Source organism: Eucalyptus grandis, chromosome 5 (genome assembly GCF_016545825.1).
Source record: "Eucalyptus grandis isolate ANBG69807.140 chromosome 5, ASM1654582v1, whole genome shotgun sequence".
Lineage (NCBI taxonomy): Eukaryota > Viridiplantae > Streptophyta > Magnoliopsida > Myrtales > Myrtaceae > Eucalyptus > Eucalyptus grandis.
Genome location: NC_052616.1, coordinates 46,736,423 through 46,799,057, shown reverse-complemented (window position 1 = coordinate 46,799,057; position 62,635 = coordinate 46,736,423). Strand labels below are relative to the sequence as shown.

Here is a 62,635-nt window from a genome sequence, read left to right as displayed (position 1 = left end):
TAGAATCAAAAATAAAAGGGAAAAAGCCACCAAAAACCCCAAACTTTGTCTCGAGTGACAGATTTACCCCGAACTTTATTTTGTGACGTGAAAAACCCTGAAGTTTGCTAACTGTGACACATTTACCCCCAAACTTTTATTTGTGACACAAAAAATCCTAAACTTTCATTTGTGTGACACATTTACCCTAAATCATAAGGGCGTTTTGGTCTTTTTACTTTTAAAAACTTTTTTCCTTTTTTTTTTCTTTTTCTTCTTCTTCCTTCCCTCCGCCGGCCATGGCGAAGCCAATGGAGGAAGCCGGCGTCCGGCGAGGGCCGCCCTCGTCGGCGTCGAGCGAGGGCCTCCCTCGCCATATCCGGCGAGGCACCTCGCCCGACGTCGGCGAGGGCTCCCCCTCGCTCGACGCAGCGAGGACAGCCCTCTTCGGCGTCGGGCGAGGGCCTCCCTCGCCCGACGCGGGTGAGGGGCGGCCCTCGTCAACGTCGGACGAGGGCCTCCTCGCCAGATGGGGCGCGAGGGCACCCCTCGCCCGGCGAGGGCACCCGCCCGACGCCGGCGAGGGCACCCCTTGCCGGATCCGGCGAGGGCACCCCTTGCGGCGTCGGGCGAGGGAGGCCCTCGTCCGACCAGCCGAGGGCCTCCCTCGCTCGGCCGGCGAGGGCGACCCTCGCCCAACGCCGGCAAGGGCAGCCCTCGCCGGACGCCAGCTTCCCCCGCCGGCTCCACCATGGCCGGCGGAGGGAAGAGAGAGGAAGAAAAAAGAAAAAGAAAAAGAAAAAACATAAAAAATAAGACGAAAATACCCTTAATGGGGTAAATGTGTCACAGTTAGCAAACTTTGGGGTTTTTCATGTCACAAAATAAAGTTTAGGGTAAATCTGTCACTCGAGGTAAAGTTTGGGGTTTTTGGTTGCTTTTTCCCAAAATAAAAATAAAAAAGTTGATTTTTATTCTCAGGAACAATTCTAGAATCAAGCTCATATTTTCTCTTTTTATTTTCTTTTTTCTTGTTCTTCTTCCCTTTTCTTCTTCTTCATCTACTGCCATCGCCATGGTTGCCGTATGCCGCCCACCGCCGCCGGTCACCGGCAACCAGTCAAGCGAGCTTGCCGGAGGCTCGCCAAGCCAAGGTGAGGTTCGGTGAGCTCGCTGGAGGCAAGCCCAACCATGGCTCAATTGAGCTTTGTCTAGCTATCGACGAGGCTCGGCCGATGAGGGCTGGCCTCGCCGAGGGCCGACAACCCTCTAGTGAGGTTGCTTTGGCCCTCATCTGGCCGGTCGCCAGTAGGCCGACCGACGACCGACCACTTGAAGAAGAAGAATAGGAGAAAGAAAGGGAAAAAAGAAAAGAAGAAAAAAAGGAAAAAGTAATAAAATTATTTAAAATTTAAAAGAAAATGATTTTGAGTAGAAATTTTGAACACGGTGCCAAATGCAATTCTATTTTAGGAATTGAAATTTTAGACGATACCAAACGCTTGAAATGCTTAGAAATTATTCTCGGGAACAGTAATCAAAAAGAATTATTTTTATCGAAATTGTTCCCAAGAGCAAAAATGTTACCAAATACGCTCTTAAATGTCAAGATCAAAGCAAAATGGATTAATTAAGTGTTAATGGCAAGAAAATTCGATTAAAATGCTGATGTGGCATTTTTCCGGCAAGATAAGTGTGAAACGACATCATTTTGAGCTGACATAGCTAAATAAGTCGAAAAACGATGCCGTGCGTGGGATTTGAATTGTAATATTAATATTAATATTAATTTAGTTTAATTATTTAAAAAAAAGATGAAATTTGCAAAATGCAAGGGCTCAGCCTTCGTCACCGTCTCTCCACTATCACTAGGAAAGGCAACGATGGTAAGGCTCGGCGACCTAGGCCGACTAGCGACAAGGGCCTACAAGCCCTCACCCAAGATCGAGGCGAGGGCTTGTAGGCCCTTGCTATCGGGAGGCGGCAGCGAGGGCTAAGCCCTCGCCTTGTGCAATTTTCATCTCCTTTAAATAATAATAATAATAATAATAATTTAATTAATATTTATATTAAAATTAAAAAAAATAGACAAAAATAACGTCGTTTTGGCTTTTCTTTACTAATTCAGCTTTTTGGCGAGCCACGTAGGTAAGTTATATTATTAAAAAAATTTCCACATAAGATTTTCAGCTAGACTCGTCAGATTTAGTACTCAAATATCCCAATTTTTCAAAAATATAGAGCACTTAAATATACATTTCATAACTTTTAACACTCAAATATCTCTCATGCCAAGTTTTGGCACGTGTGTTGTACTTTTGCCATATTTCTTGTCTTTCACTCTTTAAATGGTCTCTTAGTAATAGTTTGAGGTCTTGGCTTTCCACTTTTTTTTTTTTTTTTTTTGCTTTTTTATTGGTAGGGTCTGCTTCTAGTTGGCTATGGCGAATTCCAAAGGGACGGCAATGCTTCGCTGCCTCCCAAAAGTTCATTTTAAAGCGTTTCTTCGTCATATGCTGATCACGTGCCGAGTGCAGCTCATGGATCCAAAGCTGCGAAGAAGCCAAGGGACAGTTATGTGCACCGCCAACGAACTTCCTCTGACAATCTACTCAATGAGCTGGAAACTCCTTCACAAAGAGCCGGTCATCGGAGCTGATCAAGTGACTCCTTTGCATATGTAGATGTAGCTAATCTTTCCATTCTAGATTATGCAGTTCATGATGAATATTGAATACACGTTAAAAAGACACGGTGTCAGTACCTCCTTGGGGATCTCAAGAATTCGGTCACTATCGAGATCGTCGTCCTTCTTCTTTCCATTTACAAGCAAACTCTGTTAAGCAGAGTCGTAGGGTTTTGGGAATTCTCTCTAAATAAGGTTGCGCCCCACACTGGCGTGACTTCCGGACCTACCATATTCTTGGCAAGAGATAGATAGGGCTCCTTCTGAAGCAAGTGAGGAGCAATATCAGGTTGAATCCAATCCCAATGATTTAAAATCTTATGAGAGAGGCGAGAGTTCACATGCCAAGCCTTCACGCATCAGACGTCCAGGTGTTGCACTACGAGTATGTTTGCGTTGCTTTGCAGCATTTCTTAGTTGGTTTAACATCCTTGAAAACTGCCTTAAATTCAATAGCTAGTCCCTAGGTCTTGCTTAGCCACCATTCTCTTTCTTCAATTGTTCTGATCAGGACAGGTGGTTCGGTTTGTTCCCTCCTCTTATGTACGCAATTCTCTGTCTTCGTTTGCAATCATGTTGAGAGAAAGGTGGTTGTGGAGAAGCAGCTATAGTACTTAGCAGATTGGTGTGTCGTCCACAATACGCCTGTTAGGCTTAGGTGCTTTCCTATCCAATATGAAATAATTAAATAAATATGGATAACATCTTTGGTGAATATGATGTAAATCAGTGACCGTGTCATGGCATACACCCTTCGAATTACAACTTCTTTTGAAATTTCCACAAGAGAATCTTTCAGAAAAGGGGAGAAGAAGCACGAATTCCCATTATGAAGTGATGCACATATTCCAATTGTGGAGATTGGACAGTCGTTGGATGCCTGCAATCGCTGTTGGATTATCATTGGTTGAAAAAGAATGGAACTTTCCTAAAGAGTCGCCTTTCCGTTGCCGAAAATCAGATATCTGGAAAATATTTTTTGAAAATAATTATTTATATAACTTACAGAAATAAATACATGAAATTTTTATTTTCATCAATGAAGATGTTTAAATATAAATTGTTAGTTTTGATAAGAACATTTTCTGATAATTATTTTTTCTAAGTAATACAAACAATCATTTTAAAATATTTCCTACATTTAGTGGAATTGCAACACCAAATGGCCTCACATTATCGAATTTGGTATTGGTCCTACTGGCCTAATATTGTCCACATTTGGCAAAGGCATATTTTGTAGAACAATCGATTTGTCAAATTATTATTATTATTTATTTGGGTTAGCTTGAGCAGGATTAACTTTATTATTTCCATTAACAACACCAACCGCATTTGCATAATATTGATCTTGGCCGGAAGGTTCAAGCCTTCATAAAATTCTCACAGGCGGTGGAATTACTTTGCCTAAATTATTAACATTATTAAACTGAGCAAAAGTTGAAGGGACATACCCAAGAGCAGTTGGATTTCCTTGAACTGGGAAGGCCTGGTTGGATGACAACCTAGGCCTAGAAATGACGTGTCGACCGCATTAACAATCATCATCCTAATCACGTCGGAAATGTGCCTCACAATGTAATTGTCCATATTATTTTTGTTGCTCCTTGAACAACCTCCTCATGGTAGCCACCATGGACGAGTTTGGTGTTTCCCTCATTTGTTCTTGCGTGAGATGCTTTGGAACATCGACATTCTCACATGGGTTTTGCTCTGCCGACGCTCGAGCAGCTGGCGAGTCAGAAAGCACAGCCCTATCATTGCCTTGACGCGATGAATGGTTCTTGCCGCTGGCATTGTCAGGTTCTTGTCAATTCCATGTCCCTGCTGTTGCGCTTCATCAAATAGAACTATAACGTTCCCACCGGCCGTGCAAAAAAGACGTTTTCATTAAAAATAAGTATCGACTCAAATCGTGATTTTTTTTTTTTTGCAAGACGGGTTTAGGAGTGATTTTGGCTGAGAATTCAACTGGTGTTACGATAAAGATGAAGAGCAAAGTTAAAGGTAAGCGGTTGTAAAATGATGAAAACTGAAAAGGCAACAATATTAACAAACTGAGAAAAGTAAATGGAGAAAATATGTTATTGATGATGATCTGCAAAATTACAGGCCTATAAGTAGGGTAATAATTGCACTTCCTAGATTCCAACTCTCTTTTTCACATGGAGATCTCATCACTGGGTTACTCAACCATCATTAAGGATGTGAATGATAATAATTTTAGTCAAAAATTAATTTCTAAAAAAAATGATTTTTTTATTATTAAATAAATTTATAAGTAAAAATACGAGTTTGATAACGATACAAAATTTATATTCCCAAAATAAAAATTAGTTTAATAACGACACGGGCAACGGATGATGGCCAATGGTTGATGACCGGTGGATGGCGACAATGGACGGCAGGGGCGATCAATAGTGGTGGGGTGGCGAACGATGAACAACGGTCAACAAACGGCAATCAAGGAGTGATGGCTGGCAACGGTGGACGGTGGACAATGGATAGTAGCTGGCAAGGAGCCGGTGGTAGAGTAGCGGCACCGGGGGACGGTGGACAATGACTAATAGTGAGTAGTGAGGATGAACAATGATAAGAGTTTTTATTTCACATTTATATTTTAGAAATAGAGAATAGTTTTTACTTCTAGTTTCTGTTCAAAATATATTTTTAGAGTTAAAAATATATTTCATAAATAAAAAAATGAAATAATTTTATCAAATAAATTTATGTTCCAAAAACAATTCTTTTCTCATGTTCTCCCCTTGCTTCCAACCCTTAGCTAAATTTCAGAATAGCCAAGACCTTGCTTGCTTTGTCGATAAACCTTGTTGAACACCCTTCAGCCACTTGTCGATGTTGAGTTCATGTAGCCGTCGACGATTCTTCTTTCTAGATGTCAATATTCATGCCATCCAGTCGTCAATGTTTAATGGCCTGAAGCACTCTCTTTGACCAATCATCCTCAATCAACCACACTTCATCGCTATTGATAACTTTATTATATAGTTGTCAAGAGCCATATATTATAGTCATCCGTAACCCCGTCGGGCATTCATCGATAACCATGCCGATCACATTAATGAAACTCAACTAACTGACCGAACCTCCATTTGTCAATTTAAAAGAGCTGGTTATTTCTTGGTGTTAGCAGAATGTAATAACTAGCTAGGAGCTTGACAGCAGAAAATTCAACTTAGGATGCGGAGGTTCGATGTGAACAACTAGATCCCATCAGTGGGTATGCTATGCGTGCGTCGACTTCGAAATTGCACCAGTCAATCCCGCAGGATCAACGTAATTAGACATAATTTAAGTTTGTTCCATGAAACTCCAGACGATGGAAACACACTGGATAGCACGAGACATTTGGACGAGACTACGGCTATGAGAGGTTCCTTTCAAATTACAGCTTCTTTTGAAATTCCCACCAGAGAATCCTTCCAAAAAAGGGGAGGAGAAGAATAAATTCCCACGAGAATGGGATGTGTATTCCAGTTGTGGAGGTTGGAGAATACACGCATGGATGCAATGGCTTTTGCGTTACAAATTTTGGAAAAGAGGATGGAAGTTTCCCAAAGAGGTGCCTTTCTTTCATGGAAAATAAGGAATCTGGTAAACATTTTTTTCAAAAAATGATTACTTATATAGGTTACAGGAATAAATGAATGCGATATAACTTCATCAACAAAAATGTCTAAACATGAATTATTTTGAAAACATTTCCGTTGACTATTTTTTGTAAGTGCTAAAAACAAATATTTGTAGATAAATATTTCCTAAATCATCTACTTTTATTTTTGTAAAAATAAAGGAACATACAATATATATTTAGAGAGAGACGTACAAAAGTCATCCCATCCAGTATCGAGGTAGCATTGTTGGGGTATTTTGAAAGTTCGAGTATGCCAGTATGGTCACTCCACAAAAATCAAGATAGCGCATTCATTCCATGGAGACTTTAAACCCAAACCCATCGGATGCAAAAAAATTAGACCACATATATATTCCCATTCTAACGCCACTTGTTAAGGGTCGCCATTAATAATATTTTGAAAATATAAACATCTTTAATATTATTATTAGCGACGTAATGAAAGCTCCATCAATTATACTTTCACACTCTCCCAACAAAAATAATAATTTTTTATTGGTCAACGTAGCAAGCAACCACCTACCACCCCCTCTTGGCGAGACGCTAGATGAGAACAACTTTGTGACTTGTAGGCTGAAAGACAATATTAATTCTCAACGCGGACAGTGATTTTCGTTTGAAAAATTTCGCAAGCTAGCAATTTCTCAACATCATTAGTACTTTTAATACAGAAAATTAAGGAGTTTTATTTAATTAGCCATATCTATAGCTATCATTATTCTTACGTGGTCGCTAACTTTTCTTCATGGTCGCCCGAGTCTCAATGCAAGTTAATTATGTCCAGACAAGGACAATAGGCGCAATTTCAAAAAAATTGAATAGTCCACTAATTTGTTAAAAGAAAGCAAATTTGGGTCGGACATGTCTTTGGCTCTCTTTTGTCCGTTTCATATTTTCGTCGCGCTGGGAAGACATGTGCCATCCAGAAGGGTGTCTCGACGCGACTTTGACTTTCAATCTCTTTCGAGAAGGGTGTTTAAATTGACCAGGAATATATTAAATCGGGAGCTTATTTCTACAGACACACGGAACCTTGTACATGCATAAGATTAGTGACGATTGTAGTAATTAATTAATTAATTAAATGAGGCGGCAGATAGAATCGGGCAGTAAAATAAAGGGGTCATTGAGATCTGGTGATCTTGGTACACGATTCGCGCGGCCCGTCTCGCCAAATGGACGAAAAAAGATCGAACCTTCATTTACTTGCCCGCGTGATGCTAGACAATCTTTCAACCCAGCGCGAAGCTGACGTGGCGTGACGTGCGACACGTGTCGGAGTGGGTTGAAAGTTCGCCAAATCAGCCCGCCACCGAGTGGAGCCCGTCGTCGTCGTCGTCCTCCCTTCCCCATCACACTTCGTCTTCCCCCGTCTTTCAGATCCCACAAAGCTGTTTGATTCCTTCTCCGCTTTGCTTTTTGCGGTTTCTTTTTCTTTGGCGTTGTTTTTTACTTTCATGGCACGGTACCGCCCGTTTTATTATCTCCTCGGAAACGTCCGCCCGTTTTCGACATTCCTTCTGCTTTACCGACCTCTTCGATGGTGCTTTGCTGCATCTTCCGCATGTCTCCGCGCTGCCGATAATAAACTTCGTATTTTTCCACCTTCCTCCTGCGCCTTTGTTTGACCAGGCGGTTTGTTTATTCTTTCTTTCGCTTATGGGTTTGATGCGGTTCTTTCAACTACGAATCTTAGCCCACGAGTTTCAGAGAGGCAGTTGGGATTGTCGTGTTTGAATTCCTTTGGGAAGAGCCAAGAGACAAGAGAGTTGCTGTTGTAGTTGTGATTGCTGTAGGTGACTAGTTAGTTTGCAATCAGGAGTTGTTACAGTTGAAGAGGGGTCAGAGAAATGGACATAACGGAGGTCACACTGATACACCATGTGTGCATTGTGATGCTGGTGCTCTGGTTGCTCTGCAAATGCAATCTCTGCCATCCGATAGCTTTCATCGTCTCCATCATCTATCTGTACTTGGTACGAGTCACTTCTCTCAATTCCTTACCACATTTCTTTTATTTGCCGAGTTCGCTCTTCTTTTTTCTGTATATAACAAGCAAAGAGAGAAAAAAGTTGAGGGTTGTGTAAGGGCCGCTGCTTGAGCTGTATATGGAGATACTATATGTATTTGGTGGGCATAATCCTCCAGCGGTGTTTTAGATTCCTATCACATGCTAAAATTGCATCAACTCTCTATCTCTCTCATGACTGCGCTTCTGCTTTCTTTTGGAAGGTTCAGGAGAATTACATGACGAGATTAAGGAAGAAGTTACAATTCGAGGAGAGGAAACAGTCGTATCAGAAACGGGTAGGCTGGCCGTTGGCACTTTCTATTCAAGTGTTTATTTTCCCAAAATGGGCTAATGTGGTGTTGTTGCTTCGTGGCTTTGACCTCAGGAAGTTTTGTCTGATTCTTTTTGCTCTTGTTTAGGTGATGACTGATTCAGAAACAGTGAGGTGGTTGAACTATGTAATAGAGAAGATATGGCCTGTGTGTTTGGAACAAATTTCCTCACAGAGGTTTCTCCTTCCCATTGTACCCTGGTTCTTGGACAAGTACAAACCATGGACAGTGGTATGGTTCCTGTATGGTTCCTGCTCAATTTTAAGGCAGTATTTCACTGTTTTACTAGGAGACAAGCAGTATTCTTCTCCATTATGCTGAAAAGCGAATTGCATTGTTAATTTCCAAAAGTCTACTGTGCCACAGCTGGCAGAAATCAAATTTTAGGCAGTCTCAGAACATTCACTTTATCTTTGGAGCTAGCTAAAATTACTTACCTTGTGTTGCATACAACAAAGAAGCTCTTGCTTATCATGATCTGCTAATTTTCATGCTTTGTTATACCATCACTTTACATGAGAGAATGAGTCAAAGAGTAATTATGCGGAGGCATGTCGTACAAAGTTTCCCCCTCAAATATCTGTTGATGCTATAGAGTGATTCATGACAGAAGATTTTTTCTTTGCAGAAGGAGGCCTCCATTCAGCACCTGTACCTTGGAAGCAAACCCCTTGTTTACAGAAATTCGCGTTATCCGTCAGGCCACTGATGATGACCACTTGGTGGGTATTTAACACGTGACAATTTCTAGATTTCAAAACTTAATTATCTTTTAAATGTGTGTGTTGTGTGAGTTATGACTTGAATATAATATGATGAAGAGATTCTCTCTATATCTATGTGCAGGTCTTGCAGTTGGGGGTAAATTTTGTCAGTGCAGATGACATTAGTGCAATATTTGCTGTCAAGCTAAGGAAAACATTTGGATTTGGAATGTTGGCGAAATTGCATATGACCAGTATGCAGGTGGAAGGGAAGGTATGAGAATGAATTGAATTCTATAGCTGTTTAGAACCTGGAAGTTTACTTTTTCTACATGGTTGGTCGGAAGTTTACGCATTTTTGGTACATTTCATTCGTTATTATGCCAGTCATGTGATCAGCGTTTGTTATATAATTCTCACAAGGAATTTTTAAACATAAGTCTAATATAACAAGGCCTACTAAACATGAGAGGAAACTGGATACCAATTTTCTTGAAAGTGCATAACTGCTTTTAAATCCCATAGAAGATGAGAACCACCAAATGGCTATTTATGTATGGCAAAGTCTAGTGCAGTCATGTGGACATCAGAGAACATGAGAAAATTGGTTGCATTGCTATTGTGTGTTACTAGAAGCAGATAATATGCAATTCCATCTCTTTTCCAGGTCCTAGTAGGGGTAAAATTCATTCCAACCTGGCCTTATCTTGGACGTTTACGAGTGTGCTTCGCTGAGCCCCATATTTTCAGATGACTCTGAAGCCTTTGTCCTCGTATGGGCTTGATGTTACCGAACTTCCTGGTGTTTCTGGATGGATTGTAAGTTTTATTATACTTTTTGCACTCTGAGTTGTGATTTTCTTCACTCTGTTTCATGTATTGCTACTAACATCTGTCTATTTTCTTTTTTCTGGGTAGGATAAACTTCTTTCTGATGCATTTGAGCAAACGCTTGTTGAGGTAAAATCTTAATCTCATGGTTCTTTGGCCTAGTTGAACTCACATTTCACTGCTTGTATAAATTGCATGATCATATCATCATCTGCATGGCTGACGTTCTCTCTCTTAGCACGCTTTTTAAGTACTAACTACAGATTGAGTATGTGCATCACCATTGTGTTGGTTGAGTCCTTCTAAATTGACTGTCGGAAAACTATTTCTTATACAAAACTTGTTCTGCTTGAGATTTCAGCCTAATATGTTGGTAGTTGATGTGGAGAAACTTGTGGCACCTCAACAAGATGGTAAATCTCAACAAGGTAACATACAAAGGATTACATTAATGTTTTAGCCCTCAAGTATTGCTTTCATCTAATTTGTCTCGTAAGAATTTAAAATCTGAAAGCCTTAAGAGTCTTTTCATTATTGAGACCTTACTCTCACACTTCGTACTGTCTACAAGCTTGATATATTCTCAAACTGTTGATCACTACTATTATCACTTTTCTGTTGGTTTATGTGCTGAAAGATGATCTGTACATCTGAGATAAGCATGAACTTTAATCCCAGAAACTTGGTTCTCTGTGGATGTCAAGGAACCCGTGGCTCATGTTAAAGTGGAAGTCATAGAAGCATCTGAAATGAAACCATCTGATTTTAATGGTTAGCTCATATCCATTTCATTTCCTTTAATTTCCATGGCACTGATTACCCAATTTAAATGCCGGCACTAAGCTTTATCATCCATTTCTTCAATTCTCACTTTGTAGGATTGGCTGATCCATATGTGAAGGGGAAGTTGGGTCCTTACAGATTCAAGACCGAAACACAGAAGAAGACATTAGCTCCTAAATGGCACGAGGAATTCAGGATTCCCATCATCACATGGGAAGTACCTAATCTGCTAAATCTGGAAGTTCTTGACAAGGATCATTTCATCGATGATGATCTTGGGTTCGTGTCTATCCTAGATATTCTCTGTTTCTGATTCTGCCATTGGACAATGTCCAATGGACATTCATGTAATCTTTAGTTAATAGAGTCATAGTTGAGCCTAATATGATTTTAGTGCCGCACAAGTGTAAAGGGTGTGCATTCATCATTGTGAGATTTTGTGGGATTTATGCCAACCGATCTAAAAGTTAGGCGTGATTTAACTATCTAACAATTACTGCCGTGGAAAGTGTCAAGGCATTCGTAACAGCATGGCACTCCACTAACTCCTTTCGTGGTTTCTAACTTTAATAGAGTGTGAAGCCGGCAATAGTTAATGTCTTGTGTGGCATTTGAAGCCTCTTGCCCTGGGTGTGGGTCTCCACTTGATCTGCAAGGATCACTAATTGCATTGCCGCCAGGTCTCTTTTAGGGTTGCCATTTCATTTGTCTAGATTCTGCATGTATTTGTTTCTGTTATGAAGAGCATTCATTGATCTCAGGAAAATCTGAAACCTTGATTTTCTAATCATACTCTAATTTCCAGCACAGATTACTTGCTTTGATAGTTAAACTTACCATATCTGTCTGTCCCCATCTTAGAAACAAATGCTTTTAGTTCTCTTTTGACCAACTAAGTGCTCCGGTTATCCGATCTTTTGAAGAAATTGCTTCTATGGATTGATGCACTGACTTAATCTTTTCTTCCTTATAGAAACTGCTCTTTAAATATAAATGATCTAAGAGATGGACAGAGACATGATATGTGGTTACCTCTTCGGAATATTAAAATAGGGAAGTTGCACCTTGGCATAACTATACTGGAAAAGAGCAAACAGGTAATTCTTTTCACAAAATTTCTGAATGTTAAAGCAAATATAGTTTGTTCATGACCTGATGCACTATTTTAACAGGGGGAAGTTTTTTTTTTTTTTGTTTACTGGGGAGTCAATCAACAGAGAAGATCAAGGTGATTCACTTGCAACTGATGGAGCTAATGGAGGTCCCTTGCCATCTTTATCGTCACAAAATTTTTCGAGACCAGAGGAAGAGTTTGAACCTATAAATATAGAAGGCCTAAAAGAGATTGGAGTATGGATTTATCACCCAGGGAGCGAGAAATCACAGATATGGGAACCAAGGAAAGGGAAAAGTCGACGCCTGGATACACGAATTCACCGGGAGCCTAACGTTGCTCATTCAAATGTTGCTGAATCCTTTAGGAGTGCTGGCAGCAAGATTAGGGATGACCGGGATGATAAACATCCGAAGAGCCCACTTTGGAGGGGCATAGGGAAGATTGGTTCATTATTTCAAAAGAAATATAAAGGGGAAGATTCCAGCGTTGTTGGAGAGGGAATTCCATCTCCACTTGATAACATTAAGCCAGTCAATTCAAAAGAGATAGGAGTCAAGTTAGTTCTTGAGGATGGCATTTTGGGACCAATGTCATCCAAGGTTCCTACACAGAGAATTTCGAGTCCTACCAAGGATGAGAACGGAGGCAGTGAGAAAGGAAAGATGAAAGATATGGCAAAAAGCTTTCCAAGGCAAGCCGAAAAATCTGCTCGCAGTGCAAAGCATGTGTTTCCAAGAAAAGGACTGAGAAGATCCCAAGGTGATTCTTTGTCATTGACAGGAACCACTATGTCCTTGGAATCTGGCAATGAGTCTCTCTTGCCTCCACTCTACATTTCTAAGGTCAAAGCAATTCCTATAGATCCCTCTGCATCGGCTAGTGGTTCTAGTAATTTCCATAAAGCCTCCTAAAGCCTGAACAAGGAGAAGAGTTCAGTAGTTTTATGACTGACCATATAATGAAGCAGCAATCCCTGCGGGGTCTGTTCCTAGGCCCCAGCATGACAGTCGAAATTTAACAGCTCAGAAGATGTGCAGATAATTACTTGATCGAATCACAGCTCAGACACACAAGCCTTTTGACACGAACAAGATAAAGTTGGAGGCATAGATGATCAAATGCCCTGACCCTTGTAGCCAAATATGCTCAATGTATCACAGAGGATTACAAAATGGCGTTTTGGCTAGTGCGGTAGATTTTTTTGTTGATGTGTGGGTCTTGTATAAGTCTGTAATGTTTTGTCATTGTTTAGTTTTGTAAATCATAGCTATTCTGGTCATGCAACCATTCGGTCTATCAGAGGTTGGCTTTTACAGCCTCTATAGCTTCCGCTCAGATCTTGCTGGCTCGAATTTTAGGGTGCGGCTGCTACTAATGTCCTCGTTAGCATGCTTGTTTGACTTCACTGGATACTCTGGACTGCTTAGGTCTATTTGGTAATGCTTTTCTTTCTAGAAACAATTTCTTTTCAGAAATAGTTTTTTTTTTCTATTTCTATTTCTGGGAACAATTTCTATTTCTAAGTAAAATAAGGCGTTTGGTAACTACAAAAATTTATATTCTTGAAATAGAAAAAGAATTCCTAGAATAGGAATGTGTTTGGTGTGATCCATAAATTTTTGAATTTTTGAATTTTTCTTCTTACTCATAAACGGCCGATCGCCGACTATTACCTCTCGACCACCGCCCGCCACCTCTCGTTGTCGCCAACCATTGCCCACAGCCCACCGACGCCGCCCCTCCCACGGTCAGCGTGGGCGGCGGTCAAGTGGCGACGGCCGGGTGGTGGCGTGCGATGGGCGCGAGCGGCGGTTGGACGGCTAGCGGGCGATGGGCGGTGGGCGGCGATCGACGGTCGGTGGCTAGTGGCGGCAACGACAAGCGTTTGAGGACGGTTGTGGCCAGCGCAGTAGTTGGTGGTTGGCGGTGGTCAACAAGCGGCGGCTGGTGGTCAAATGACGGTGGTGGTCGGTGGCGCTTGTCGATGACGGCGGCACCTATCGGCGGTCAACGGTTGGTGGTTGGCGCCGGCCCTAGGTGGCTAGAGGTGGCCTGCAAAGGGCCACGACAAGAGAGAAGAACAAAAGAAAAATAAAAATAAAATTGACTTATTTCTAGAAATTGTTCATTGAAATGAGATACAATTTTTTATTTATTATTTTTATTCCAAATATATTCCCTAGCTACTTATCTATTCGGGGAATAGAAAAATAAGTTAACATTACCAAACAGATTTTTGTCAATTTTTTTTAGGGGAACAAAAAAACAAAGGAATAGAAATGTTCCTGGTGGGCTGTTTAAGAATAGGCCAAATAATCATAGTTTCTATTCTTTTGTTCTCGGAAAATATTTCTATGTTTTGTTCTCGAAGTAGATTTGGAACAGAATCAAGAATAACTAAAAAAAGAAGTTGATTCTTGTTCTCGAGAACAATTCTAGAATCAAACCCATATTTTCTCATTTTGTTTTTCTATTTTTTTGTTCTTCTTCCCTTTTCTTCTTCTTTATCTACCGGCGTGGTTGCCATCCGCCGTTCACCACCCACCCACCGCCGGTCACCAGCAATCGGTCCGACGAGCTTGCCAAGGCAAGCCCACCCACTAGCAAGGCCAAGCCTCACAGGTGGCAGTGTGTGCCTCGCCCAACCCCGGCGAGGCTCACCCGGCCCATGGCTCGCCCGAGCCTAGCCTGGCCTCGCCAACGAGGCTTGGCCGACAAGGGCTGGCCACTTGAAGAAGAAGAATGGGAGAAAGAAATGAAAAAAAAAAAAAAAGAAAAAAAGAGAAAAAAGAAAAAAGTACTAAAATTATTTAAAAATTAAAAGAAAATAATTTTGAGTATAAATTTTGAACACGTACTCAAACGCAATTCTATTTCAGAATGAAACTTTGGATAGTTACCAAACGGCTTAAAGTACTTAGAAATTGTTCCCGGAAGAGAAGCGTTACCAAATGCAACCTAGCTAACCAATTAGGTCCACTACATACTATTGACAAGAAACAAGCTGATCTACTAACTCGTCATAGAAGTAACTGTAGGAGGTTGGCCTTGTATGCGGTGTCTTTAACCATGGACCTATTGCGTATGTACATGAACATCAGAAAGGATAACTACGTAGCAATTTCCTGATTTAGCCCAAATTTTGTGTTTCTTTTTGCCTCGGACAGCCGATAAAGCTTTTGGTCCTTCAGCTGTAAACATCTGAAGAGAGATAACTGCTTTGATCCCCGACTTGCTAGATTTCAGAACCGAAGTCATTGCAGCATAAAAAGCTACCAAGCCAGACTCTGTTAAGGATTAGAGCACTCCAAGACACATTAACTATCGATACCACTGATCTAAAATTTGATCAAGTGTCACTGAAACGACATTCATTCTCACGACATGGAAGTACCCACATTTATCGAGCACGACAAATTTCCTCATTATCCTGAACATTTGACTACATAAGCAACTAAGTTCCATCTTGAGTAGCTATGTCTGTTTTTAAGTCGCTCGAGTATCGACTATCAAGCGTTAAAAAGCTTAGAAGAAATGAGAGTCTTCTTGGTGAAATTATGACTCTGGCTATATTTATGGGTGTCAACCTCGAGCTGGAAGAATATATTGTACTGTAAGATTCTCCATTTTTCCAGTGCATAAAAATTACTGGAAATTGGTCTTCTGTACATTACCGTTTCCAATTTTTCAAAATATTACAAGAGGATTACTAAGAACTAATTTACTATACAGGGAGCAAGTAATGTTTCATGCCTGCCTATTCTTTTGTTCTTCTTTCCAGAAAGAATCGAGTCTACATCCAATCGCCGGTTGAGGCCCTTATTGAAGAGGAAACGATTTTGGAAAGCTGATATAACTGGCAACCATGCTAAACAAGCTATCGGTGCAAATAGAATGACACCCATCCCGTAGTCGTATGCTCTGGCCATAACACGGGTGAATTCCCACAAGCCAGTGTTCTCAATTTTGGGTCTCACTGCTTGTCCAATCTGACAAATGGAAGAGTCAGACAACATGAGAAAGTCTGAGGGAGGGAAGAAAAACAGAGTTTCTTTAGCCAAGCTTACCAGTATCAGCCCCCAACCGGTCGGCAAGAATGCTAGACAGCAGACAATGACATCCATCAAAGACAATTTGCAGATGATGGAAAGAATTACTATGATGGACAGCGCACCGAGGAAGAGGAATGCTTTAAAAAGCCTGAAATAAAAGTGGTACCTATTGCTGAATTGTTGCCGTCCCATGTTCACAGCCTGCATAGACATTGAGGCAACTTTAGATGCTCAGACAAAATTATTCATCATTGCACTAGAGGTTCCAAATGAAAAATTTTGTGTTGTGTTAATAAATCCTAGCGAGAGCTCTCGCCTTCTGATGCAGGAACAGAAGTCGTTATCCATGTATGGAGGGTCAAGCAATACAACTATAGAGAAGTACTTACCTTGATCAGCAAGAATATTGCAAAAATGACAACCCAAGATAGCACATAAACCAGAAAGTTCTTGCTCTGCTGGGAGATGTCAAGGTGATACACGAGTCCGTACTGATATAGGAAAAACCTCAGAGAGAGAAGTATCTCAATTAACTAGAACTCAGTCCCGAATGATGAATGTGAGCTTGCTCTTCATACCACCACGATTCCCAGCTTTTATCTGGTTGAACTCCTATTCCACCCTGCACGTTGATCCACTTGTTCCAGTCTTTCCAGTCATCCACGATCTTATCCCAGATGAACCCGGAAGGATTAAATAGAAATGGTGCAGATAACAAGTTATAGACATGAACCAAATGGAATATGTGATTAGCACATGGGCCATGCTGCTTTGGTACGACCGCCTAAACAAATCATAAACGATCAGAAGCAGCAACAGTTCAAACCCTTTAGTAAAGTGGCTCCGTGAATATAATCTGTAATTCTCTGAGAAACTGGCATGAAACACCACAACTTTCCTCCCAGTTGGTCTATACTTAGCACCCCCATACAGAATCGTCCGACCGTAGTAATGAGTTTTTGTTCCAAGAGAGAAAGTGAAGAAAACAGAAGCCAGCTGCAACTGCATGAGGATAAAATCCTTGAGGGCCATAAAAAATCCCTTTTCAAGTCCAATCTCCATGACCATTGGCAGGCCAGTTAAAAGCCCTAATTGAATGAAAGATTGTGATGCGAGAGCTGTTTCCAATGATCGTATGTTATGAAGTCTAGCCTCAACAACGAGTGCTCTCTCCAACCCACTAAGTACTAGGTAGAGCTGGCCATACAGGAAGACATAGATTCCAATAACGGAGATCTGTACAAACACATCAAAGACAAAGCCCAAATTAGATTTTATCATGGTGCTTCCAAGCAAAAATTGTAGAGAGATTATCATCACTATAGGCAGCACATGCTTAAATGAGAAATCAAAAGAAGATTAGAACAGCTTCCATGTAACAGATATATCACCAAGAAAATGCTACCCGCATTGATGTAAGGGGATTTGAATGAATAATTTCCACATATTATCCTCCTCGGAATAACTTCAAATATGTTACCTATCTTGGGAAAATCTGACCATACTAATTACTATCATCAGCAACCCACCATGGCGGTGTCTACAACTAAACATACATCCAGGTTTCCTCTAGCTTTAAATGTAATAATAATTGTAAAAGTGAAATATCCTTTTTAAGCAAATACCAGGCTACTGAAGTAAAATCCAATGGTTGTGAAGTAACATGACAGCATCCGAAGAAATCAAACTGCTGTCCTAGCCGGTATATGTCACGGCTTAGAGTCTGCTCGCTGTTCCCATTAGCTACTTTTGCTTCAAACTTTGAGATCTGACTTAGGCCTACTTCCCGACCTTTTCCTACTTGCATGTACTCGTGATAAGTAATACTCCTCGCCGAAGAGTAGAGTTGAATCCTACACAAGGAACATGTCAGTTGGTCCTTTATCAAACTTGCAGTTGCCTGTTTCTCCCTTCCCCCCACACAAATGTAAAAATGGAAAGGAACAATTGCTTGATCAGAGAGTACTACGGTGACATAGTTATACCAGCAAACACATCTTCACTCAAGTTGATTGTCTTTGACGCTTTGCTTATACCACCTCTAGTAATGTGAAATATCCTGTCAAATACATCGGGATGTCCATAGTGGAATCTTACCCTGCCCAGGAAACCAAGAAAAATTATTGACCAACTTACAGGAGAATAAGGTCGATAGAAAGAAAGAGTAATCAAAGACAAAAGTAACAGAAGTTAGAGTAAGAAAGCCTTCAGCTGGAATTATGCTCATAAAGCTGTTTGAGATATAAAAGAAATATAGATCTGATTATCTTCATGAGAACAAAATTCTTGGATCTTGGCCTTTCTCAAGTTAGCTACATGCAAAAGTAAATTATACACTTTGATGGGCAAGAGTCCTTTTTGGAGCAAGAGATTAATGAGAGAACATATCCCTACCTGAGAGGGTTGGCAAGAAGCCTCTGACCAATTGTGGCAAAGCTGGCCTCCTGATATGACATGAACCATGCTAAAGAAGAAACACTGCAATGTGGGAGCAACACATAAAGTGAGCTGAGCTTAAACTCCTCATTATTAACAAAACATGGACGGAATAGCTTAGGAATCCTGAATGAAGTGTTCAGCGTGATTCTTCTAAATAGACAACAAAGTAACATCATTCAGCTCATGTTCCAAAAGAATGCGATTACATCCTTTTCTTTAAAAAGGAGTTATCAGGGTTGAAAATTCCCTTTTGATTATTCTAAAGAAGTCGTGCTTAATAGCGAAAAGTTTCAGAGACTGCAATAGGAACCTGTCCTTCATATTGTTATTTCTTATGCTTGTAATTCTCCTTAATATCACGCAAGGTCAACTTATTTGGTTTAACGGATGCTGTAAACCTGGCAGATTTCATAATACCATCCTACAAATTTCACAAATCTTAAGCGTTTTAATTGTTGCGATATTTGCGACCAAAAAAATAAAAAAATTGTTACCATATTCATTTTCCTGTTGCTATAACCGATTGATCCTCTAAGAGCAAAACCATTATTTAGTACATCTCAAGCAATTTGGCCCTCACTGGTGGGAGAATAACTTAAAGCACCAAATCATTGCCTAGTCATTCGGATTACCTTCCAGTAAATATGTGTTCCCTGAGTCCAAGTATAGTAGGAGGTCGATGACCTTTCTCCTGGTGGAATTCTTCTAGAAGGTTTCTCATTTTCATAGCTTCCTCCAGGTAATTATCCTATCAAACCGAGCATCACAATCAAGCAATTACCAGGGCCTCAAACTCCTTTTTCAAAAAACAATACCCACTTGGTTCATATCAATTGTTTGGAGAGCTTCACCACGAGTAAAAATTATGGCATGGTTTTGATTCTCAGGCTTTCCTTCTCCAATTTTTGGTTGACCAGGAAGTTTTATGCGGTAGATTTCCTGCAAAAAAATTGCTATCAAACATCTGTGACTTAAACTGAGATCAAATGTTTTTGACAAAACGATGTTGCTTGAGAATCTAATAAAAGTCAAACAGTGATTCAATAGTGAACTTAATGCTATAGTTGCCGAGAATAATTTTGACTTGAATGCTAGTTGAGGATACGGCACAAATGATATGCTGACTTTTCTTCAGTTCTAATCTTCTTTATTTCTTTCAAGATGATCGACACAATATCCTTCTTTCAAGCATGAAAAATTTCAAATGTAATTTACTAACATTTTCTTGAAAATGTATTACTCCTTGTGAAAACTACACGAAGTTTCTGTGATGCAATGCAGCCAGACGGATGGCTACCTGATCTAAACCATTGACAGCTTTTACCAATATAGATGAATAAGTCGTCACACGCTCGTTGGCCACAACCTCCTCTTTCTCCTCAATATAGGCAACACGAAGTGATGGATACCTTCAAGTACCCAATCAACAGAGAAGTGTCAATAAACTACCAAAGTGACAATAATTTGAATCCCTAGACTATGTAATTATTGGAGTCACATTCGTAAGTTTTTCTACAGCATTACCTTATCATCAAATCGAGTACATCTCCTGCATGCGGATGTCCAGATGACTTTTGTAACCCATACATTTGACAGGATACTACATAAGTGAATTTCAGGTCCACCAGAGCCTCAAGTTGAGCAGATAGTGCTGGATTTTCTCTTGCAACAGCATCACAACCTTCAAGAATGTCTACATGGAAACAAGCAAAGGGAAAGAATATTGAATGAGATCAGGAGTGGCTCTGGGGATGTCACCACCCAGAAACATTGCTCTAACTTGAGCTTTGAGTTCAGATTATGAACCTTGCTCTCCTGCCAGGTCAAGGAAAGCTTGAAGTTTTAAGGCTTCCCTATAGTACATCATTCCACGGACTGCACACGGCCTCAGTAAGTTCAAAGTAAAAATTGTAACTGTGTCCTTTTATGAACTTTCATAGACTAAAAAAAAATTAAATGAGGCAAACTTTACCTGTTCTGCTCAGCGTTTGCCCTCTGAAAGAAGCCCAATTTCTCAGCTCTTCCTCCCTATTTTCATCTTTCAGTTCTTCTACATCTCCATGACCCATCCGTTCCAAGAAGTTTCTCAACTCATCTATGAAATAGAAACAAACATATGTAAGAAGCTACACTTGAGTGAATCAGACAGCAATCGCAAGTGTCCTACATGGTACAAACCTGGATAAATTTTTTTCATATAAAAGAAGATGGAAACTTCTTCTTGGCTGGAATGGAGTTCCTTCATCGAATAATTAATGTCTTCCATGAAATGTGGAGTTAAAACACTGTCAAAGAGGAGGCATTGGCTCAGAGAAGAGCCACAAGCAGTTCTTGTTCCGCAGAAGTGAAAATATCAATCACACTACAGCTGAATAGAAATGGTATACTATCCTATCATATTGCAAACTCTTAAAAATAAAAATGCACTTCAAGAATGGAATTATACTATCTTATCTTCTCGATGTGAACAATACTCAAAATGTTTCCTTTTGCATTCTTGTTGTATGAACCACCACAAAGCTTCCAAAGAAGTTGTTCTTCAATGGTCCATTTGGATTAACATACATTTCCATCTCTTCATAGTCTTATGCTAGAAATAGTTATGTCATCTTCTTTCAATAGGACATGGAGGTTAGGGAAAATCGAGGGTTCGCCTAGACATAAGTCGCGTCACTCACTGCATAAACAGAATTTACCTAAACGATAGCATGCTGCGTACTGTCGGAGCGCTAGGCATATCCATAAAAAGAGAAGTAGCAAAGAATGATATACGTCTTCGAGCTTCTAGATTGGAGGGCACATCAACTGCTGCATCTTTGGTGGTTAGCAGAAGATAGAAACGCTTGATCTGCCATAGAAAGTCAAGATGGTCACATTAATCACATACTTAACCACAATATGTGCATACTTTGAACTGGTGACAACAAATACAAAACTTGATCTTATATATATATATTGGGGGGGGGTGAGGATGGTAAATGACAGCGAATGACAGTATAATATGTACCTGCTCATTCAAGTGGCCACTGTCTGGCAATGGAAATGAACAGAATCCTCACCAGAAGCTGACTCGAATAACTCTGGCTTAAGTCCTCGAGAGAAGTAAGGATACACATCTCGTTTTGTTGAGAAGTGTCGCAAGTATACCCGATATTCTGGAAGCAGGTAATTTCAATGAAGGAAAGCAATTGAACTAGTTCAAAATTCAGTAGAGTGTATCCAACTAACCTGTTCCCATGTATCATCATGTCATGGGTTACAAGCTCAAAGATGTCCTGAAGTACGTTCACAACCCTTCCACGATGGTTCTCATTGCCATTAAGCTAAAGTATGCAATCCATAACGGAAGGAGTACTTCAGACGATAATTGGTACAAATAATTCCAGAGGGTAAAGAATTAACCTTAGAACTGCGACAATTACCAAAAGTTCAAGCAAGTCGACAACTTTATCTCGCAGAGCTGGAAGGCAAGTCAAGTTGAAGTCCTTCAGAATGGTTGATCCGCCAATGCTTGCATCAATTTCTTTGAGTATGCTAGATATTACCCTGATAAAGAATTTTAAAAATACTGTCTAAAGCCCAGAATTAAGCGCATTCACAACCACAATCAATGTGCAAGGACAGAGAAGACAAAAATCCTTTTATCACTAGCTAAGCCTTTTTCAAATAAAGGACACCAACATAACTCTGTGTGTGTGTGTGTGTGTGTGTGTGTGTGATATCAATAATCTGTAGAAACAGACATCTATTTATCAGTCGAAGTTATTTCATGTCTAATTAACCCATCTATCCCCTAGTTTTGCAATATTAACATTGCAAGTGGATTGGAACCGTTTCTTCAAACTACATGTGAGAAACTCAACAGACTACCGTAATCTACCACATCCCATACTAATTTGAAGAAAAAAAGAATGGCCAAAAAATGAAGAGCTACGAAGTCTTAGGATAAGATATGCATACCGCTGCTCCTAATAAACAGACTCGTTAATTGTACTCAATGTAAAAAAGTCAATGACATTATCTCTCTACCTTTTCTCTGTATTTCCAACAGCAAGAAGTTCGATAATGAACTTCGTGGACTCAAGCACTCTTGCACTGCACAATACATGTTCTCATCCTTCCTTAGTTTCCTATAGAGATTTTCATCCTTCCCCACAAAATCTTTGGCAATACTCAATGCTGTTGAAAGCTTTCCAAAAATGGGGTCCATTATCAGTAGTGAACTGAGGCAGATAAGAAAACTTGTGAAACAAGTAACATCACAGTTCGTGACAGTACCTTATTAGCTAGAAGAAAACCGGCCAACAAACTTTTCCCGAAGGGTTCTCTTGTGGCATAGGCATCACCATCAAATCTACTTCCTATTCCAAGAAGTGTGTTAATGTGATTATTCTTTAAAAAGAAACCTTAAAAAAGTACTCAGCAAAGAATAAAGCCAACCTATCACTTATCAAGTCCTCTACTCGAAGTTTGCGGATAATTTCATTCCATACCACAGCAAAATTGGCAGCATCACTTCTTCTTTTTTCAGTAAAGACAACATCACTTTTTCATTTTCAGAAACCATCAAAAATGTTCCAGAAACCTGAAAATGTCATCCAGATTGGGGGGTCATATATGATGATGTCATCTATATATATATATATATATATATATTTTAACTGGACAAAAATAAGTGTACAAGTGTTGAGGCATCCTACCTTTCCAATTTGCTCATTGGGGTACCCTTTTCTTTGCCCTTTCGCTTCTTTTCGATGGTGGTATTATGAGCATTGAATGCAGAAGGCAAGGAGTGGAATCTACTCCTTAGCATTCCCAAAGTCCGGATCTACATAATAAAAGAAAAATTGAGACTCTAACAGATTTATTTCAGAGGAAAGCTATAAATCTTACCTCACCAAGATGATTCAGAATGCCATAGAGACCACCAAAAATTGTACAGAAGACAGAGTACCATATCTGTGTATCCATGAAATACACCTAAAGATAGAAATTAAATAAGAATGTCATGAATACATTATTTAATGTAAAGTGACGATCCAAAAATAACAGCATCTATAAATTCGACGTATCTCAAATTTAACAACCTTACTTCCCAATGTAACTATAACCAGGAAGAGCAGTGCTTTAGATATCAAATGATGATAATGTAATAACATTCAAGATTCAAGAACTAGCCTAAAAATTGTTCGAGCTAGAATTTGGACATAAATAAAGACTGCTGCCCATTTGTTGGTTGATACTCACAAATATTACAGGTGCCCATATAGCCGTGATCGCACCAGCATTACTCCCAACTGGAAAATGACAGATACTCGTTAGGTTTGCACTTCGAATATCAAATCCAACTTTGAAACACCAATTCAAGAAGTATAGAAAACTACCTTTGGGGAATAGTTCATGCCAATCATACTTCAAGCCAATTGTCATAATTCGTCTGGTTGGTGTGATCAGTGGCTTTATCTGCAATTTGTTCAATAATTGGGTGACACATGGCAGGTCAGTCATATTTAAAATCACTAGTAGCATCCTAAAAAAATCCTATGCAATTATCTGCAACCTTTGTCCTCTAGAAAGCTAAAGGCTCATCTTTATTTGTCATACGTAAGTGATCCTGCCGATTGCAGTTTCTCATCAACAAGTGCAGAAAATTACTGTATTCAACATCTAATGAAATTAAGCACGTTTAATAATCATAACTAGTTTTGACTTTAAAAATCAATTGAGTCAAAAATCACTTAATTAGCTAAGTAATGACGGAGTTACTTAAATAACTCATTAGAAAAGGCATCCAAATAGGAAATAAAATCTTGCCTATTCCATCACTAAAAGCCTAAAACCTACCAATAATATTCACAGTTCTATAATTGGCAAGAAAATATGTGATGTCACATTTCGAACCTTTCAACGCTTTTTATCACATTCATAAACATGTTAACATTTACGTGGGTGGAACCCACATGATTAGATACATTTAGACATGGGAACTAATATCTTAAACATGCTAAGTATGTCTTGGTTGGTAAGGCGTTTAATAAATTTCTCTTATCCTTTCAATGCTTTTATCACATTCTTAAACACGTTTTATTGACACTCGATCAAAAGGTTTATGACTAATTAGCACTAATACCATATGTTTAGGACTTTTCTAATACTTTTCCCGAGTACATGTCACACAACACATGCATACTTTTCTAATTTTGTAAGAATTTTAATATTTGGGTGTTTTTTACGTTCTTATTTTATTTATCAATTTTATTTTTATTTTGTGAATTTACCTTTTAACTTGTTATAAAATTGGGTTAATATCACAAAAAACCTTACCTTGACAAATTTATGTCAAACTAAATTTTTGACCACCAAAAATCCTAAACTGGTATATCTATAACAAATTTACCCCAAATGATATCAAAAAACTCCAAACTGATACACTTATGATAAATTTACCTTATAATTAATTTTTTTGACCACCAAAAATCTCAAATTGGTATATTTGTGACAAATGTACCATTTATTAAATTGGATTAATATCACAAAAATTCACAAAATTTATATAACTGTGACAAACGAAGAGTAACTTCCCAAGCTAATATACTAGTCAACTATTACGTGTCATCAAATTCAGTAATTTGATAGCAAAATTTAATGGAAACTAATATAGGCTAAATTTATCATAAATGTACCTGTTTTGGGTAAATTTATCAAATGTGTATCGGTTTGAATTTTTGGTGATAAAAAAAAAATTAGTTTATGGTAAAATTGTCAAATGTGTACTAGTTTGGAATTTTTAGTAGTATTAATCCTATAAATTTTTATCTAAGTAACATATTAAATGAAGAGTTTAAAGTGAGTTAAATGGTTAAGTAAGGATTCTCTTCTTGGATCACACCGTGGGCAGAGCTCTCGGCCATGGATATCATTCCTAGGGTTTCTATGAATTTTGCCACCAAAGGGCTTTCGAATTAGGAGGTTTTGTATTTGGATGTTGAGCAAGCAACTAAGCACTACATCTATTTAGAATCTATTGTCTATGAATTTTGGACCATTTGACGATAAGTTTGTTTCATTTGATGAAGACCTTTGAAATAAGAAACAACAAAAAAATGTACTATACCGTGTAGAAAAGTATTAATTGTAAACAGTGAAAGCAAAAAAAAAATGTGGCTTGATTCGACTTATTGAATGTGGAATGGAACAAATCTTTGACCCAAATTGTAACAAAGTGAAAGCAAATTATGTTTCAAATTGAAACAAAACTCATTATTGGTAAAATCTTTGGTTCTTCTTAAGAGCTCTTTCATTGCTGATCTCATGAACTTACAAGTTCACCCAAACATCACATACCCGTAAAGAAAAATGAACCTTATAGACACATATTTATTGATAATTAATAATTAAAATTCCAGTAACTTTAGATTTAAAAATATAAGCTGTTTCAAATCTTAATGACGTATAGTAAAACCTGGAGGAAAAAAAGAAAGAAGATGTACCATGGTTTGATTTCCTCGTTTGTTTTCGTTTTTAAAAAGTCAAACTAAATCGAATTGTGAAATATGGTGTAGTTCCATTCACAAACCTTTTCGTTGGGAAAAAAAAATCCCCTCGAACCCAATTAAACCACAAAAAAGGATTATGTTAACGTTCTGAGTTTCATCTTCATTTGGGCAGAAAAGAAGTATTTCAAGTTTGTGTTATTGAAATCAATCGCAAGCTTAGCAGTTTTATAAATTTTCGGGCAGTGCAAGGAGTTGCTTCACTTGGAAACTAAGAGTTATGCTGAAACTACAATCAAACTCTAATGATGTCTACTCAGTTACACACGAATACAACAAGATTTCCCGAATGCAAATCATTATAATCAGGGCTTTGCTTAATCTTCCAATAGTGCAGGTAAACATTATACCTCTATATTTTCTATTTTGCTTGACAAAGAAGAGAATGGTGAGCAATATCTCAACCAAAACACCCTTTCGTATGTCGACCATCCAAAACACTACTGCTAACCTCTTTCCTTAAGAGGTTTGTATTTTAACTAAACTAATCTAAACTAAAAGAAGTGTAAGTTCGATATACTGTCATAGTTCATGTAACTTCTCTGTTAAAAAAAGTGAATAAGAATGAGCAGCGTAGTGCCTCAAGCAACATAACCTTGCCATGAGATTAAGAATCTCGAATTTTCATCTGCTTCTAGAAGGACGCCAAATGAAGAGGATAATCGAAAATAATTTCAGCATTTTTGGAAGCTCTTTGATAGCTGAGCACATTTTGGCGGACAGCAAGCAGTTCCGAAAGAACAGTGGCTTGAAGACGTTTTTGTCCATTCCTTGCACGCAAATCAGCCTTGATAATCATCTTCTCCAGTGTAAATGTATTGCCAAGAAGAAACTTAATCAAGGTGAGCACATGTTTGACCCCAAGCTATTAGCTTTGAAACCGATGATCTCAACTTGGTTAAGATGTGTCGCCAAACATTGAAAGCTTTCCTTCCGTGAACACAAAAAATCTTCTTCATCATAGTTACAACTTCCTTTGATTCTTCCTGCACATGAATACCCCATTTAAGAAACTTCACATCAAATGCGGATCAACAGAAAAAGAATCCGTTGCCTAACTAAAATAAACTTTCATTTGTCCACTGCAGATGCTAGTTAGTTTTACTTTTTCTTTTTTTATTATTATTAATGAATTTGAACTCTTAAACTCATCTTCACAATGAAAACTCTTCTCTTTCTAAGTGCTCATCGCTAACCTATTAGCTCAAGATCCTAACGCTGCCTGGCAGCAAAGGAACCTCCACTATGACAGAGCAGTTACTTTAGGACATGACCTAAAACAGCTTAAAGTGGTCCTGCACAGATATTGAGTATACTAACTGAGTTATGAGTAAATTTCAATTGATGGAACAAATAAGAGTTGAGATTGATCATCTTTTTGTGCTTATAAAGTTTCAACTAATTGTTTAAACATTCATGCAAAGAGGAAGCCAGAACAAGAAGTGAACTGAAAATGTTATAGCGAAGGACAAACCTTCAATCGGAGGACACCAGTTAGGTGTATGACTAATCTTTCCAAGCACTGTGAACTTCGTAGCATGTATGCTATCCCAGGAAGGTGCAATTGACTAATTGGTGTGCGTAGTATCAGACTCTGACATTTTGATAACAAAGAGGGCACTCCTTTCATCTCCAAAGAGGAGAGAATCTAAGCACATTGACCAAGCAACAAAAAATATTTCAATTAATATAATTAAATTACGTTCCATCCAGATATGATATATTTTCCTATCTCCTAGCCAGTACTAAAAGTAGAATTGAACATGTGAATCTCTTTAAAAATCAAGACTATTTACATATGCTTGTCATGTAAAAACTTATTATCTTTGAACGATCTGAAATTTCAAGTAGTCAGTTATATGAGATAGTGAACCTTGTTATTGACTGAAGTTTCAAGTGGATATGTCCATTGACATTGTAAAAGACATCATCCTATATCTGCTGAATTAATTATACATGCACTGTCAATGATTGACGTGAGAGGTCAATCAGCCTGGGCTAGAGACACCACCAAACAGTGCTAATTGCAGACACTATTCAACATTAATATGTAAACTATTGAGCTTGTACCTTCAAACACCAACTGCCAATGGTGATTTAGGAACTCCACACAGCCTGTCAAGAAGTTCCTTCAACAAGTTGCAGTACATCCACTCAAATAAGGAAGTTCGACCGGAAAAAGCTAACTCGGCTTCAACTAAAGAAGATATATCGTCAAGTCTGAATATATGGGTGCACAGCCACGCCCCGACCACGTCCCTGATATTAATGCAACGAGAGCAAATGTGGAGCCCAAATTTTCTCCATGTAAGAGTAAGAGTAGTTTTTTTGCTGCCAATCAATACCAAATCTTTCACACTTGTTGAATCTATTATAATGTTCTCCACGTAGCGGCACGCCCCCCAACTTGAGGAACTCTAAAACGGGACTTCCGTGAAGATTCGCCGAGCATATCATCATCCAAATCCGCATCTTCGATCGACAAGAACTTAAGACAAGGCCACCAAATAGTCTCATCCGACCTGAAACTGCACCAACTGACTTCGAGACGCACCAACCAACCCGAGCAATACAAGAACGGTGGCAGTGTATATCTAATCCACTGCTCGCTGATCAGCCACAGCCGAAGATCCTCCACGCGGCGCCCCAGTGCGAAGTGGAGCCAGAGGTCGAGCTTGGGGCGGTAGCGGCGGCGGTACTTGAAGTTGGTGACGTGCAACTTCTTCACCGTGGGCGAGGTGCACTGGCTCAGGACGCGGCCAACGAGGGACGGGAAGTCGAGGGAGCGGGCGTCGCGATTGCGAGATCGGAATCCATCGAATACAAGGTGGGTGGTCGAGGTCCAGGTGGACCGCCAGCGCCTGAGAGGACGCTGGTCCTGACGGCGTCTTCGATGGGCAGAAAGGAGAAGATGTTGTGGATCGCGTCATCCGGCAACAAGGGAAGAGGAGGCCGGTTTCCCCTGGCGCGATTCGGACGGTCGTCGTCGGAGGATTTGCGGTGGGCGGTGGCGTGGACGTAGGGCGCCGCCATGGATTGAAATTCTAGGGTTTCTGCTGATGTTCCCCAGGTTTCAAGAATTTTTCCAATTTCTTTTTCTTTTACTTTCTATGCAAGCAATCAATTAGGTATCAACTCAATTTGAAATCTATCTTTTTCCTATTTGATCTTATCTCCTTATTTTTATCAAAGAAATATTTTTATTTCACATAAAAGAGATACATAACTCCAAAACAAAACTATTTTTAAAAAGTCACAGTTTATTGCAAATCTAAAAAATGAATCAACTTAGTGCAGTTTGCAAAGATTCGCCTCATTTCACAAGAACAGATCTACCATAACTTTCTTTCTTCTTCTTCAGTTGAAAATTTTCTTTATAGAAATTTTTTCTCTTCAAGTCTTTATCAAGCATGACTAAATAAAGAATCTGATTGTAAAAACAAATTAGAAGATTGACTTGCTTGATATTTTCTTACTTTTTTCCTTACAAAGTGCACATTCATCAAACATTTAGGATCCGTTTGTAAAAAGAAATTACAAGATTGACTTGCTTGATATTTTCTTACTTTTTTCCTTACAAAGTGCACGTTCATCAAACATTTAGGATCCGTCCCCAAAAAAATTAAACATTTAGGACAATAAAATTCTAATTTTGGCACCATTGGCTCTTCCTACTTTTGAGTTAGGGAGAGAGTGGATATTGATAGTTTGATTTGCGAAATGAAATAGCAGGGAATAAATAATCTCATGAAAATAAACTAAACTAGAATTGGCACGGAAAGATTCTTTTTATTCAATTAATAGGATAATCTAAAAATAACATCCGCAAGCTTAAAACTCTTTTAATCGGCTTTAATTACATAATAATTAAATATTAATATCATAATATCATTTCTTTTCATTATAAATTTGATTTGTAACTTACGGTTTACTTGCACCTAATGATAATCATAAACGATGAATGAACTATATCATTATTTCTAGTGATATTTAATGTGCAACCGTACAAATCATGAATTATTAATAGTATGTGCTATAAATTTATTATTGATCAAGTATAATTAAAATCACATTAATTAATTATGGTAATTAACATCTAGATTATTTAAGTTTAATAATTGATTTATCTTATAATATAACTTTCATTTAATTGGGTAATTTAGTACTTGATAACTTAATCCAAGTATGGTTGCTTATGCGTGCACTTCATTAAATTATGAAAACACTAATCATAATATTGGCATGACAGTAAATTAAAGGCTTCAAGGGTTACATAAGGACTAGAAGGGTATGTTAGGTTCTTACCCTTGAATCTACCCATAGAAATGCATGCTTGCTTTGACCCAAATTTTACTAAAGTGAAAGCAAGTCATGTTTCGAATTGAGCCGAAACTAATTGATAAAATCTTCATTTTCTTTTAGGAAAAATTTCAAAGGAGGACCGAAGTGCCCTTATTTTCTCAAATAAAGGCCCGAAGTGGACTTTGTTTCAAATAAAGACGAAGTGGCTTTGGTTGTTTTAAATAAGGGTCTGAAGTGGCTTTGGTTGTTTCAAAATAAGGACCTGACCTCGCCGGTTGCCGACCAACTAAATTTTTCGATCAATCAAGTGTATTTTCGTCATTTGGCATTTTCCCATTTTTTTCCTTTTTTTTTTTCTGGTTCTTCTTCTTCCTCTTCGTCGATGGTTGTCGGCCATCGGTAATGCCCATAAAGAGTTGGGCGAGAGTCACCTTCGCCGGTGAGAGCCACCTGTGACATCCCGATTTTCCAATTCTATTTTCAATAAATTGAGACGGGCATTTCGTTGACACGCATATAGTTCTTTTCCTTGAGTCGGCCACTCATGTGGAAACTAGTCTATCGGGTGAAGCTGTTAAGAGTTTCTAATGCATCAGACTCGAGAATTTGACTAGGAAACGACCTTTCGACCGAGCTAATCTGTATGGGTCATTACGGCACAATTAAAATTGATTAGAGATCGGAGATAGGTCGACTCGACAAAGGCATGTGATTAGGTGTGGATGATTCCACCAGATCGCACAATTCTTGTCGATCGGCACTGGACCGACTTTTCTGTCGATTGGGTACCCTGTGTCCGTATTTGAAACCTTGAGATTACCCCGACAACCGAAAATCGCCAATGTTTCAAAGATGTACATTGTGGCTTGAGATGATCAACCACGGAGTCAAATGCATGAAAATTTCTAAAGGCTACCCAAAGAGGTTGGGCCGCGCTAGTATCGTGCCAAAGTGAAATTAACCATGAAATTGAGATCGAATTCAAAAATTGGAAGTCATGATGTGTCACAAATCGTTTTAGGATCATTGACTTATCTTTGGAAGATTTTTCATGCAATCAGAGTTTTTTAGCAATTAAATCATAAAATGGTTAATTTGGCTCGAGAAATTAGTAGGCCCGCATTTGGTTGCTCTTTTGGGACTTAAGTTGGTTCTATGGACAAGTGAAGACGTGAATTAAAGTGTGGTGACATTGGATTAATTTTACAGACTTCAATTGAACTCGTTGGAAGAGAATTGATGGGAATTGAAGAAATTGGATATATAAGAATTGGACCCCGACGGAAAATGAAATTGCAACCATTAGAAGAGGTTGTGGAGGATTGGGTGAGTGGATTGTGAGGTCATCCTAGGTCATGGTGGGCCACCTTGATTGGATGAAGGAAAAAGAAAAAAAAAAGGGGAAAAGAAAAGGAATGCTCTCTCTCCTTCTCTCTCCTCCTCTCTCTCTCTCTCTCTCTCCCACCGACCCTCTCTCTCTTCCATCTCTTCTTGCTGGTCGTGGGACTCGGAACCAGGAAGAAGCGAAGACCAGCAAGCCGCCGGACCTCACGCCTTCACTCGTCCGCTCGTCGTAGCCGCCGCCACACGCTGTCGCAGCCGCGCTCGCCGCTCGAGACCTCGGCTGCAGCCCAACGGACCGCCGTCCATCGCTCGTGCGCCGTCCGCCGCCTCGCACGGGCGCTCTCCTCGCCGCTGCTCGCGCCACCACCCGCGCTGGCCATCCCCGTCTGTCTCGATCCGTGAGTTCCAAGAGTTGCCGGAGCTCATCCCCGCCGCCGTGAGGCCTCGCTTGGCCGCCGCCTCGCCCGCCTGAGCCACCGTCGAGCTGCCGCCCCAATCCTCCGCCCATTTCGGCGCCGGATCCGCCTCTAGGCTCCTCCAGCCCCTAAAACAATAGCTGCAAAAATGGGTATGGCAGCACCTATTTGGCCCGTTTTGGCTGTCTTCCCGACCCGGATGCTCAGCCCGCCTTGAGAAAAGTCGATCTCCTCGCCGTCCTCGTCGTTTTGGTTCGCTTGGCTCGCTAATCCGGTGAGTTTAGCTCACTAAACCTTGATTAGAGGGTTAATGATGCTTTAGGGGTGCTTAGTTTATGTCTTATTAGGTGGTTGGTTTAATTTATTTAAGTGTAGATTATATTAAGGTGTTTGATTACCTTAAATTGTGTTTAATTTAAGGTTAAATGAGTGGTTATATTAATATAAATTTGTGATGTGACATAAATGAATTTACTTTTGATTTATTTAAAAATTCCGAAATTATTAAAATATTTAATAATATATTATTATTCAAAATTATTAGAATATTATTATTTAATTATTTTCGGAATAAATTTAATTATTTATTAAATTCGAAAATTTTGTCAGACCCTAAATTCTCATAATTTCGTGCAAGTCGCTGCTGTGTAGTTATATTTTGAAATTGATGATTGAATATTATAAATTGAGCGTGGATTGGTGAAAGATAGGGATATTATTATTTAATTAATTTTCGGAATAAATTTAATTATTTAATAAATTCGAAAATTATTTTGGGACCCTAAGTTCTTAGAATTTTGTGCTGATCGCTACTTTGTGTATTCAGATTATGAATTTGATGATTAGATATTACAAATTGAGTGATGATTTGTGCAATTGATTATTAAATTGTTGTGTGCTGGTTGAAAGACTCGGGTCACAGTAATGGCTAGGCCAACTGGACCCTTATTCTGCTAGAAATGCCGTCAAGAGAGTGACGTGGCTCGGGTCACAGTAGTGGCTAGGCCAACTGGACCTTTATTCTTCTAGAAATGCTATCAAGAGAGTGACGTGACTCGGGTCGCAGTAAAGGCTAGGCCAACTGGACCTATGCTCCTTCGGGAATGCCGTTGACGTGGTGACAAAGCCGCACTCCATGGGGGGAGGCGATGCCGGCATTAATGTCAGTAGATAGTCAAACTGCAAGTTGGCTATGCCCGTGTGTGGCAGTGATTAATGATTGGAACGCTTGTTGTGATTGTTCACCATGTGAAATTGGTCGTGTTTCAATGATTTAAGTTTTTATTACTACCTGAGATTGTGTGATTCAAATTGTGCTAATCTGCAGGAATGAATTAAGACGAGATAAGTCTTTTGTGTGAATGTGGCTAGGCCACCCTTGGGCGTATTTTCTTTCTAATAGGGGTTTAGGGGGTTGAACTTGCTGAGACATTGTCTCATCCCGGTTTGGGGATTACAATTTCAAGTCCCCACGGTGGACGGAGCGGCTAGATAGCTTTGGTTGACCTTGAGGAGTTGCAGAGGTGAAGTCATGAGGATTGGAGAATGTGTCCAACTTGTAGATCGTAGGACAATTCCTTTCTAAGAGCTGGTCTTTTGTAGACTGTTGGCTGTAGACCTCTGTTTGTAATCCTGTTGAATTATGAAAGTGTTATGTTATGATTTTGCTTCCTGCTAGTCTATCCCGTTTTTTATTGTCAGGGTTTTATAATATGCTTTCGCATGTGCATTAAAGATTTGTTTGGGTCGGTGACTTAACCTGGAACGTCGCATTTGAATGACCATGGTGGGATGTTGGCGCTCGAGGTTCGGGCGTGACACCACCCACGTCATCCATAGGTGAGAGATGGCGTCATTTGGGCGTGGTGACCCTCACCTAGGGGGCCATCTACGAGGTCGGCCTCGCTAGCTACTAAAAAGGGCCGTCAAGGCCATCCTCACCCGTGGCCAACATGGGTGGCCTCGCCCAGCCCTCTGTGGGCATCATCGGTGGTCGGCCGACCACCGACGAAAGGAAGAAGAAGAACCAAAAAAATGAAAAAAAAAAAAAAAAAAAAAAAAAAAAAAGAGGAAAGAAAAAAGTAAGGAAAAAGTTGGAAAATGGCAAATGATGAAAATACTTTGATCGTCGAAAAATCAAGTCCTTATTTGAAACAAACATAACCACTTTAGGTCATCATTTGAAACAACATCAACTTTAGACCCTTATTTGAGAAAATGATGGCACTTCAAGTCCCTATTTGAAATAATATCTATTTTAATCCCTTATTTAAGAAAGAGATGACACTTAGTTCACCAAAAATGGCATTGCTCGAACAAAAAGTCAGTATTCTCATTAAAATAAAATAAAATAAAATAAAAGATCCTCATAGACACATAATTATTAATAATTAATAATTAAAATCCAGCTACTTTAGATATAAAAATCTAAGCTATTTCAAATCTCAATGACATTAAAAAAACTGAAAAAGTAGTATGTCCCGTAGTTGGATTTCCCAGTTTGTTTTGGTTTTCAAAATGTTAAACTAAATCGAATCGTGAAATGTGGTCTAGTTCTATCCACAAACCTTTTCTTTGGGAAAAAAAAAATCCCCTCAAACCCAATTAGACCACGAAAAAAAGGTTATGTTAAAATTTGAATTTAAATTTCATTTGGACAGAAAAGAAGTACTTCAAGTTTGTGTTATTTGAATCAAACGCGAGTGGAGGAGTTCAATAAACTTTTGGACACTGCAAGTAGTTGCTTCACTTGGAAACAAGGGGTTGTGCTGAAACTAAAATCAAACTCTAATGCTGTCTATGCACTTACAAGCAAATAAGCGAAGATTTCAAAATGCGGATCATTATAATCAAGGTTTCCTTAATCTTTCAAGAGTGCAGATAAATATGATACCTCTAAATTTTCTATTTTTCCTGAAGAAGAAGAGAAGGCTGAGCAATATTGTAACCAAAACAACCTTTCGTATGTCGATAATCCAAGACCCTACCATTAACCTCTTTCCTGAAGAGGTTCGTATTTACAACTAAACTAAACTGAACTTTTGAAAGGAATGTATATTAGGTACATGTCAAAGACCTGATATTGTCATAACTCACATAACTTTACCGTCAAAAGAGTGTGAATAAGAATGAGCAATGTAGTGCCTAGAGCAACGTAACCTTGCCATATGATTAACAAAAATCCAGATTTCCAAATGCTTCTACAAGGATAGCAATTTGAAAGGATAATCAAAGATAACTTTAGCATTTTTGGAAGCTCTTCGATAGGTGAGCACATTTCGGCTGACACCAAGTAGTTTCGAAAGAACAGCGGCTTGATGATTTTTCTGTCCATTTCGTGAGTGCAAATCAGCCTTGATAATCATCTTCTCCAGCACAAGTGTATCACCAAGAAGAAACTTAATAAGGAGAAGCAGATGTTTCGATCCAAAACTATTAGTTTTGAAACCGATGATCTCAACTCTCTTGAGATGTTTCACCAAGCATTGAAAATTCCCCTTTCGCGTACACAAAAAATCTTCTTCATCATAGTTAAAATGGTCTTTCCATTCTTTGTCAAGCATATACTGCACAAAAGATACCCCATTTAAGAAACTTACTTCACATTAGATGCAAATCCACAGAAAGAATTAGTTGCCTCACTGAAGTTTCAAAATTAAAAGACTTTCATTTGTCCACTGCAAATGCTAGTTAGTTTTACTTTATTTTGAGTGTTAATGAATTTGAACTCTTAAACTCGTCTACACAATAAAATATCTCTCTTTCTAGATGCTCATCATTCAACTATAAGTTCAAGATCCCAACGCTGCATGGCAGCAAAATAACCTCTAGTATAATGCTACATTTATTTTAGGACATGAACTAAAATAGCTTAAAGTGGCCATGCACAAATGTTGAGTAGAATGACCAAATTACAAACAAACTTCAATTACAGGAACAAATAAGAGTTTGAGATTGATAATCTTTATGTATTTCTAAAGTTTTAATTCACTATTCAAACATTCATTGAAAATGGAAGTCAACACAATAAGCAAACTGAAGATAGTATAGCAAAGGAACAAACCTTGAATGCGTGTACGTGTAAGCCATTCAGGTGTATGATTAATTTTTCCAGGAACTCTGAACTTCCCAGCATGTATGCTATCCCAGGAAGGTCCCTCTGAGTGACTGGTGTGTGTAGTGTTAGATTCTGACATTTTGACAATGGAGATGGCACTCCTTTCATCTCGAAAAGGACAAAACCTAAGCACATTGAGTAAGCAACAAAGAAAATTTCATTAATATTTTTTCCTTTCTAAAATTAATAAAGAATAACAAAACTACATTCCATCCAAATATGATATCCATTGACCTTGTCTCCCAATCAAGAAAAAACCAATAATGATACTACAGACAGAAATGAACAAGATAATTTGTTTAAGACTATTTACATCGTGTAAAACTTGTGATCTTTGAAGGATTTGAAACTTCTAATAGTTGGTCACATGAGATAACGAACCTCGTTATTTCCAAGTGACTCTATCCATCTATCCATTGAAGATGATTACGGAACAACACATGAGATAGCATGACCGTTCTGTGACCCTAGGGTGACTAGGTCCATTATTTATATAATCTCTTAATGTGTTTTTCCTGTGAAAATCAAGCATCTAAGATTGTTGCACTGATATCCTATCTAGTGGACATTCACTGTCCCAAAATTTGAGTCATCCTAGATCCATTTATTGGAAATTAAACGGAGGGAATGAGCTCCCAGGTTCACAATATTTCTTATGTTGGAACACAAAGTTAGACATCATCCTATATTTGTCTATGATTCCCATGATGAAAGACTAGAATGCCACAAAAAGCCGAGATCACTTGGCCCGGGCAACAAACATTGCCAAACACTACAGACACCATTCAACATGAGCATGAGCATGTGGTAAAATTATTGAGTTTGTACCTTCAAACACCAACCACCGATGGTGATAATAGGAACTCCCTGCACCTTCTCAAAAAATTCTTTCACCAAGTCATAGCACATCCCCTTGTCTCTCAATGAAAAAGTTCGAATGGAAAAAACTAAGTCGGCTTTAACCAAAGAAGATATATCATCAAGTCTGAATATACGGTGATGCCACATCCCTGATACATGCAATGATAGTAAATGCGGGGGCCCAAATTTTCTCCAGGTGACAGTTATTGGCACCAATGAGTAGCAAGTCTTTCACACTTGTTGAATCTATTATAATGTTTGTCATGCGCCAACACTGCCGCAACTCAAGGGACTCTAAAACAGGACTTCCCTTCAAGATTCGCCCCAGGAAATCATCACTCAACTCCGCATATTCCATCGACAAGACCTTAAGACAAGGCCAGCTGATAGTCAGGTCCAACGAGAAACTGCACAAACTGACTTCGAGGCGCACCAACCAGCTCCAGCAATACAAGGACGGTGGCAGTATATACATAGACCACATCTTGGTGATGAGAGACAGGCAGAGATCCTCGACCCGGCGCCCCGCCGCAAAGTGGAGCCAGCGGTCAACCTTGGGGCGGTCGGCCTCATGGTACTGTAAGTCGGTGACGTGGAATTTCTTCACCGTGGGCGAGGTGCACTGCCTCAGGACGCTGTCGACGACGGACGGGAAGTCGAAGGAGGAGGCGTCGTGATTGCGAGGCCGGACTCCATTGAATGCGAGGTGGGTGGTGGACGTCCAAGTGCACCGCCAGCGCTTGGAGAGGACGCTAGTCTTGACGACGTCTTTGAGGGGCAGAAACGAGAAGATGTGGTGGATCACGGCGTCCGGCAAGGCGCTGATGAGATCCCCAGGGCTCAAAGGAGGAGGATGTCGGTTTCCTTGGGCGCGATTCGGACGGTCACCGGAGGATTTCCGGTGGACGGAGTGCGTCGCCATGGATTTGAAATTCTTAGGGTTTCTGCCGATGTTCCCTTGAGGTTTCCCAGGATATTTCGTTTTCAATTTGTTCTACACGAGCAATCAATTAGTTATCGATACAATTTGGAATATATCTTTTTTATTTATTATTCGATCCAATTTCCTATCCTTTTTAAACACACTGCCTTATCCTTCAATTTTATTTTATTTTTATATATTTTTCCTATTTTGTTGCTGATTTTTTTTTTTTTTTTTTTTTTATCGAAACTTTTCTCTTTCCAGTTCTTTACCATGCATGACTAAATAGAGAATTTGATTGCAAAAACAAATTAGAAGATTTTGATGTGAGAAAAGAGGTGGAGGACTAAAATTAAAATTATGTTTAGAGAAAAAAAAAAAGGTAAATTAAGTAATTGACTTACGTGCTATGCTAACTTGCTCGGTATTTTCTTTTATTTTTTTCCTTAACAAATGCATGTTCATCAAACATTTAGGATAATAAAATTCTAATTTTGGTTGTGTCGGCTCTTCGCTATTTTTCAATTAGGGAGAGAGCGAACCCTGAGCCTTTAATTTGCAATATGAAATAGCAGGAATAGACTGAAATAAACTAAAATAATAAATACAAAAAGATTCTTTATAATCGATACTGAACAATTTGAGAATAATATCCGCAAGTTTGAAACTCTTTTTAATCAATTTTAATTTTATGATGATTAAATCCTAATATCATAATATCGATTCTTCATATTATAGGTTTGATATGTCACTTACTATTTACTTGCAATTATAAACTATAATTAGTAGAACCATATCATAACTTCTAATGCTTATAAATTAGTCAAGAATTATTATGACCTTTTATTATAAAATCTAGAGATAATTCAAATAAGGGTATGAAGTATCATTCTTTTCTCAAATAAATGCACGAGGTGAATTTTATTTTAAATAAGACATGAAGTGCTCTCATTTTTTCAAATAAGGATATGAAGTTGACATTATTTCAAATAAGGGCGTAGAGTGACCATGTCAGTCTAAAAAAATGGTCCAAACTCATTAGCTGATCAAGAGCACTTCCATCATTTATTTTTATTTTTTTTTATATCTTCTTTCCCTTTTTCTTTAGTTTTTCCTTATTCTATTTTTAAATAAAAACTATGACATTCGGATTTTCGCTCGACAAAATAGTGAGCCTCGAATGTTTGACAGTCAACATGACATTAGTGAGCTCATCGTCAGACTACACCGTTCACGTCCTTACGGTGTCGACACCGAGTGACGCCATTTCCCTTCATCCAAGGATGCGTCTACATAACCAAGCCGCCACGTCCTTTACATCAACATAAGAGTCTTGAATTTTTCCTCGTTATTGCCCATAAATATTTTTAAATTATCTCCATCGTTTGAGGATTCTTGAACCATCCCCTCACCGCCACATTTGCTATAAGAGGGATAAGGATCCAGCTGGCCAAGAGATGGGATAAATAGTCAATAATTGTTGCTACACAAGAGAGGGACTATGGCGGTGGAAGGGGCAGCGAATGACTAAGAGAGAGAGAGAGAGGGGCTGCTTTTACTGGGAAACACACGCCACTCCCCTTCATTTTTAGTCCACCACCAAAGTCCCCACGCCCCCCTCCTCACTTTATTCTCTCAGCCTAGTTGCTGCCAAACAAACCAGCAGCAGAAGAGACAAACGGCTTCAACGTCTTCATTGCTCGCTCCTAGAAGAACATCGGGCCAGCAACAAGCCATCTCCATTGACTCGAGACCGCCGTACATGAGAACCCGAGGCAAGTGGATATCCTTCGTTCTATCCTATATTGATCGTTTGTCATGTGACGAGAATAGTTTCATAGAAATTCAACAACGTTGTTGAGATTTTCGCTTAATTGAAGTTTCGACTACATTATTCATTTAATCGGAAGTTCCAATTACGTTACTTAGGTACGTTGTCGAGTTCGAAATAGTCGAACTTGTAGTTAGGTCATAGAGGCATGGATAGTCAATATTTGGCATGTGCGAAGGCCAGAACGGCAGAAACTTTGAAGGAAATTCGTGACTGGGCTGAGGGCGGGTTCGGCTCTAGCCCGACCCAGAAGTTTGCTAATTTTGTACTGAATTATGTGGTACAAATTTCGTAAGGTTTTCTTCACAAAAGTTGTTCCTTATTGACTTTTCTACGACATAATTTAATTTCAGAATTTTTTGATTTCATATGAAATAAATATATTTGAAAAACTTCAAGATTCAAAATCTGTTTTTGGATTGCTGGACCGACCTCTTTCTGCTTTTCATTTTCTACAGATTTCTTGATCCAGAATTCGAAGATATGTTCTGCACAAAAGTTGTAGAGCACATCCCAAGTTATCACATAATAAATTTTCATAATTTTGGGTCTCAATTGATTACTGAAATATTTACTTTTCAACTCAATTTCGTCCTGGAGATTTTGACTGTTTTGAGCCCAGCTTGCAAAAGTTATTTAGAACTGTATGAACTGAACCGGATTTTGAGTTCTTCACAAAAGATGTTCCTTTAGGTCTTTTCCACATCATACTATAGTTTCATAATTTTGGAAATCGATTACCTAGATGATAGTCATCGACTCTAGAGGCATGCGAGACGCCTTATGAGGCTAGTTTGGGCCTAAAATGTGGGTCATTCCCATAGTTCACTTAATATCTATACGGATAAGTTTTTATTAGTCTAAGGAATGCAAATGATTGATGACTTATTAGATGTGTTGACGCCTAAAATTAGTTAGGTTTTATTTTACTTTATTTTATTTTATCTTTTCGAATAATAAATAAGCAAATAACGAAAAAAAAAAAACAGAAAAAAAACAAGAAAATCAGAAAAAACAGAAAAAGCAGCCTCCACATGGGCCTTTGGCCCATCTCCGCCTCAGCCCGGCCCAGCCGAGTCTTCTTCCTCCTTGCGCCACTGCAACGGGCAGGCGCGACGCCGGAGAGGGAGGAGAGGACGGCGACGCACATGGGGGAGCTGGCGACGCATTGAAGGACGGGTAGGTGGCGGATGGGACGTCGGTTCAGCCGGCGGAAGCCATTCGGCACACGAGGACCGGCGGTCGAAGCTCCGTCGACCGACCGCCCCCCCGCCTATAAATAGGGCTCCCCCGACGACGGCAAAGGGCACGCCGAGAGCGATCAAAGGCTGCAAAGCTTCGAGCTTCCTGCTGAGAGACTTCAGAAGGGGAGCCGAGGTTGAGCAAGCCCAGATCCGAAGGCTCGCGGCCGGAGAGGGAGAAGTTCTGCCAGAGAGAGAGAGAGAGAGAGAGAGAGAGAGAGAGAAGCGGATTGAGGTCGCAGACCTCGGACGACCCACCGAGAGACCGGGGGTCCGAGGGCTCGCGGCCGAAGAGTGGATCGGGGAGAGAGGGGGAGATCGAGCTCGAGGAAGGGGAGCCGAGGTTGAGCAAGCCCGGATCCGAAGGCTCGCGGCGAGAGGGAGAAGTTCTGCCAGAGAGAGAGAGAGAGAGAGAGAGAGAGAGAAGCGGATTGAGGTCGCAGACCTCGGACGACCCACCGAGAGACTTCGGAAGGGGAGCCGAGGTTGAGCAAGCCAGATCCGAAGGCTCGCGGCCGGAGAGGGAGAAGTTCTGCCGAGAGAGAGAGAGAGAGAGAGAGAGAGAGAGAGAGAGAGAGAAGCGGATTGAGGTCACAGACCTCGGACGACCCACTGAGAGACTTCAGGGGGTCCGAGGGCTCGCGGCCGAAGGAGTGGATCGGGAGAGAGAGGGGGAGATCGAGCTCGGGGAAGGCGAAAGGGCGTCGAGCGTCGTGCGACGTCGTTGCCGTCTCGCCGTGCACGGTGGCGGTCTTGACCAGGTAGCCCTCTCCATTGTCCCGTTTCGTCGCCGCCGCCGCCGCTACCATAGTCACCGTCGCCGCCGAAATGCCGGGGTTCCGTCTCGGCGCCGCGGATTCGCAAACCCTAGGGTTTGCGATTTTCCGGTCGCGGCGAATCCGGACCCGGAAAATCGGGTAGGGTTCGCAATCCGCGGGCGGCGGGAGTCGGGTCGGGTAGGGTTTCGCCGAAGGGAGCGGGCGGTTGGACCGGGTTGTCGGGCCGGGCCGGGTGTCCCTAAACACCGGCCACAACGCCGTTTTAAAAAAGGAAAAATCTGAGTCGGGCCCGCAACGCGGGCTTGTCCGCGTGCGGAGTCGTCGGCCCGGGCGGTGTCCCTAAACACCGCCACGACGCCGTTTTAAAAAAGGAAAAATATGAGTCGGGCCCGCAACGCGGCTTGTCCGCGTGCAGGTCGTCGGCGGTCGGACCCAACCCACGGATCCGACCCGAGTCGATTTTTATAATATTTTAATAATAAATAATAAATGATATTTCAAAAATAATCAAAAATAATCTATTTTCGAAAAAATATTTAAAATGTTTTAATTTCCAGAAAATTCGAAAAATATTTTAAAAATGTTGAAAAAATGTTTTATTTTCCGAAAAAACAAAAAAATCAAAAATATTCCATATTTTCCAAAAAATGCCAAAAATCCAAAAAAAGCCAAAAATTCATGAAAAAGCCAAAAAATTCAGAAAAAGCCAAAAAAGACTTGTATTTTTCCAAAAAAAAAAATCCAAAAAATCCCTTTTATGTCCAAAAATTGGAAAAGACTCAAAAAAATGTTTTTCCTCCAAAAATGCATGGAAAATCCCTCGAACATCCAAAAGCCTTAGGGTTTAAACAAGATTAGGTACCGAAAGGGCATTAGTGATTAACTAGTGTAATCAAGTCCCCAATCCTAATTTCTCTGGTTGTGCAGGGAGCGAGTATTTCTCCCGATACTTCGCTTGGGTTTCTAATCGACCTACCCCAAACCGATTAGTGGCGACTCCGTTTTAAAATTAATTTACAAGTTAAAAATTTAGATTATTAAAGTCGTGAATTGGTGGACTTGGGAGAGTCTGGGCATAATAAATTCAGCCGAGCCATTAGCCTCCTTAGGCGCTCGTACCCGATTGTGAGCGCAGAAAAAAAGAGGTCGCGACAGCTTGGCGACTCCGCTGGGGACCTTGAGGACTTAGGCCATTTTTGTCTTGTTTAAATTCTTTCTTGACTTAGGTTTTTTTTTCTTCATGCAGGTCAAAAGCTTAGAAATTTATTTTAATTTTGCTTAAAATAGATTATCTTGTGATTATAAATTGTTGTGCATGCTTCTTTGTTTTAACACTACACATGGCACACACAACCCGGCCACCGGACCTGGGCCGCCATAGGATTTCTAGAATGGTGTTAAGAAAGATACGACCTCGAACGCGAGACTACGATGTAGAGGTTGCCTTTCTTTTCCCCGAATTTCTTAGCCGAGATTAGGAGGGTATGCTGCTAACGCGAGACTGCGACGGGCGGGATATCCTTTTAATTTCAACAAACCTTCTCAGTTAGAAATCGAGCCACACACATCATGCGCATGTCTATGTGATTGCCATCAATTTTCTAGCGTGAAGAAAGTTTTTATTTCGTGTACTTTGCAATTTACTTACCTTCCTGTATATATTGAGTAGTCCATGATTAGTGTAGGATTTAATATCACGGTCATCTAAATTTGGGAGTAATTGTCATAAAGTTTTTTTTTTAATTGCAAGAGAAATTACTTTCAGTTGGTGTTTTTATTCTTAAGTATGTTAAAAAGTTCTTTTTCGCAAGATTTTTCATTTGCCTAAAAAAGGGATAGAAGTCTTTTTCAAAATTTGTTACAATTCATGCTTTCTTCACCTTTCGAATTGAATAGCCTTTTAGCCCATGCTAGCATGTCACATGCCATTTTTCAATTCATGCTTAGGAAATCCTCTACCTTTTCATGAATAAACAAAAAGAGTAGGATTAGGTCGTCATCATGGACAGACTCCTTATCTACGCCTTGTCTTCACACATGCTTGTTTATTGTTTATTCATGACCAGGTAATCACGTTCACCGATCCAGACTCGCTCAAAAGCAAGAGCAAGAATGGCCGAAAAGAATGTACCAAGCCATGTTGCGGTCATGGAAAACGAAATGAAACAAGTCTTCGATGTGCTTCAACAACTCTCAAAGCAGATAGACTCCATCCAGGGCAAACTTACTCTCGCCCCGGCCTCAGTCGAGGTATTGTTGCCACAATCATCTACCAAGGGTGATCAAGGTGAAGATATCGACGATAACATGCCCGAATTGGAGGATGATCCACACCCAATCGAGATTGAGAAAGCAAAGACAGGCAATTTGTCTAAAACTAAGCATGACAAACGCCTCGAAAAGCTTGAGGAGAGGCTGAAACAACTGCAAGGCCTCCAAGATCCTATTTTGACAAACTCTCCATTTATTCCAATGTCAAAATGCCGGAAAATTTCAAAATGCCTGAGTTTGAGAAGTACGATGGCACGACTTGCCCTAGGGCTCATTTGCAAATGTACTTGGTTCAAATGACCCAATACGTTAATAATGCACCATTAATGATCCAGTTGTTCCAATCAAGTCTAATAGGCCCTGCCCTGAGGTGGTATATTACAAAGAACATGAATCTCCTCGAAACATGGAGCGAAGTGAGTGAGGCATTTCTCAAGCAGTATAAGTTCATAATGGACATTACCCTCTCGTGAGGATCTTGAGCGTACCGAAAAGAAAAAGCACGAATCGTTCAAAGAATATACTATCCGATGGAGGAATATGGCCGCCCAAATCAGTCCTGAACCAACCGATTTCGAGCTGATAAAGATGTTTATCAAAATCCTCTCTTACGAGTACCGCAATCGAATGGTAACCACGATCGCCGAATCATTTAATCAACTCATTCCAGTAGGGGAGCAAATCGAGATAGGGTTGAGGGATGGTTGGTTCACTGAACCTGCATCCACGGGCAGGTTCAGCATGAAGAAAGATAAAGAACCCCTGGTAGATGTCAATGCGACCTACAATCATTCTCCAACAATTCAGACAAGTGCAAGACAACAACAGACCACCAGCCGTCAACCGCCCTAGCACTACATTAACCGAAGACAATTCACTCCGCTTCCTGGATCTCCTTCCCAGGCTTTGGTGATCCTCCGAAACAAGAATCTCTTATCGACTGAGCCAAGACGACCCAATGCTGAAAGCTTCTCCAGCTATGACCCGTCCAAAAAATGCGACTATCACATGGGAGAAGTGGGGCACTCCAGCGATGAGGGTTTCGCCCTTAAGAGTCGAATCCGAACCCGTTAGACACTAAAGCTTTCTCATTCAGAGCAATTCGCTCCCCGATCACACCGACAAAGTAAATGCGGTATTCAGTTTCGAAGACAGTCGAGCATAAATGTCGAAGCACATACCGCTAACATTCATCAAGGGCTGGTGAAGGTGGGTATTATTCGGGCAATGAAGTGCCACCCTTAGCAACGAGAGAAAGAAGGGCCAGATGACATGACCACCATGTTTGGAGACCTTTTCATGGACACCATCAATGAAGGACCGTAAGGGGAAATGGGTGTAGGCCTGCTCGAGTAGAGCCCTTTTTAATTTCCTTGCGTACTCCCCTACGTGGGAACTTGTACATCTTTCTTAAGCTTGGCTTGTTTTATTTTCAACATCAGTTCCACTTGAAGAACTGACTTTTGAAAACACTTTTCCAAAATGTAAATCCACTTATTAAATAAAGTTGAAAATATTTTGAGAGAGCATGAGGCGGTATCCCAAACCAGCCAGTGATGCTATCCAACCATGAAAAATATCATCCAAGGAGAATACCGAGGACCGGGCTTCCTCATGCTTTTTCTCCCCGAATACATATTTTGAAAACAGAAAATACTTCATCACCAAAATCTTTCAAAAAAGATGATAAATTTAATCATGTTTGTCTTTTCGACTCACTCACTTCGTGTCTCGAATATCATCCCATTTGACTTAGTGTGACCAGGAGGCATTTAAAGCTGGCACATCGTGTGAGCTTGCCAAATTCAAAAACACCATTCCAAGAAGGCAGTGGGGTAAACAGAAAAGATCATCCTACTTCAAGAAGGTAAGTTTTATTCTCCAAATATAATTTTGGAAATGATGTCCTCTCTCTTCTATTTACGGGGAAACGAAAGATAGGACGTAATAGGTACGGGCATACGGTTGAAATCAAGCCGTCCCCAGGAACTTTGTGCACTCCACCTCGCTCCTGACCAACTCCTTCTCAAGCCGGAGCAATATCTTTTCCCCACAACATGCCTGAGTAACTAGATGCTGTGGTTTCATTAACGGGACTTCCAGCTTCGACAAGCCCAGAAGCACAAGGAAGGGATCTTTTCTCTTTCTTTGAATTGGCTCTTCACAACGGGGAAGAAATCCAAACAGTTGAAGCGGTCTCTAGCCCCCTATTCCAAATGAGGACCTAGAAACTTGACTTCTTGTTCCAGATGCATGCTCTCGCAAGAAGTAATTGCCATCAGAGAATTAGAGGTTTTGATTGCCCATCTCAGATTCCATAGAAGCTTGAGGTACATGACTTTGCCCAATGATGCTATAGTTAAAGACGAGGAAGGAGAAATTCCACGGAAAGGAAGGCGTTGAAGATGAATCAACGACCGTAATCATGCATACATGGTCACAAGTGAGGAAGGCCAATCGAAAGAAATGTCAAACTATGCCAAGACAAAAAGGCTGTCATCGACGTTCAAATATCCTTAGGAGTCAGCAAATACAAACTTTGGAGAAGAGTAATTTGGTATCGTTTCCAATACTCCCCCATCTTTGAATTCACTTTTGACATATTCCCTTATTGGCGGGAAGCACCAGGATTCAAGAGCCAAATTTGATGGTTAGGCAAATCAATATTAGCCAAGCTAGTACATGGAAATGACCCACATCAAATTTACTTGGCTTCGTGTAAAAAGACATGTCATCCAGGAGCCAATTCAGAGAATAATTGACCTAACGAAGCAAATAGGACTTCGTGTCCCCTCTCACTTTAGGTTCACCCAATCATCTGCAAACCAGTGAAGGGTAAAGTTGTATCGCTTCCAGTTATTCGACTCTTGAAAGAGTTCATGACTAACACATTCCCTTTTGTTTGTTGCAGAATCACCTGACTGTCAAAAGAAATGATAACAAATCAACGAGAAGCATGTCTTGTTGCAGGATCACTTTACAAGGATAATAATCAATGAGAGGCATGACAAACTCTCCTAAACGAAATGGCGTCCTGAGTAATCGCCAAAGCAAATGACATAAAATCTTCAGGCCTCAACTCACATTTGATTTTGGCCAGACTAATTGATCTACTTGTACATCTTCTCTTCTGCAAGTGCAAAAGCAGAAGCACCCATCAGATTAATGATTAGATTCCCAACCCCGCCTGATCATTCATGTGTCATATTCCTAATCAATAGGGACAATCATCGACACCCCTTTGTGAATAGCCCTTTTGATATCCAAGATTTAACATATTTGGAAACACCATTCTGCTAATCCTTAAAGCTGTCAACAATGTCTTTTTAAGCAAAAACCATTCATTTGTTTTGAGAGTATAAACTCCCTCATGTTTAAAATGTTGTATGCATTTTCCAAATGGATTTTTGCATGATGATTTTGTCTGTCTAAATCACTGGTTCCATTGAGAATTATTAGAATAGACAGCTAAATGAAGAATACAAGATTAATCGAGCATGCTAGATGAGGCGCGTCAGAATGATGAAAGGCAATCCATATCCTACACACAATCCCCCCCATCTATACACTTGTGAGATGAGTGCAGAAGATTCCATGGCTGCAGGGTAAAGAGTTCTCTCGCGAATGGTACGATAACCAAAATAGTGAGAGGCATTCCATCGCTCACCCCCATTGAGCCCCATACATTGGTGAAGCTTCTCTCATACCCTCGTCAAGAACCACCCTACACTGGGGCAGATCGGAGGCAAAGCAACATCACAAGGTGAGAAGAGAGGTAGAAATTTTCTTGCTCGCACTTGCATCAATCTTCGGGTGTCCTTATTGCATATGAACACTCACGTTAATTTAAGTGCCCTAGAGTCCTGAAGAGCAATTCTTTCTTTACGCACTTGTATCCATTGCACAACCCAATTGAGTTTGTAAATTCACCCTCACATGGAGGCAAAGCAGAAGCTGCTGCCATTCGAGCAGCATAATCAGAAATACCAGAAGACTCAATAAGTCTAACGAAGGCATTTGCTTGAACTTGTCAAGATCAGTTCCTCAAGCAACAAGGACAAAGAACAGAGGCATAAAAAAGCAGTGTACCTGGTAAAAGTAAGGTCAATGCCCATAAATGAAAAGTTGGGATAAAAAAAATAGGGGCATGAAAAAAGCAATGTGCCTGGTAAAAGCAAGGCCAATGCCCCCTAGTCGAAAATACAGCCAAGAAAAAGTTACTGTTGTGGTCCGTAGAACCTCTAACAGTGAGAAGAAAGACCATTGACAAATGCCGAGACAGGTCATGAACTCTCACCCTCTTACATGTGAGCCAAGCCTACGTTACATTCCCATTGTAAAAGTCTCTTTAGACTAGGGGCACTTCAATTAACGTAGGATTTCATGCGTATATAAGCATCGCTCGAAGAAGTACGAGCAAGACTATTCTATCTCTTTTCGCAGGGTTCTTGACTTGTAAACCCGGAGATGATCGTGCAACATTTTTGTCCATCGACTTCGACCTTGATGGTCCCCTTTGATGAGCCGCTGACAAAGACTTCATCACAGTTTCAACAAAGACCTCTCACATTGGTAAAGTCGTACTGTTTGCGAGAATGCTCGGACCCCTGCTGACATGATGACAGTGAGATAATGCGGTCCTTATAAATCCTGCATCAATGGTCAAGATAGCCTTTTCCATGAGAGTGAGCAAAAAGTCCTTTCAGATTGAAAGTCCCTCATCTGGCATGCTCAAGACATCTACATTCTAAATGAAGGTTGTCTTTCAAAATCTTCCCCAGTGGAAATCAGAGGATGCAAAATTGACAAAATTATCATGCATGAATCTCATTTGAACTCATGAATTTATAGCATATACAATCATGTGTGCATATTGTGCAAATAGCAGACATGCTCTCAGAGATCAGAGATATTGCCAGGCAAGCATATCTCTATCCCCATTTGTCTTAAGGTACCTATCACTGTCCAGGTAATCTCTTATTGACGCTCAACCTATTTGAGTCGTCCTTTGAGTTTGGGTGCTTACTGCTGTCTAGGTATCCCTATTGTCTTTGAGTACCGACCACCGTTCGGATACTCCCTTTTCCTAACACTCGACCTGTTCGAGTTGTCCCCTGAATATTGATACTTGTGGTGACCAAGTATCCTTTTATCGTTGAATACCTACTGCTGTCTAGGTATCCCCATATCGTCAAGTACCCACCGTTATCCAGGTACTTCCTTTTCATGACACTCAACCTGCCTGAGTTGTCCCCAAATAATATAGCAGCTGTTTAAGCATTCCATTACTTTGCTTGGCACCGCCGTCCAGGTATGCTTTCTAGCACTTGGACCAGCCTGAGTGGTCCCAGATCATATCATTAAATACTTGTGTTCATCCAAGCATTCGAGTACTTTGTACACCTGCGGTTACCCAGGTGTTCCACCCCTTTTTAAGTGCCTGCGGCAATCCAGGTAAGCCTCGTGCTACATTCAAATTCTCATTACCAGGAGGTGAGAGACCTTCATGAATATGCGGGGCACGTCCTCAATATTCCCCTTACTAGGAGGTGAGAGACCTTTATGAATATTCGAGGCACGTCCTCAATATTCCCCATACCAGGAAGTGAGAGATATTCACGAATATCTCAGGTACGTCCTCGATATTCCCAATTACCAGGAGGTGAGAGACCTTCATGAATATCTCAGGTACGTCCTCGATATTCCCAATTACCAGGAGGTGAGAGACCTTCATGAATATCTCAGGTACGTCCTCGATATTCCCAATTACCAGGAGGTGAGAGACCTTCATGAGTATCCAAGGTACGTCCTCGATATTCCCATTACCAGGAGGTGAGAGACCTTCATGAATATTCGGGGCACGTCCTCAATATTCTCCTTACCAGGAGGTGAGAGACCTTCATGAATATTCGAGGCACGTCCTCGATATTCCTCATACTAGGAGGTGAGAGACCTTCACGAATATCTCAGGTACGTCCTTGATATTCCTAATTACCAGGAGGTGAGAGACCTTCATAAATATCCAAGGTACGTCCTCGATATTCCCATTTACCAGGAGGTGAGAAACCTTCACGAATATGCGAGGCACGTCCTCAATATTCCCATTACCAGGAGGTAAGAGACCTTCACGAATATGCGAGGCACGCCCTCGATATTCTCATTACCAGGAGGTGAGAGACTTTCACGAATATGCGAGGCACGCCCTCGATATTCCTATTACCAGGAGGTGAGAGACCTTCACGAATATCCCAGGTACGTCCTCGATATTCCCCTTTACCAGGAGGTGGGAGACCTTCATGAATATGCGAGGCACGTCTTCTATATTCCCAATTGCCAGGAGGTGAGAGACCTTCACGAATATGCGAGGCACGTCTTCTATATTCCCAATTGCCAGGAGGTGAGAGACCTTCATGAATATGCGAGGCACGTCCTCTATATTCCCAATTGCATGGAGGTGAGAGACCTTCACGAATATGCGGGGCACGCCCTCGATATTCCCATTACCAGAAGGTGAGAGACTTTCACGAATATCTCAGGTACGTCCTCAATATTCCCATTACCAGGAGGTGAGAGACCTTCACGAATATATGAGGCACGTCCTCGATATTCCCTTTACCAGGAGGTGAGAAACCTTCACGAATATCTCAGGTACGTCCTCAATATTCCCAATTACCAGGAGGTGAGAGACCTTCACGAATATCCCAAGTACGTCCTCGATATTCCCACTACCAGGAGGTGGGACACCTTCATAAATATCCAAGGTATGTTCTCAATATTTCCAATTATCAAGTACCCCTTCGATACTTGTGAATGACCAAGTATCCCCCAAGAATTCATACTTGTGATCATCCAAGTACCCCTTCAACCTATGGTCAGCCAAATACTCATTTTGACGCCTACAAAGGTCTAAATACCCTTCAGGTTGGTACTTGTGAATATCCAGGTACTCTTTGATATGCTTGTGAATGTCCAAGTATCTTCCAGAATCGATGCCCTGAGAAGGTCGGCGCATCCTCCCGAGAAAAGTTAGGTACCAGCTGTTGTCTTTAACAAAGGTCAGACACCCCCACAAAACAGATGCCCCGAGAAAGGTCGACGCATCTCCCGAGAAAGGTCGGGTACCAAATGGTGTCCTCGATACAAATCAGGCACCCACAAATGAGATGCCTTGAGAAAGGTCGGTGCATCTCCCGTCAAGGCGACCGAAGAAAGGTTCGGGTCCTAGACAAACCATTGATTGTTTTAACAGGCGATCGAAGAATGGTTCGGGTCTTGGAGGAGCAATTTCCCGTCAAGGCGACCGAAGAAAGGTTCGGGTCCTAGACAAATCACTAATTGTTTTAACAGGCGACCGAAGAATGGTTCGGGTCCTGGAGAAGCAATTTCCTGTCACGGCGATCGAAGAATGGTTCGGGTCCGAGACAAACCACTGATTGCTCCAACAGGCTACCGAAGAATGGTTCGAGTCCTGGAGGGGCAATTTCCCGTCAAGGCGACCGAAGAAAGGTTCGGGTCCTAGACAAATCATTGATTGTTTTAACATGCGACCAAAGAATGGTTCGGGTTCGAGACAAACCACTGATTGCTCCAACAGGCTACCGAAGAATGGTTCGAGTCTTGGAGGGGCAATTTCCCGTCAAGGTGACCGAAGAAAGGTTCGGGTCCTAGACAAATCATTGATTGTTTTAATAGGCGACCGAAGAAAGGTTCGAGCCCTGGAAAAGCAACCTCCTCACATCACCAGGTTAGATGCCGACTTGATACTTGCCAAACTCGGGGTTCACACCCTATCTCACTCACTCCTGGTAGGTAACTATAGGTATCTTCTTATCTGTCTTAGTATATGTAATGTTATATTGCTCTTTTTGCATAGGATAATAGGTCCCAAGTAAAATATAATCTGTTACGCATGTATGGATAAAATTTAGGCATCAGTTTGTCTTTGAATGCAACCTCTGCGAGCTCACCTTCAAAGAGGGGCAACTGTTGATGCCTAAAATTAGTTAGGTTTTATTTTACTTTATTTTACTTTATTTTATTTTATCTTTTTCGAATAATAAATAAGCAAATAACGAAAAAAAAACAGAAAAAAAAAACAAGAAAATCATAAAAAACAAAAAAACAGCCTCCGCATGGGCCTTCGGCCCATCTCGCCTCAGCCCCCAGCCCGAGTCTTCTTCCTCCTTGCGCCACTGCAACGCACGCGCGGGCAGGCGCGACGCCAGAGAGGGAGGAGAGGACGGCAACGCACATGGGGGAGCTGGCAATGCACTGAAGGACGGGTAGGTGGCGGATGGGACGCCGGTTCGGCCGGCGGAAGCCATTCGGCACACGAGGACCGGCGGTCGAAGCTCCGTCGACCGACCGCCCCCTGCCTATAAATAGGGCTCCCCCGACGACGGCAAAGGGCACGCCGAGAGCGATCGAAGGCTGCAAAGCTTCGAGCTTCCTGCTGAGAGACTTCAGAAGGGGAACCAAGGTCGAGCAAGCCCAAATCCGAAGGCTCGCGGCCGGAGAGGGAGAAGTTCTGCCAGAGAGAGAGAGAGAGAGAGAGAGAGAGAGAAGTGATTGAGGTCGCAGACCTCGAACGACCCACCGAGAGACTTCGGGGTTTGAGGGCTCGCGGCCGGAAATCGAGGCGTGGCGGAGGAGTGGATCGGGAGAGAGGGGAGATCAAGCTCGGGGAAGGCGAAAGGGCGTCGAGCGCCGTGCGACATCGTTGCCGTCTCTGCCGTGAACGGTGGCCGGTCTTGACCAGGTAGCCCTCTCCATTGTCCCGTTCTCGTCGCCGCCGCCGCCGCTACCATAGTCATCGTCGCCGCCAAAATGCTGGGTTTCCGTCTCCGACGCCGAGGGATTCGCAAACCCTAGGGTTTGCGATTTTCCGGGTCGCGAAGCGGATCCGGACCCGGAAAATCGGGTAGGGTTCGCAATCCGCGGGCGGCGGGAGTCGGGTCGGGTGCTGGAGCCGAGTCGGGTAGGGTTTCGCCGAGGGAGCGGGCGGTTGGACCGGGTTGTCGGGCCGGGCCGGTGTCCCTAAACACCGGCCACGACGCCGTTTTTAAAAAAAGGAAAAAATATGAGTCGGGCCCGCAACGCGGGCCCGTCCGCGTGCGGAGTCGTCGGCCCGGGTCGAACCCAACCCGCGGATCGGCCGGTCGTTTTTTTTATAATATTTTTAATAATAAATAATAAATAATATTTCAAAAAAATAAAAATAATCTATTTTCGAAAAATATTAAAAAATGTTTTAATTTCCAGAAAATTCGAAAAATATTTAAAAATGTTGAAAAATGTTTTATTTCCGAAAAAATAAAAAAATCAAAAATATTCCATAATTTCCAAAAAAATGCCAAAAATAAAAAAAAAAGCCAAAAATTCATGAAAAAGCCAAAAAATTCAGAAAAAGCCAAAAAGACTTGTATTTTTCCAAAAAAAAATCCAAAAAAATCCCTTTTATGTCCAAAAAATTGGAAAAAGACTCAAAAATATTTTTCCTCCCAAAAATGCATGGAAAATCCCTCGAACATCCAAAAGCCTTAGGGTTTAAACAAGATTAGGTACCGAAAGGGCATTAGTGATTAACTAGTGTAATCAAGTCCCCGATCCTAATTTCTCTGGTTGTGCAGGAGCGAGTATTTCTCCCGATACTTCGCTTGGGTTTCTAATCGACCTACCCCAAACCGATTAGTGGCGATTCCGTTTTAAAATTAATTTACAGGTTAAAAATTTAGATTATTAAAGTCGTGAATTGGTGGACTTGGGAGAGTCCGAGCATAATAAATTCAGCCGAGCCATTAGCCTCCTTAGGCGCTCGTACCCGATTGTGAACGCCGAAAAAAAGAGGTCACGACAAGATGCATGCTTGAATCCTTGAATGGTAGTAGTGTTAATGTACTTGAATGAATAATGCTATTGCTTATAATGCAATTGACAAACAAATGAAAAGTATCAAAAAGTCATAAACTTATTGTATTTGTATCAGTTTAGTCTTGTCACCACTTCCGCCTTGCATGGTTGCAGTCTTTTGCCCTTAATTATTAAGGGCTTAACCCATCGTTAATGTCCTTACATGAGATGCTACATTAAGTAGTTATTAGGCCACATAAGTAGTGCTTGGCCAAGCCACTTTATCAAAAGTACCACTAGAGTTACTAAAAATAACGGAGAGTAAATTTCTCACTTGTAGACCAGTTTCTGGTAAATTTATCACAAATTTACTAGTTTGGGAATTTTGTTGGTATTACCTTGTGGATTTGCAAATGGACTTGTCACGTCCATCGTCATATGTTATCCATGTCAACAATTCAACGGTAAAATTTGACAGAAGCTGATGGAGGGTAAGTTTATCACGTGTGTGCCAATTTGAGTTTTATAGTAATTCATAAATTAATTTGGGGTAAATAAGCCACATAAGTACTAGTTTGGAGTTTTTTCGTGGTATTAACTCCACATATTATAAAAAATAAATCAACAACTCCTATATATATGTTAGTTGTACTAATTATGGAACTACTCTTCATCATTGAATATACTATATCCCAAATATAAGTGCAAAAATAGATTATTCCAAAGAAATAATTGTGCGAAGCGAAGACCTGGTGGTAATATATATTACACCATGAAGCAAACTATTAGAAAAAATGACCATAATACACTTTAATAAAGTAAATTGTAGATAAATCATTATTGGTTTAGTAGTAAAAACAAATATAAAGTAAGCGTTCCTTCCAATCTGGCAATTCGTCTTTTGCAGTCAATACGAAACCCTCCGCCGCCGCCGCTACACAAGCGGTTATATAACAAACTATATATAATATATGCATTTCATGGATTTTCAATACCTGCTTAAGAAAGTGCAACAGAGAAACGGAAATTTTCGTAAAATGTGTCCAGTTTTCTTGATTAAGGGGAAACAAATAGGGGACCGAATTTTAAAAAAGAAAATGCTTTTGAAAAGTTCGGCGCTCAGTTGACTCTTTATAGAAGACTTCCCCTATTTGCAAAGCTACACAAAGCCATATAACACATCTGATAGCAAGATTTTCTGAGAAAAATTTCCCCATTTCCTCCAATTTTTCGTACGCTTCATCACTAAATGGAGAGATCAAGGTATGATACTCACCATCGAACCGACGGTTCATCCCTGAGAAGATCGAGGGAATCCCTACTTGCCAGTCTAATGGAACGAACGAGAGATTCGGAATCTCCAGATTCAATCCTCATACAAAACGACTTGTCCATTGAAGACCCATTCACTCAGTCGTTAGCCGAGTTCTGTGGGTTGGAGTTGTATGAGGCTGTCAATGTCGCGTTTGAAGCAAGAAAAGAAAGCGAGTTGGAGAAGAGGAAGCAAGTTGAAAATGATCAAAGTACGAATTTCCAAGTTCAACAAGAGGAAGCAAGTGTTCCTGGAAGCTGTGGGGATGATCAAATGGCATTTATCAATGATCAATCTAAGAGGGTCGAAGTTGAACAAGAGGAAGAGAACGCTTGTGACTGTGATGGTGATAGAATGGCGACGATTCATGATCATGAATCAGTGGAGAGATCTCACGGACAGAGAAGAGATGACAATGTTGTCACACTTGGTAGCTTTAACTTGAGTTCAACGGAGTGGCCAGAACTAGGGGGAGATCGTGGAATGGAGGATCAAAGGGCAACACTTGCAATCAAGAATCGACGGAGAGATCACGTGGATAGAGGAGAGACGTCGACCATGCAGCCGGGCACAGAAGCATTGTTGAATGTGCTAGATTTCAATTATTTATTGGAACAAGATAAGAAGAAAAGGGAAGCCAAGAAGAAGAAGAAGGAAGCCAAGAAGAAAGGGAGGGATAGAAGAGGTCATCACGGAAGCCAGAGTGAGACAGGCCATGAACCTTTTAGAAAATATGCATTTTCTCGGAACTCTCTCGCAGAGCATGAGGATTAGTTTCTTCTTTGGGCTTTTCTTGGTTCAGGGTTATGTCAGATACTTTCCTTCATAATTGTTCTCTCTGTGAGTCTGTGCATACGGTTTTTGGTAGAAACTATCGTTGCAGATTTTCATGGAATTTTCACTTTTTGTTCATGTTGTCAAGAACCAAAACGAATTAGGATGAGTTTTCTTGTGATAATAGCATCGGCTGTGAGGAAAAATGCATCATTATACGTATACCCATAACAGTAGTCGTAGATTTTCCTGGAAAGATTACGGACGTGGAGATAATTCTTCCACTCCCTTATCCTTTCCGTTATCATTTGTTTGGAAATCTTGGATACTACGTATACGGGAGGAAGAGCAACTCATGTTATATCTTCTTCTTCTTTTGGTTAACTCTTTAGTTTTTTTCTTAGTCTGATAGGATTCTTTTGACTCAAAAGTATGGGAAGATTCTATCATTCTAACCTTAAGCAATAACGAGTATTTCCTTATAATATAATTTGTTTCGAGTTCTTCCTATATAGTTTTCTCCGGCATAAGTTTTTAACTCAGTCCTTGACTAATATAGTGTAACTAAATTATTTTACATTAGTGTGCAATCAATAATCTTTTCCAGCCATAGTAGACCTAATATAAATACGATAAGTGCTCTTGATATGTATTTTCCTATATACAATTGGTTGCATATATTATGGAACTAATCAACGCAGTTCATTGTGAAATATATTGTATCTCGAATAAATTATGTCAAGTTGTATGAAGCGGAGTCGAAAGCTATCTATACTTGGGAAAATGACCCTAATACATTTAAAGTGACATCTGGTATTGTGATAAAACTAAATATAATAATGTAAGTGTTCCCTTCAAATTTGGCAATTCCTCTTTCGCCATCAATCTAAAGCCTCCTACCGCCATTATACAGGCGGTTTCCCACCAAGGATGATCCACCATATAACAACCTCTCGCAGATCCTCCTTCCTCGACCTTCATCCTTGACCAACTATACCATCTCTGCTTCAATTCCATTACAGATGCTCCAAGATTAGAAGATAATTTTACTTTATACTTGACTTTTTCATATTTCAATTCATGATTAGGCACAATCAACAGGGAGAACCGCTAACGCTCAAGTAATTATATGTTATACATCTCTTTATTGTTTGTATTTCCTTTGATTCTTGCAACACTTCTTTTTCCAACTCTTTTCCTTATCTTTTTTGTGATCTGTTTTGGTTGACTTTTAATTAAGAATCCTTCGTACCCGATCAAAATTGTCAACTTCACCGCTTTAGCAATCTCGTGTGGACAACGAGGTTGTCATTGACATTCAAATTCAATACAAGTGGGTGAAAAAGGGAGGATGAAAAATTAGATGTAAGTTAGGGTGCATTTTTTTTTTTGGTGAAAAAAAACAAATGGTTTAGAAGACATTTCCCTAAAAATGATCACTTGTATTGCTTACAAAAATGAATGAATGAACTAAAAATATTTTTACTGTCAAAGAAAATGTTTAGGCATAAATTGTTGTCGATCATAAAAAATAAAAAATAAAATTGTCGACTAATTATTACAAGCTATACAAGATATCATTTTTAGGAAAATATTTTTCGAATTGTTCATTTTTCGTGAAACAATCAAAACCTTATATATATTTTTCTTCAACAAATATTTGTTATTTTCCATTTACACAAAGAAAATGTTTGTTTATTTATCGTGAATCTCTCTTGCTTATTTGTTCTTCTCATAACCCTCTTTCTAATGTGACCAAGCTCCGCCGTGTGTTTTATCAAGCGCCCTGAACCCTTACACACCTATTTTATAAGACAAACCTAGGGCTTCTATTTCATAATTCATCTTAGGCAATTTTCTGAATTGTTTTCCAAGTACTTTCATTTAATAAATCAACTATTCCGACTTGGGTCTTATAATGCAAATTTCGATCTCCTTAGTGTCCTATGGGCTTGGCCAAAAATTAATACTCTTATGAGCTCGGTTCAATTAATTGACTTCAAGTCCATCAAGTCTATTAGCCGCCGATCCAATAAACATGCAAATGTATGGGCTTATCTATTAATAGTATGTTTGTTTAGGGTTGAAATCGATCCCTAATCTTTCACGTAATTAATGACTAACTGGGTAGCCAAAAATTAGGTATCAACAATGAGATATTTTAAGAAATCATTAACATAAAAATTGTCTATTTTATGATACATTCAACCAGTATGACAATTGTATAATAAGAATTAGTATGTATAACATAATTAAATCGATTATGTGCATATTAACAATCATGATAGATTTACATAATCTAAAACGTTTCTATATTTAGTAACTATTACCCGTGGTCGCTTTACTTATAAAAAAAATTATAGCAGGACCGAATATTTGTTGGAAAAATCCTTAAGAGTTTTATTTGAAAAGGATTAATCATGCCTTTCCTTGGAACAGCATTAGATGCCATGTTTCCACTATCTAGCCAGAATATGTACTTTATTTAAGTTAATGTTAAACATTAGATTACTATTTAGTTAGCAATTCATGTAGCACAATCTATATATTTGATAAGCCAATTAAGGCTTTTAAACCAATTTAGATACCAAACACTTAAAGACCCACATGTACTCGGAGTCATAATTGGATTAGTAAACGTTTGCCTAGGGTTTGGGAATCAGATAGTTTTGGGTGTAGAATCCTCCACACCAAACCAATGGGAATTCTCATAAACTCCATAGCTAATTATTTTAGTTAATCACGTCTTGGAATTTCGCGCATTCTGGAGGCATCTCCCAATGAAATATGACTCCTCCATGATGGCATGACAAGGCTTCCTTTGATTTGTTCGCCTCTTACTAGGGTCACCTAAGCTCGGCCATTATCTCAATTTATCGCTCGCTTGCTTAGTATTTTAGAAGAGAATGCTCTATTATTCTTCTTGTGTTGAACATATGAGATGATACTAATTTGGGAGAGAGGACCCTATTTATAAATTAGCCCATTTAGTTACAATCGTTGATCTCTCCTTGACAAAAACGTGAAAATCCAGTCTTCCTTATTTACTAACTACCCTTATTTATTACAAAAATTCCTCAGAAAACAAGTTTTTTTTTTGTCAGTTCTACTCTATTCATACCATACACTCACTCTCAGACTTTTGTCTTGCCTCTTGCGGAGCGTGGGAGTTGAAACCCACTCATGAAATTTACGCGTCCCCACATCATCCTTCCCTGAGAAAGTGGGGATTTGAACCCTTCACTTCCCCCTTCCATGTTAGAAGGGTGGCCATTGGGGTGAATTTATATTAAGCAAGCATGTTGATGTCATAATGTAGACGCATTTAGCGTATGGGGTTTGAGTATTACTTTTCCTCTTGTTTTGCTGATAACTATTTCAAGGAAATTATTTTCTGACTTTCCAATATTTGAATGATGAAAAACTATTAAATTTATCAAAAACATTCTTTCATGAACCCAAAAAAAAAAAACCTTAGATCAGAGGAGATGACTTTCTCTTCTAATGAGAAGGAAATTACTTTTCTTAAATAACCAAATGAATGAAAACTAACTATTTTATTTTAAAATGATTTTGATGAAAAATAGTTTCCTTTATAGTGAAGTTTTCAATGAAACAAACGCAACTTTTAAGATATTAAAAGTGTGAATATTATTTTTGTCCTACACCACTGCCATTTGTTTAAATAACATCAAGTTATTTAATTTAACATCAAGTATTTATGAGTTGGTTTAGTTTTTCAACTCATATATTAAAGCAAGTGTCAAATAAAAACATATGTATAAAGCACAATGTGATCCTATCTTCCCCATAAAATATATCCATATTTTTCATGCTCCAACTCGGCTAACTCCATGATTTATATAACATACTCAATAAAAAATTTTAACGACTTTGTATAGTCATCCGTATTTTATTTTCTCCACATAGTTACTATCTCTAAAAATCTAAATCCATAAATTATCTAGCAAATTTCTAGTTTATCAACATAAGTTTGTTCTAGAACACAATGGAGAGTGAACAACAAAAGGAGCTTCACGATAACTTTACATGAAATTGAGTCACGTGATATGATTCGCTTTAATTAATTAAGAGATGGATATATATACCTATCGTTGGTTTAAAGGATAGCCAGAAAGAAGGGATAAAAGAAATAAACCTTAGCCTTGGGATCGAAAATTAATCTATTAAAATTCCTTTATATGAGACTTCTAATAGCAAAATTAGGTTTGAACTTAGTCTCCACCCCTTTAAAACTTATCTATATCCTTTCTTGCAAACAATAACAATCAATATATTTAGTGAGATAGAGTCTAATTTTGATATATCATAATATGTGATAAGCATGGCCAAAGAAATCTGTAATTCAATTAAGAGCAACTTGTACTAGTAATTATAACCAGATTAGAAAACCTATGCCTATTAGGTTTAGGAATCATGTAGTATGGTTATATAATCTCCCGACCAAAGAAAGAAAATTTTTCATAAACTCCGTAGTTACATTATTTCAATTAATCATGTCTTCGAACAACTCACATTCTAGAGACAATTTCTCAACGAAACCCAGCTCCTCCACTGTAGCTCCACAACAGCAAAATCATTCCACACAGTCGGCGGCCGCACCTAGGAATGGACCAAGAGACGACAACAGCAGAGAGAATACTTATGAGCTTTTCAATGGAAAACCCGCTCTCCAGATAGCCAGGGAGGTTCTCAATCGGGATGATGGACATAATTTTTCCTTCTTCACAACAACACCAGAGGAATATTTTGGCTTACCCGCAAAGCCAAAATCGACCAATGGAGCAGCACCATCAAAAGGAAAGGACCATAAAGTTGAGGAGAAGGGAGGAAAGTCTGTCACCCATCCACGTTGATTTGCAAATTATTTAGGAATAATTAGGTTGATAATTTGGTTTGTTTTTTATGTTTTCTTCATGAGATTTCTTAGTTTAGGGTTTTGTTAAGCACTTTTTTTGCTGGTTCTCTCTGTGTATAAGTTTTTTTTTTTTTCCTCGTGAAATTGACTTTCATAGAATTATCTCTTTTAGTTCGTGAGTCACGTCTTGGCAAGAACAAAACGAGTACGGATGGGTTTTCTTGTGACAATAAGATTAGGCTATGGGCACGTATGGAAGTGGTGTTAGTTTTTTGTGTTCTCTTATTATTACTGTTATCTTTTATTTGGAAATTTGGATGGTCACATGTTTTTCGGGTGTTTCTATTACTACTATAAATATCACTAGTTTTTCTACCCCTGCGTAGGATCTTCTTCTTTTTTTCTTTTTTAATCAGAAAATAGAGAGGAGCAAATATTTCTTCCAATATTATAACTACATAGGTTTGTATTGTAACTAAAGGTTCTCTTTATTAGTAATAATGTAATTCTAACCACTAAACTTTTGTACTACAAAAAATAATGGACTATTGTAGATTTAAAAGTTAAAAAATGTATTGTTCGTGATCCTTTCCTAATCAAAACGAAGTCGCTGCAGTAACATCCAAGATGATTCTTGCTTGTCAATTAGAATTCTCGAAAATAGAGGCAATAGTTGAACAATCTCTTCAAAATTGAAAAGACTACAAGAGTCTCTCTACGTGGAAAGTGTAGATACCAAAGTAAATTTTTTTATAATTCCTCGATACAAATTAAACCTCCACAAGCCAGTAAAAGTGCAATGATTTTCAAAATCTAAATTACACAAATATTTCATAAGGAAGGAAAAAAAAAAACGAGGAAAGAGTTAACCGCAGTCGCTGAACAAAGTGAAAACGAGGAGCGACCTTCCTCCGACGAGCTCGCCTCCGATGGAGTTCTCCCTCGCCGAATCTCGCAGCTAAAACCCCATCTCTCTCTCTCTCTCTCCCTCTCCGGCGGCTCGAAAATGGCGTTCCTCTCGATACTCGTCTCCGCCATCCTCCTCCTCCTCCTCCTCCCTTCGCGCGGCTCCTCCGCCGCGGCGGCGGCGGCGTTCGCTTCCGGATCGGCGGCGATCGAAGAGGGAGGAGCGGGAGAGGAAGATTTCTCGGAGGCGCTGCTGCTGAAGCCGCTGCCCGACCGCAAGGTGCTGGCCCACTTCCACTTCGAGACCGGCGCTCCCGAGACGCCCTCCTACGGCCGCCACCACCGCCTCTTCCCCAAATCCATCGCTCAGCTCGTACGCTGCCCCCCTCTCTCGATTCCCTCGCGCCTGTCTTCGCGTGTTTTTTTTTTTTCTCGATTTGCGGATCTGCCATTGCCCAACTTTGTGAATGTTGTTGTCTGCGTTTGGTGGTTCGGGCCGCCAGGAGCTTGTTCTTAAGCATTCTTGATAAAGAATGCTTTTAATTTTGCAAAGAACTGATCTTGATTTGCATTCATTATGCCGAGAGTCGGTTGTCTTGAAAACTATAGTGTTTCCGTTATTTAGTTACTTTTTAAGACTCGTTGACGATATCGAATTTTCTGGAAGAGCATTTGGAGATCTGTTGTTCTTT

General features: G+C 40.0%; 4 protein-coding genes across 4 annotated transcripts in view; 2 read left to right on the top strand and 2 right to left on the bottom strand.

The window, feature by feature from the left end:
* The first annotated feature begins 8,030 nt into the window (after positions 1-8,030).
* On the top strand, positions 8,031-13,290 carry LOC120293165 (C2 domain-containing protein At1g53590-like). Its single transcript, XM_039312042.1, is given in 14 exon segments — positions 8,031-8,293; positions 8,550-8,624; positions 8,748-8,891; positions 9,289-9,326; positions 9,328-9,382; positions 9,507-9,638; positions 10,032-10,098; positions 10,101-10,183; positions 10,283-10,324; positions 10,557-10,623; positions 10,874-10,966; positions 11,074-11,257; positions 11,952-12,075; positions 12,185-13,290. Coding segments are annotated over 14 exon segments (2,052 nt in total). The 5' UTR covers positions 8,031-8,167; the 3' UTR covers positions 13,007-13,290.
* Positions 13,291-15,774: 2,484 nt separating this feature from the next.
* Positions 15,775-24,094, bottom strand: LOC120293958 (putative callose synthase 8). The gene is given in 31 exon segments (XM_039313785.1): positions 15,775-16,084; positions 16,163-16,348; positions 16,537-16,682; positions 16,685-16,864; positions 16,867-17,383; positions 17,773-17,822; positions 17,825-17,974; positions 17,977-18,000; positions 18,133-18,245; positions 18,542-18,625; positions 19,219-19,334; positions 19,406-19,525; positions 19,884-19,995; positions 20,111-20,279; positions 20,393-20,461; positions 20,559-20,681; positions 20,765-20,871; positions 21,283-21,434; positions 21,594-21,628; positions 21,631-21,738; positions 21,807-21,909; positions 22,009-22,132; positions 22,616-22,670; positions 22,673-22,775; positions 22,865-22,884; positions 22,887-22,947; positions 23,023-23,131; positions 23,287-23,414; positions 23,480-23,566; positions 23,834-23,883; positions 23,971-24,094. Coding segments are annotated over 31 exon segments (3,798 nt in total). The 3' UTR covers positions 15,775-15,811.
* Positions 24,095-37,297: 13,203 nt separating this feature from the next.
* Positions 37,298-38,101, bottom strand: LOC120293957 (putative F-box/LRR-repeat protein At5g02930). The gene has a single exon (XM_039313784.1). It carries the CDS (start codon positions 38,099-38,101, stop codon positions 37,298-37,300), a length of 804 nt encoding a protein of 267 aa, XP_039169718.1.
* A 23,815-nt stretch (positions 38,102-61,916) lies between these two features.
* LOC104445280 (GPI transamidase component PIG-T) overlaps positions 61,917-62,635 on the top strand; it is a 5,548-nt gene continuing 4,829 nt past the window's right edge. Inside the window, exon 1 of the mRNA XM_010059119.3 lies at positions 61,917-62,316. Within this exon, the coding sequence (XP_010057421.2) occupies positions 62,044-62,316 (273 nt within the window). The 5' untranslated portion in view covers positions 61,917-62,043. The remainder of the gene's footprint in view (positions 62,317-62,635) is intronic.

Coding starts and splice junctions, on each gene's coding strand:
- LOC120293957 (XM_039313784.1), bottom strand. CDS start 38,101: ATGGCGACGCACTCCGTCCACCGGAAATCCTCCGGTGACCGTCCGAAT.